General features: G+C 40.3%; 3 protein-coding genes across 6 annotated transcripts in view; 1 reads left to right on the forward strand and 2 right to left on the reverse strand.

Annotated features, from left to right (window-relative positions):
- Positions 1–5,612: 5,612 nt before the first annotated feature.
- LOC143028544 (uncharacterized) lies at positions 5,613–26,859 on the reverse strand. Of its 3 annotated transcripts, none has more exons than XM_076190818.1 (9): positions 26,417–26,859; positions 20,925–21,137; positions 20,745–20,787; positions 17,660–19,165; positions 16,470–16,551; positions 15,751–15,917; positions 9,969–10,083; positions 9,662–9,828; positions 5,613–8,917 (listed from the first exon to the last, which is right to left on the reverse strand). In XM_076190818.1, the coding sequence occupies exons 3-7, from the start codon at positions 20,766–20,768 to the stop codon at positions 9,976–9,978; spliced, it is 1,887 nt and encodes a 628-aa protein (XP_076046933.1). In that variant the 5' UTR covers positions 20,769–20,787; positions 20,925–21,137; positions 26,417–26,859; the 3' UTR covers positions 5,613–8,917; positions 9,662–9,828; positions 9,969–9,975. The 3 variants fall into 3 exon arrangements, with proteins under 3 accessions (XP_076046933.1, XP_076046931.1, XP_076046932.1); XM_076190816.1 differs by having other exon boundaries at positions 9,645–9,828; XM_076190817.1 differs by having other exon boundaries at positions 9,645–9,828; positions 26,122–26,859.
- A 185-nt stretch (positions 26,860–27,044) lies between these two features.
- Calr (calreticulin) lies at positions 27,045–32,088 on the forward strand. The gene is made up of 4 exons (XM_076190819.1): positions 27,045–27,271; positions 30,215–30,336; positions 30,447–30,633; positions 30,808–32,088. Exons 1-4 carry the CDS (start codon positions 27,187–27,189, stop codon positions 31,635–31,637), a joined length of 1,224 nt encoding a protein of 407 aa, XP_076046934.1. The 5' UTR covers positions 27,045–27,186; the 3' UTR covers positions 31,638–32,088.
- An 18,120-nt stretch (positions 32,089–50,208) lies between these two features.
- Positions 50,209–72,089, reverse strand: part of Polr3D (RNA polymerase III subunit C53) — a 28,297-nt gene continuing 6,416 nt past the window's right edge. The window contains exons 2-10 of one of the 2 annotated variants that reach the window (XM_076190821.1): positions 67,938–68,158; positions 63,685–63,803; positions 63,431–63,576; positions 62,680–62,887; positions 62,116–62,171; positions 61,437–61,550; positions 55,315–55,410; positions 54,243–54,410; positions 50,209–50,555 (exon numbers count right to left, since the gene is read on the reverse strand). In XM_076190821.1, the coding sequence (XP_076046936.1) occupies positions 50,430–50,555; positions 54,243–54,410; positions 55,315–55,410; positions 61,437–61,550; positions 62,116–62,171; positions 62,680–62,887; positions 63,431–63,576; positions 63,685–63,803; positions 67,938–68,158 (1,254 nt within the window). In that variant the 3' untranslated portion in view covers positions 50,209–50,429. The remainder of the gene's footprint in view (positions 50,556–54,242; positions 54,411–55,314; positions 55,411–61,436; positions 61,551–62,115; positions 62,172–62,679; positions 62,888–63,430; positions 63,577–63,684; positions 63,804–67,937; positions 68,159–72,089) is intronic. The other variant, XM_076190820.1, reaches the window with a different exon arrangement.

The following is a 72,089-nucleotide window of genomic DNA, read 5'->3' on the forward strand; positions in this document are numbered from 1 at the left end:
CAAAATTATTTATTCGATTTTTACCGTTCATACTCATCTGAACAAATGAATCTAATTTTAAATGGCAACATTAAATCCTGCTTTTATTACTATTATTTCTTTATTTATTTGCCAAGAAATATGATAGCGATGGCGGGCTTTTGTCAGGTCCCCCAGAGCTCCGGCGCCTACAACCCTGTATACATGTCAATCTATCAACATGACTCAAAAGTTATTTCCCTCCTTTGCTTTCGTAATAGTTCGTGACAGCCTCTTCTTGCTTTCGTACATTCCGGTTCTTTATTCAAATTTCCAGTATATTATTGCACTGCAACCTTCATGTATGTGAAACTCTCCATAGTTTTGACGTCGTCCAGGTATGTTGGAGTACTTATTTGTTCCATCGTGATGCACTATTGTCTGTTCCAAGGCCTGTGAAATCCCAAATGTACGTTTGCGCGCGCACGTATTAGCGGAATCAGATTTTTTCTTTTTTTTTTGGGGGGGGAGGGGACTAACCTGAATTTTGTAAATATAGATGCCGTTTTGGGGGGATAACCTTAATTTTGTAAATATAGATGACGCTTGGGGTGGGGGCTAATCCGAGTTTCGTAAATATAGATGACTCTTTTAAATAGATGTACTCTGTAGGACGATTACGATGATCTTGAATATAAATTGAAGTATATGTTCTGATTTGATTTAGTTTCTTTCAAAATATTGGGCAAAAGTACGTCATATTAATTTTTTAAATGCTTACCCTCAATATTGTTTTAAATGACCTTCCAAATATTTCTCTGAAGTGTTTTATTAAATGCTGGGGAAAATCTACCACTGTATCACCGCTTTCTGCCACTTACCAATGTATACGAGGCAGGTTTCTCGGCCTCTGCAATGAGAAAAGGAAAGAACAAGTTTGGGTAGGGCTTCAACCCTCCCTTGGATCCACCACTTTGTTGTGTTCTAATTTCTACATAATTATTTGGGAGATACCTTGTCAATGCCGCGTGTATTTGGGCACGCGCGTAGGCGAGGGCCTGCTTGCGCAACATAACATATTCAGCAACCGTAACTCGGGCATTTAATGCATGTACTTGTCCCGATGTCTATTCTCGATGGGCGTGTGCGCTACGTCATATCACCGATATTACAACTGGAAACCATCGATTATTTTCGTGCCATTAACTGCAGCCTGTGAATAAAAGGTGAATACCGACTAATTGCGGTTATAGCTCTCTTCGCTCTTCGTCTGACTACTTTCCTAAACTTGAAATCAAGCATATTGCTTAATGGCGCAACAAGGCCAAAGCTGTATAGAGAATTTCGAGAGGCTAAGTCTGGTTATAAATGAATACTTGTATTCACCTGTATGGAGAGGCACTAACGCACATGTGTAGATGTCATACACCTAACGTTGGTCAGGCACGCACACGAACAAGCACGAATACCAATAGATCGGATAATACGAGCTATCTCTCGTTCGGGAGGGTAATAGATGTCGATCACGAATCCAGCACGAAATTTAAAAGCCTGTTGCGTCACACACAAATATACATGCAAATTTTACTGGCAATTTCTTCTCATCACAAAGTGATAAAAAAAAGTCAGTACAGGAAACAATATAAGGAAACTAACGTAGATTGTTTCGTATAGGTCTAGTATTCCTAAATTAATACTAGATGGCAAGTGGACCTCATGTATTCTGCCAAGCAACCAATTAATGTTGATCTGCAACAGGTAAATTATGGATACAGAATCTGGAGGCACAATAGAAAAGACAAAGCAGAAGGATGAATTCTGACATCTGAGGATTACAAACCATATGGTAGACATCATGTAGTATAATTATATTCTTCCAAAGATAAGGAATTGGAATGAAGGATGATCAAGGAAATTTGTCAAATAGAGACTTTCAACCAGGGGAGAATAATGTAGAGAGTCATATAAATCTGGTGGGAGACTTAAATTGTAAAGAGGTGGTTTAGGAGTGGCAAGTGGTAGTAAAAATTGTTGAGGTTAAATATTGCTATGAAAGATCCAGAGAAGACACACCTACAACATTGGATTTCCTCCTTAGGAGAAAAAAAACAAAACAATATATATATATATATATATATATATATATATATATATATATATATATATATATATATATATATGAGAAAAAATATATATATATACCCTGTAAGGAAAAAAGCTATCTACATACCAAGGGCTTTTTCTCCCTTACCAGAGAAATAGTCAAATAAAAAATCACATACAGTACCCACTCAAACCAATTTATTCCCACCCATTCCACTCTCACCTTAGCACTTGGCTCCTCATGGATGACAAGTCATCCCTGTATCCTGCCCACTGCCCTGGGTCAGAGGCAATGCAGCAAGATACAGCAAGGCCACTTCATTTAATTGGGGACAAGGCAGATTTTTTTTTCTTATTAGATTGCTATCCTTATTGATCTATTATTTTTTTCTTCAGGTAGACTGGTTGAAATGCACAGAAACAAGAGGGGCAGAAAAGAAATGGGGAAAAACTTTCTTAACTCGTACATCTCTAATGTGGAAAACTATACTTCAGTAATATCTGTATTTTTTGCATTCCCTTTTTCATGCCACTCTAATTGCTATTCTTGCTTCTTCAAAATCACTATCCTTGGTGAGTGACTGAACTAAACCTTGGCAGATGCAGCTGCCATTTTCCAAAATGACCACCTCGAGCACGCAACATAGCTTCTTTTGTAAATTAAAACCAGTTTTCAGGGTAGATATCAGACACAGATGTTAGGTTTGTATATAATAAAACCACTTGAATTATGGAGCAAGCATAAAAAATTCTACTTAACATACATGTATTGGCAGGTGATTATAATATACTATACAGTATATTCAGTCTGACAAACACACCATCACAAACATGGCTGCTGTCTTGGACTGTTAACTCAGCAGTCCTAAGATTGGTGCCTGCCCTGGGCTTGAAAAGTATCACAACACTGTGAATTGTCATCCTCTCCTTTGGGCAAGGAGTCTGAGTGTGTATATACATGATCACAGCACTAGTCCCAGACTGAGCTATTTGAGCTACAGAGCTCTCATCCCCAGGGAGCTGTCCATTATAAACCCAGTACATGATCCAAGACCATGGTGAATCACTAGCTCCACCTTGCATTTGTATTTCTTGCTGCATTCTTTTTTGGCATTTGCATGAAATGAGCCCCTGGAAAACCTCTGAAACTTTGGGAAGTGTTGTTGTTGTTGTTGTCGTTCCCTAGACTGTCTGTCCGAGCAGTCCCGTCTCCCCAAGGAATGCCATAGCCGAAACTGGGTTTTCCCACAAATCCTTTATAGAGTGTATGTTGTGTTGTTTGTGTGCATGATTGTGTATAATGCAGTCTTCCATTATGTGTTGTATGGTATGGGGTGAAGTGTTAATCCTGGGCAGCTGTTTCACAACACGGTCGTCCAGCCTCTTCTGGTAGCTTAGAAGTGCTGGGTGGTGACCGCATCGCAGTCTGGCCAAGTGGACTCTGTCCTTTCGTGGGAGAGAGGATTCAGAAGGGTGGATATCAGGGGGTCTGGCATGCAGCAGTGTGTTGTCTTTCAGTGTGTTAATGGAGCGGTGAGTGATATGATTATGAATATGTTTCCGGAGGCTGGTATTTGGTGGTTGTGGAGGAAGAGAAGAGAGTATCTGTGCGTAATAAAGGTCTTTGGGTGTAGTTTTAATGTTTCTTGGTGTGTGTGGGTGTTCTGCTATGTAGTGTAGCGGGTGTGATGTGTTTGTGGTGGCTGCAGCAAGTGTTTGTGTGCCTCTCATGTCGAGGTGGTCCTTGACTTTGAGGACTTTTGTTTCATGGTGTAAATGGTCTGTAGGTGATGTATTTGTGCAGCCTGTAATTGTTTTTAGGGCTTTGTTTTGTATGATTTGAAGGGTGTTGTGGTGTGTCTCACTGAGATTAGGAGCCCATGCAGGACTCGCATAATTCATCACTGAGCGTATGCATTGTTTGTATATTGTTATATTAGTTTCTTTGTTTTGTCCAAATGTTGTTCCTGTGATTGACTTAAGTGCGTTAAGTCTAGGTGTGCATTTGTTTTTTACGTTTGTGAGGTGTTGTTTGAAAGACATGGATGTATCGTATGTTACACCAAGAATTTTCGGTGTGTTTGTGTGTGGTATTAGAGTGTTGTTGATGTAGAGATGAGGTATGTATTTGTGTTCTTTTGTCCAGTTGGTGAGAAGTGTTGCTGTAGATTTGGTTGGAGCTATTTTGAGTCTGTTTGTGATGAACCATGTGTTGAGTGTGTCAAGGTAAGGCTGGATTATTTCTGCAGCTTTGTCTGTGTTACGATGTGTGCATGTGATTGTTATGTCGTCTGCGTAGGAAGAGATTTGTATTTCTGAGGTGTCTGGTGTGGGTAAGTCATGCATGTATAGATTGAATAATGTGGGGGATAGAACTGAGCCCTGTGGTACTCCGTTCTTAATGTTTCTGATGTGCGATGATTGGCCATTATATGACACATGAGCATTCCTGCCTGCCAGATAATTGGCCAGCCATCTTTTGGTGTTATTGTGCATGTCTGTGTTATATATTTTATTTGTTAGGTTGTGGCGGGGGATAGCATCAAAAGGGGGGATAGCATCAAAAGGAAGTGTTGACCAGTGTGGTTCACTAAAGCCATCAACTAACATTTTCTTCATGTGATCAAGGAGTGTTGAGGTGTCTGAAAGGAGTCTTTTTCAAGAATGCATCTCTATCTAAGATGACCAACTGTTTATCTATATAGCTGAACCAGCCATGGAGGATGTTAAAGAGCAAATTGAATAGATCTGTCTTATCGGCATTGACTCTGAGGAAGCTGCCCAGTTCTCTGGGCTTGATGTACAACCTAATACCTGCCTCCTCATCCCTCTCCTACATTCAGACCTTTGGAGGGTTTCCAAAATATCAAAACACAGGGTACATGAAATTCTGCATACTCCTGGAGCGTTTTAGCCGTACGTGACAACATGTAGATGATGGCTGTTCCTGCTAGTACAACACTGCTTGTAGATGAAACTTCAGATGTGGATTTAGTTATCTCTTTGAAACATATGCTTAGAACCAAGCTGGATACCCCTACCACCTGAGAGAAGGTAGACATGTTTGGTTCTGTGAGAAGACCTCATCGAGATTCCCAACTCAATTTTGGCAGGCAGTGAATAGCTGGGTCCTCCTGATGCTATTGATGCTATTTGACATACTACCATCTCCCACCTCTAAAACCTAGAACTAAAGTTGATACAAAACAGAATGTCATCATACCCTCTGAAGTTCTAAGACACTTTTTACCTTTGATTGTCAAGAACCCAAGATACATCAAACAGTTGAGATAAATGGTTACTGCCCCCAATGGAGAAAAACTGAAAGAATTACCTTTATTCAATCAATCCATTGGTCCTGGTCTCTCTTGTTGAAGACCCACAGCCTTCAAGCAACTGGCAACAGCCTTTATTTTGATACATATAGGACCTTCACACCACACACTAAAGATCTCACAGTGAAGGCAGATAAGAAAATTAATATATTTAGGTAAAGGATTTGGAGAACAGAAAGACATATCAATGAATTAAACAAGTTTATGTATGGTAAGAAGCTGGAAAAAAAAAAAATCCTTCTCATTGAGCAATCCATACCAAAGGTCTTTCCACCTTAGATAGGAGGTAGCTGAGTCAAAGCACAAACCGACATACACATTAAAACCCAGTTAATGGCACTTTCGGCCTCAGCATTTTGTGGATGAAAATTTATCCCTGTCCCCCACCACACTACATGGGTCAATCAGCACATAAGAATGAAAGGCACACAGTTCTATGCAAAAGCCCTTAACCCCTTCCATACCATGATGCCTACGTAGGCATCATGAGGCATGAGAAGGTATATGAGGATGCCAGCATTGACATCTTGATTATATTTATTTTGTAGTTGTAGCTGAGTGACCCCCATATTCTGTGAACTGGCTTGATCATATTTTCTGTGGTTATTAATATTCAGAGTGAAAGAGAACAAGTAATACAGCTGTAACTTTATATTTTATAATACGAGTATTGTGATGCATCATTGAATCATCATACATCAGGCAGCTGATGCTGCCCATGAGAATTTGACTCGTATTGAAGAGGTTAATCTCATCCTTCCTTCATATCACATAAGTGCAGCCCACCAAACACAAACAGGTCAAGCTGCACATTAGAATGATGGACACATAATTCTATGGAACAGCCCTTGAGATAATCCACCCCTCACATCTCGCAACCCCAGAAGGAAGTAACCTACTAAATATATCTATATACCAATAGGCTTCTTCCTCCTATTAAGGAAAGTAAACATCTACAATAATCTACCCTGAGTACCCCCACAATACTGGCTTTTGCTGTTTTGGTAATCTTTTGCAGACAAAGATGATAACCTTCCATCTACAACAGGATAAGGAAACCTGGGCAAAAAGGAGATTTAGGTGCAGATGAGGCCACACATTCCAACATCTGCACACACTTGGCCATAACAACTAGTATCTGATGGCAAGGGAGACCCAAGACAATCAAAAGTTGTATGTGACACTCAACATACACACATTAAAGTTCACATATCAAACATTTCACAACAAAATGCCAAATCCTATACTTCACCAAAACAAACAAGAATTGCACTGGCATATCTATTTGGTCACCACCCTACATTAATACAGTATCAACACAAAATTGGCCTGACAACAGACACTAATTGCCTCGGATGCAACAACCAAATAGAAGACAGAGCACTATTCTACATTTACTCTTCCCAGGCAGCAACACAAAACTTCTTCACTGAGTGACTCATGGGCTGAAATGGTGGCTACTAGTCTCCTGCAGGTGAGAATCTGGGCGATGGTTTTGATATATATAGAGCTAAGAAACAACCCTGACATCATTCTGAAGTAATTTCAAATATGGTGTGCATTTTCTTGCAGATGTAATATTACACAGACCAAAGATATTTACCTGTTTTCTCATGATGGTATCATCTTACTAATGCCTCTGAACCAAGCAATGTAGCTGGGGGCAGGGATGACCATTCATCCATGAACAGCAAAATGGGAGACTATTTGGATAGGTGTAGGGTGAGTGTATACTTTGATTTGGCCATAACCCTTACACAGGGGAACGGGCCCTTTGATATATGTCACTGTATAAACGGATGATGGATATCGGAATCATAGCCCTGTGCCCAACTTCAAAATTCACCACACCCTTACTTCCATTTGGAGGTGCAACCCTGATGGGCTGAAACTTCATCTCTGCACCAGACTAAGATCTCTCTCTCTATCAACTTCAGGCACTGTGATTCATCAAGGTCAATGGATCACATGTTGGTCTCACGATTGACAGCTATTACCATCCTGGATGACAACTCAAAGCTTATATATTGCCCAATCTCTGGGTAATACTGTGACCAGATTTGCCCACCCCAACTTTTGCATCTGCTTTGCAGGTTTCAGTCAGTGAAACTTAAGACAGCAATTGTCACAACATCACTACAAATGGATGTTGTTCCTTTCACCAGTTATACCTTCACAAATACCTCAAACTGTGCCCTACCTAACTTGCAAACTCCACGGAGAGAATGCACAGCTGCAGCATGCGCAATCCTTTAGAGTCCAGGGTGAATAGTTCTTGGCTTTCTTCGTGAAAAGTGTTGCCAAAATCATTAATGATCATGATCATTGATTGCACTTCTGCCATGATGGAAATCTGTACAATTTGTGCCTAGTCATAGGTTAGAAACAAGCATTTCCTGAGTGGAGAATTGTCCAGCTGTGGCCTGCCTGTGTCTGGCACTGTTGAACCTTATAAGCAGGGCAATGGTTAGTGGGACCATCTAGGACCATTCTGACCAAGGAAAAAAACATGGCATCGACTCCTGTTGGCATCTTCTAAGGAACTTGCTGAGGATATTCATCTTCCTGATAGTATGGCATCACATAATTTGTGCAATATACACCAAGTGGATGGCATCATCATCCACGTCCAATTTGCATGCTTCTGGAAGGACGTCAGTTGTCTTCACTAGATGCACACATAAAGTCCTGTCCTTTATTGTAATCATATAGTGAGAAACTTAGCTAGGATTCTCAGCTACAGATGTGTTGTGTGTTTCCTGCTTTCTATCTTGACTCCTAGCTTCTTCATTCTAGACATATGCACATGTGACTGAGTAGCTAATTTGAAGACTGGAGTTGTCTGGTCAATCATTCAAGAATCTTTAAGATACATGGCTAGTTTCGCAAAAGCAACTGATGCCATTATTCAATCAACTTCTGTACCCTTTCGTTCTTTCTGACATGTTTACATAGACTCAGCAGACAATTTGTGTGGTACTTATCCTCTTGTGCCACTTCTACACAGTCAGATTGCATGTCCTGACCCAAGAGTCCAGAGGGAATGTAGCAGCTTCATGAAGATCTCAAAAAGTAGCATTTCACTTTGAGCCATTTTGTCTTTGTGCAATACTGACTTCAAATTTACTTGCTTGGAGAAACCTGTTCATCGTTATTGATGTCCTTCTACTGATGCCTCATTTCAGGTCTTTCTAATTTTTTGCTCATGGGACCAATGAGCATTAATGGCAATCTGGACAGATTCCACACTGTGACCTTCACCTAATCTCACCATTTTTAAAGTTTTTGGTAGTAGTCCAAAAGCACTGAATTTTACCAGATTGTCAACCAGTAAGCTGTAACTGCTTCCCTTATCTTTTTATTTTAAAACTGTGGTCCTGATTTCTTGGTATATAAAACAAAAATACCAATCTCTCCATGTTGCTAGTTTGGTAAAGTTAAACCGAATTGCACCTGCACTACCGACATCAGTGCATGCAAAACTTCTTCATTTTCACCTGGTCTGAAGAGCTACCATATATCTGGAAAAGTAAAATTATACCTTACTCCTACAATCATATATGGTTTTATTAGCATACAAATAGTATAATTAATATTATTTAGTTAAGGATATAATCAGCATTATTCTATAATTGTGTCAACAATATGTGAGCATTAGTTTCATATAAACACGTCAAAAGGCCTTTTCCCCCTTTTAAGTGGGGTGGCCAAGGCAAAGAATACACCCAACCCACACCTATCCAATACCTATTCTTAGTCCCTCCTGTCTTAGTACTTTGTAGATGAAAGGTCATCCCTATTCCTTCCATACCTCTCAGTTCTAGGGCAATACAATGAAACACAGTTTTCCAGAGAATGAATTAAAAACCAGAGCTGGTTTACCCTCAAAGTTTCATTATTCAGTGACACCTTATCCTCATTCAATTGAAACAATTTGTGTAACAGACAAGAAGAACATCCCTTTGGGTGGAATAATTCCTTCATCCATTCACAATCATTAGCATCAAATTCTATACTGTCTTCCCCTCACTCACTCCAAATAACACAAAATTTCTTTACTGTGTGAGTTATGGGCTGAACTGGTGGCTATGGAGCTGTGAATCTGCACATGAGAACTAGACAAAGACTGAGGGATGAATAAAATGAATATGCATGGGGAGAAGAGAGGAAAACCATTAGAAATCTATCTATATAACATGAATTTTTTTCCTCTTAATAAGGGAGGTAGCCAAGTCATGAGGTACATACCCACTCATATCCACCACCTTTTCCTCCAGTAAAAAAGGAATTATAAAAACATCCAATAGTTGTTAGAAAATATCATCGTATCTTGTAGTGTGCTTGGTATAATTTGGCTCCACTGATATTTTCCTCTTTTGCCATGTCAAAACTTCCTTTGAAAGATAGCATTACTTTTCTCATTCTTGAAACACTGAAAAAGGGACAAAGAAAAGAAACTTAGTTAAATAAATTTCCATCTTTGTCAACAACAAAATTCTTCCTCTTACACAATAGTAAACTGAACTGCACTATTAGACAAAAGAAATAAAAGGTTGAAATCATGACAAATACCATGTTATCACGTAGTATGCTTGGGATTTTTTCGCTCCCTAGTAGACATCTCCTTTTTAACCTTTTCAAAGGCTTTTTCAAAAGACAAAGGTTTCTTTTTCTTCTTCTTGATATACTGAAACAAAAAGGAATCTTATGAACAAAAGATCATGGAGAATTTACTTTGGAAGACTGTTCAATTATAAAATTGATTAAATAGTAGAAATGATGAGTGAAAGTTGGACTGGACTGGTACAACCAATAGAATGCAATATGGAGAAAAAAAAAAAAAATCTGGTAGCATTCTTCTCAAACATTTTCAACAACTTTCCCCCAGTACCCCACAGTGCCTACACTGGAAAGGAAGAAGACATGCACATGCATGATGGGGATTAGTGTGACAACTAACACTCAGAGTTCTCGCTTTTATAAAGGCATCAAGAAGAATATAATAATGACTGAGAGAATACAAAGGGCAACAACCAAACTGGTTCCCAGATTGGCAGAGAGACCACATGAGAAGAGAAAGAAGTGATATGATAAAAGTACTCAGGTAGCTAGAGGGGATAGACTACAGTGACAGAGGAGATATCTTGATTAGGGACAAAAGGGCTTTCAGAGGTTGTGAGAACATCTTAAGAAAGAATACATGTCTAAAGGATGTGAAGAAATAGTTTTCCATATGGATGAAAGAATACTTGGAATAGCTTAGAAGGTGATATGGCCCTTAATATGATAACTGGAAATTAAAGATACAAACCAAGTTGGAACCATACATGAAGTTGAGGCTAGGTACAATAAGTTGAAGAGTAGGAGACAGATCCCAACAAGTGATACCCATTTCCTGTATAGGCTACTACAATTAGGTAAATACACACAAAGCACATAGGTAATATAGTCCAAGCTGGAACAATACATAGTTTCATATCTAAATATCTATCTATTGACATATCAAGGACCTCTTCCCCCTTATAAGGGGGTAGCCAGCCAAGGCATGCACCCACTCTCACCCATTCTATTCCCATCCACTCCCCATACTTTCCCTCTCATTACTTAGCTCCTTGTGGATGAATGGTCATCTCTGTCTCCTCCCCAAGCTGAAACTGTACATGAATTTAATGGCTAGGTATGATGAATTGGAAAGTGGGAGACTAAGGGCTTTCCCCCTTACAAGGGAGGTAGCCAAGCCCCACAAATGTTGCTCCTTTCCTATATATTATGATCAGGTAAATACACATCCACATGGAGGTTGCAGATGTTTTAATAGTGTGCTGTTGGCTGTGCTTGTGTATTAAATGAGATGGGTGGATAGGATTAAGAGTTTCTGCAGAGAAGTGAACTATGTGCTTATTATTCTCACAAGATACTATGCTGGAACTGGAAAAAAAAAAAATTGATGAATGAGAGATGGGTGTGAGGCAGGTGTATGCTCTGACACAGCCACCCTCATCACATGGGGAGAAGGCCCTGTCTATATCAAGGTCAGTGTTAACATAGTGAACATGTTCATGAAACATGTGTGTTATCTAGAAATACATGAGACAGCCTACTGGAGTTTTGGTAAGAGGAGTACAGCAATTGTCTGGGATACTGTGCTGTTCAAACTGGTTAACCATTCTGTGGTAGAGGTTCACATTTTTTTTATATTACACAAGTCAAACCCTAGTTTGAAGATTATTATTATCATTTATTATTTATTAAGGAAGCTCACTGGCTGACCGGGTTAGGGCGCTGTTACTTGCAGCGAAGGTCGAGGGGATGGCAGTTTGAATCCTGCCACTGGCGAAGTTGAACCAACAACATGGTTCATTAAATTCCATGCTCAAAGCCCCCTATGAGGGGCACCGTCCTAGCCTTCCAATAGGGGGGAATTTGTGATGTTAAACCATATCATCATTATTTATCAAAATCATATGAGAGGTACAATGAAAAGAAAAATAAGTAAAGCATACAATAAAGGATGCAAAAAGGAGAGCAGATGTGAAATGGGGTAAGAGTATGAGAGAAAATTTTGAAAGTAATAAAAAGATTTTTGCAGAGAAATTAAGATAGGAAGAGGAGGCAAATCAAGTATTGAAGCGAAGGTAAAAGGTGTATATGGAGTGATCATAATGGAAGAGACGGCGGTAAGAGGAAGATGAACAGAGTATTTTAGGAGTTGTTAAATGTGAAGGAGGATAGGGAGAGAAATGTAGTTGCAGTGGGAAGTGCTAAGAAAATGAGTGATGAATGAAGAAAATGGAGGAGAAGTAAGAAAAGATGAGTTGAAAGCAGTTATTGAAATTATGAGAAAAGGTAAGGTGCCTGGGTCAGATGGGTGACATGTGGTGTCTCAAAAAAGGTGGTAAAGTGATGGTGAACTAGCTGGTAAAATTGTTTAATGTTTGTTTAAAAGAGGGTAGAATGCTGGAGGACTGGAGGAGTGCATGTATGGTTCCACTTTACAAGGGAAAAGAGGACAAGTGTAAGTGTAGTAGTTTCTGAGGGATCAGTTTGTTGAGTGTAGTTAGGAAGGCCTATGGGATGGTTTTGATTGAGAGGATTAGGAGAGGAACAGAGGGAGTAATTGGTGAGGAATAGAGTGGGTTTAAGACAGGTAGGGGTTGCATTTTTTTATGGTAAGGCAGATATGTGAGAAAGCATTGGGAAATGGTAAGGATGTTTTTTGGGCTTTTATGGATTTGGAAAAGGTTTATGACAGGCTAGTCAGGAAGGCACTGTGGGAGTTGTTGCAGATATATGGGATAGGAGGAAAGCTATTAAGAGCAGTCAAGAGTTTTTACAAGAGTAATACAGCCCGTGTTCAAATTAGAAATGGAGAGAGTGAGTGGTTTGAGGTAAAAGTGAGACTTCCCCAGGGGTATGCCTGTTCAATGTATACATGGATAGGGTGGTGTGAGAAAAGCAAGGGTAGTTGGCTGGGGACTGGAGATGGTTAAAGAAAATGGAGAAAAATGGGAGATAAGCCAGTTGTTTGTTTGTAGCAGGATCAGAGGAGGTATTAAGGAATTTAGTGATGGAGTCTGGGGAGGTGTGCAAAAGAAGGAAGTTGAAGATAAATGTGGGTGGAAGTGAGGTAATGAGATGTACAAGGGGAGAGGATGGCAGCAAATTGGAAGCGAGTATTAAGGGAGAGAGGCTGGAGGAAGTAGATAGCTTTAGATACTTGATGGCAAATGTGGCAGGAAAGGGAGGAGTGGAGATGGAGGAGGAATACAGATTGAGAGAAGCAAGTAAATACCTTGGGGGATTAAAAAGTGTAATGACAAATAGACATTTGGGAATGGATCCTAAGATGAGATTGTATGAAGGGGTGATTGTGCCAACAGCACTATACTGGGCAGAAACATGGAACATAAGTGAGGAAGAGAGAAAGAGTTTAAATTTGTTTGAGATGAAATGTCTGAGAAGTATGGTAGGTGTTACTATGCTGGATAAAGTGAGAAACAAGGAGGTGAGGAGGAGAGTGGGGGTGTAAAACAAGTTGGGAGATAGGGTTGATGAAAAGTATTGGGATGGTTTGGACACATGGAAAGAATGAGTGAGGAAAGATTAGTAAAAGAAGTGTGGAAGACAGAGGTGGATGGAGTGAACATGAGGGCAACCAAGGATGAGATGGATGGATGGGGTAAAAGGGATGTTGGGAAAGAGGGGAATGGCTGTTGAGGAAGGGAGAAGACAGAAGATAGGGGTGAGTGGAGAATGGTTGTGTATGGATGATGCTGTGATGCATGGAAGGGAGTGTGTGGGGGATGGGGGAGTTTAGGGAGTATGTATGAATGATATTTTGATACAGCCCAAAGGGATTTTTTGCCATCTTCTCTTTTTCTGCATATGGGGACAAGGAGGGGGGGGGTGCTGACTAAATGAAGCAGCCTTACTGTGGATGTGCTGTGTTTTGCTGCATTGCTTCTGACCCAGGGCAGTGGGCGAGATGTAGGGATGACCCGTCATCAAGGAGGAGCCAAGAAAAGAGGAGTGAGGAAGAGATGGTGAATGGGAGTAAAGTATGTGGGGATGAAATGGTTGGGAGTGGATTTATGCCTTTTGACTTTGGCTACCTCCTTGTGCATACAAATACCAAAGGCTTTTTCCCCCTACACAGGGGGTAGCCAAAAAGAAAAAAGCATAGAAACCACTCCTACCCATTCCATTTCCTATATATTCCACTCCCCTCCACCCTCCTTATCTTGGCACCTCCTGGATGACGGGTCATCCCTGCATCCTGTCCACTGCCCTGGGTCAGAAGCAGTGTTGCAAGACACAGCACATCCACAGCAAGGCCGCTTCATTAAATTGGTGACCCCCCTCCTCTCTGTCCCCCCCATGCTGAAAAGAAGACGGGGAGAAATCCCTTTGGGCTGCATAAATTTTTTTCTCATACATACTTCCTCACCCCCCATCCCCCACCCACTCCCCCTCATGCATCACAGCATCATCTATAAACAACCCCTCTCCATTCACCCCTATCTTCTGTCCTCTCCCGTCCTTCCTCAACAGACATTCCTCTCTTTTGTAATGCCCCTTTCACCTCATCCATCCATCTCATCCTAGGATGCCCCCTCATATTCCTTCCTTCCACCTCTGCCTTCCACACTTCTTTTACTAATCTTTCTTCACTCATTCTTTCCATGTGTCCAAACCATCCTAATACTCTTTCATCAACCCTATCTCCCAGTTCCCTTTCCACCCCTGTTCTCCTCCTCACTTCCTCATTTCTCACTCTATCCAGCCTAGTAACCCCTATCATACTTATCAGACATTTCATCTCAAACACATTCAAACTCCTTCTCTCTTCCTCTCTCATGTTCCATGTTTCTGCCACATACAATGCTGTTGGCACAATCACTCCTTCATATAACCTCCTCTTAGCATTCATTCCCAGATGTCTATTTCTCATTACACTTTTCAATCCACCAAGGCATTTACTCGCTTCTCTCAATCTACATTCTACCTCCACTCCCACTCCTCCCTTTCCTGCCACATTCGCACCCATGTATCTAAAACTATCCACTTCCTCCAGTCTTTCACCCTTAATGCTCACTTCCAGCCTACTGTCACTCTCTCCCCTTGTACATCTCATCACCTTACTTTTGCCCACATTTATCTTTAACTTCCTTCTTTCACACACCTTCTCAAACTCTGTCACTAACTTCCTCAATCCCTCCTCTGATCCAGCTACAAGCGCAGTGTCGTCAGCAAACAACAACTGGCTCACCTCCCACTTTTCTCCATTTTCTTTAATCATCTCCAACCCCTGACCCACTGCCCTTGCATTCACCTCTTGCACCACCCCATCCATGTAAAGATTGAACAGCCAGGGCAACATAACACATCCCTGACGAAGTTCCACCTTTACCTCAAACCATTCACTCTCTCCATTTCTAATCCTAACACAAGCTTTACTACTCTCGTAAAAACTCTTGACTGCTCTTAACAGCTTTCCTCCTATCCCATATATCTGCAATACCTCCATTGTAAGGGGGGGAAAAAGCCCTTGGTATGTGTATGTATATGTATTTATTATTATATCTTTAAGGTCTAGAAATCTGACCTGTTTGCCACAATTTAGAGTATACAGAAGGTGTGGTGAATCAAATGGTAAATAGTCCCTGATGGAGAGTACATACAATAGGAACTGCAAAATTAGCCCCAAGTTTTAAGCTAAGGACAGGAAAAATGAGTTTTCCAGTTTCAACTGAATATAACATATCCATTAACTCATAAATAAATACAATTTTCTTGAGTAATCTATCTATAAACCAAAGGCTTGCTCCCCTCTATACAGGAAATAGTAATCTACCTTTTCTATTTGTGTCATGGTGGTATAACGATGACTAGATGAGAGAGCTGCCGAGTATTCCTGATACATGGCCTGTTGGCAGTTGACAAACTGACGAGTGAGTCCCACTTGCTGCCTTAGGACCTCTTCCAGGGCAACCATACTGGGCGGGAATACCATGTGCATTCCTGCAATAATGAAATAATTGACACTTTCAGAGTACCTCCCTGTTATCATGAATGAGATATTCAAACATAAAAGTAACCTATTTCCATGTGATTTTTTGTAACAATAACAAAGATGTGTGTGTATATGTATATATATACATACACACACACAATATGTATTCAAGGTACACAATTAAGGGTCGGGAAATTAGACTCCAACCCAAACCAGAGTAATTGAAGTTTGGAAAATACATGTCTGATTTGTGAGAAGATAGATTTGAGAGACCAATGACAGCTCCCCTCATGTCGTGGTCTTGGGAGATGGGCATCACGAGAATTGTTGTCCTGCTGCTGCCCATCTTCTAAACCCATCAAACTCCTTACCTCATCTGGAGTTGTATCCCCAAGGGGGAAACACTTAGTATCTGCACTCGGCCCTAGATCTTTCACCACAAAAGGAAAACTGACAATCAGCGACTGGGTATCAAGTGGATGTGTTTCTTTAAATCATTCATCTTCTCTTATATATGAGCTGGGAAAGGGCTTTTGGTATGTGTAAGAATGTTACTTTACCTTCATATAACATTGGTGTGAAGATATATCTTGACAGAGATGCCGTTTTTTCATATTTTTTGTACACTCTCTTATGCCTTCCCTTAAAGAAAACAAAATTACTTTAAATTTTTGAAATGTTCACTTTCCTGAAAGAATATATTACTCACATGATGAAAATGTCATCCAAAAAAGGATACAAAACACAAATAAAACATTAAATTTCAGTTCACTCATTTCACCTAAGCAGTGCATCAAATTCTATTACTCACAATAATGTACAATCAACAAAAGATGCTGGCCAGTTATACACATACCAATGGCTTTTTCCCCCCATACAAAGGAGACGGCCAAAGTCAAAGGCATAAAATCCACTCCCACCCATTCCATCTCTACATACTCCACTCCCATTCATCCCTCTCCTTCACACTTATCTTGGCTCCTCCTGGATGACAGGTCTTTCCATTTTTTGTGTACAAATTCTTTAAATGAAGTTATACACAAAAAAATGGAAAACACTCTAAGGAATTTCTAAATTATACTATCTATACACCAAGGACTTCTTTCTCCTTACATGGGAGGTAGCCAAGTGAAAGGGAAGTACCCACTCCCATCCACCACCCTTATCTTTCCCTCTTAGCTCCTTATGGATTGTCATCCTTGTCTCATGCCCAAATTATACACTTCTCCAAAATGTGCCACACCCTGACAAACCAGATACCTATATTTCATGACACATTGCATTTCCCCCTCCCCCACACATTTATTTGCTTCCTTTACTCTAAAATTCCCCCCTGCACCAACTACTTCATTCCCAGTTGCATGTGACCCCAAATGCTTAGAACTCTCCATCTTCTCCATCCTCTTGCCTTATAAACTCACTTCAACTTCACTGCCACCCTCACTACTTGTACATCTCATCACCTTACTTTTAAATAACAATTATGTTCATCGCTGTACTGTAACCCAGCACTCCATCTCCTGTTAACAAAGAGTTGTTGGGGGTGTGTATGTGTAAGATCACAGCATTACCCATAGATTGGGTATATATGAGCTCTGAGCTCTCATCCAGAAAGGTAATAACTGTCAATCAGGAGTACAACATGTGACTCATGACCATGATGAATCATACCCACTCCCAAACTCTACCAACAACTACTTTAGTCTCTGCTTCAACTGATACAATATTCTATCAGTCTTGTAATACATACCTTCTTTCTTTTCTTTCTTCTTCTGCACACATGACAACTTTCAGATTCTGATGTTTCTGATGATAAAGTCTCACTTTCAGATGAATCCTCTGAGGAACTTTCTTTTACTTTCTTTTTCAAATGCGATGACCTCTGCTTCTTTCCTTTTTTAACACGGTCCTCATTCTTTTCAGTTTTTGTTGACTTAAGTGGGCCATGGGATTTATGTTTTCCTGTATCACTACAACTTCTTTCACTTAACATTTCCTCTTCATAATGTATCTTTTGTGTTCTTCTGCTGCGGAGTTGTTGAGGTATATCATGAGTTCCAACTGTCTCAGGTCTCCTTACAGTGATGTTTTCTTCATTTATTTGGCTAGGTTCTTCTTGCTGGTCTACTTCCTCCTTGATGGAGGGAACACTTTCAGCAATACTTTCCACCACATCTGCTTCATCAGTCAGCATGGTGCTGACTTCATCTGAACTTCTACTCTTATAAGTTAATTCTTTCATATTTTTTTTCAATTCTAAAGAATCTTCATCCCTATTCTTGGCATAGAAATTGCCAGATGATTTTGAGTATTGAATATTATTTTTTGTTTTATGATCATTCTTATTTTCTTTTTTATAAAATGGGCTATCAACAACAGTGTCATTACCTGAAAGGAGTAGATTTTTTGCACTTTTAGATGAATTTTTGTATGTTAATGCCAATGGACTTTTTGTATCTTTGTATGATATTTTTTCACCTGGATCTTTCTCTTGTTCTCTTTGTAATATACTGTGCATACTGTCATTTACCTCAGATCTGCTCATATCATCTTCAAGTCTCTTACATTTTTCATCTACATTTTCATCAACTGCTACAGAATATGCCGGAGATGAACTGTCTTGTTTTCCTCTTGGTGTACCACTATCTGAATCCAGTGTCCCTATTATGTCATCTAGTGTCATTACATTTGCAAGCTTAATTATGTCTCCATCACTATCTGAACTTTCTTCTGACGACTGTTTATCAGAGGCTGACAATTGTGCTTTGTCAATGTTTTGCATTAGCTCCTCATCAAGAGAAGAATTTACATTTTTGTCATCTTCATAATCACTGGTGGATTCTTCTTCTCTTCCAAGGTCATTTATCGACTCTCTTGCATATGGCGACAGTACAGATGGTTTTTTTAACCACTGCATTGCTTTTTCATTGGATGCAATTGTTTTTCCATATGAACTTAAGCTCTCACCTTTTTCGGATTCAATCTCATTCTGGGTTTTCTTTCTGACAGCATCCTTTCCTTTCTTGTTTGTCACTTCTGATGAGACATTGGAAGCTTGCCTATTAGGCTTCTTTGATCCATACTTTTCACTGAGAGCACGAATATCTGAGAGAGAGTCTATTACAGAATTGTGATTTTTTTGGTCTTTGGCAGCTGATGGTTTATCAACAAACACACTTTCACTATCACTCTGAGATCCTTCATCTTTATCACGAGTTAATGACTGTGTCTTCCTGTTTAACTGATTCAAATAAGCCTGAAAAGGAGGAACAGACATCAGTATTTCTTTAATATGTACATAATGCAAAAGTTCCTCTGGGCGAATTAATAGCAGCCCATCACAGTGTATGGTACTGTGGAGAGCCCCCACTCTTGAATAATGTAACATAAGTAGGATCCACTTTTATGCCTACATGCTGAGCTATGTCTGGGTGGAGATGTAGATGGCTTTAGTATAATGGTAGAGTGTGCCATGAGATGGGAAGCTTCTAGGATACTGCACAATATTTTGCAGTTCACTTTTGGTTGCTATTTAGAAAAGAACAGTGGGGGAGGGAGAGTTCACATAGAAAGGAAAAGGTAAAGGGTGTACACAAACAGATGCTAATGGAAGTGAAGGTAGTAAGGGGAGAAATGGGTGGAGTATTTCTAGGATTTGCTAAATTTGGATCTCATGAAGGTTTTGATTGTAGCAGTGGGAGATGCCAGGAAAATTACTACTGGGAGAGGAGAATGATAGGAGAGAGGAGAGACAAATAGGAGAGACAAAGAACATTGAAAGTGATGCCAACTGGAGAGGCATCTAATTTAGATGGGTATCATGTGAAATGTCTGACGATGGGAGGAGGAGTTAAAGTGGACTGACTAGTGAGTTTAAGGTCTGCCTAAAGAAGGAAGGTATGACAGTCAACTGGAGGAGTGTAAATATTTTTCCATTATACAAAGGAAACGGGGCCAAATATGAATGTAGAAGCTTTAGTGGAATCACTTTATCAAATGTTGTTGCTAAAGCATTTGGGAGGGTGTTGAGAGGATTAGGAGGGGAAAAGGGGGAGGATAGGAAGAGCATGCATTTTTTTTTTTTTTTTTTTGGTAGGAGGACAGATATGCAAAAAAGTTTTTGACAAAAAGTAAGAATGTCTTTTGGTCTTTTATGGATTTGGAGATGTAAATCAGGGTCAACAGTAAGGCATTATGAGACATGTTGCAGGTGTATGGAACACAGGGAAGTTTGTTAAGGTCAAGTGAGTAGTAGAGCTTGTGTGAGGGTATGGAATAGAAAAGTGAATGGTCTGAAGTGAAGGTGTGGCTGCACCAGGGATGTGTAATGTCACCGTGGTTGTTCAACCTTTACATGGATGGGGTGGTGCAGAAAGTAAATGCAAGGGTGATGAGCAAGGATTTGCAACTGCTGAGAGTAGAAGGAAGTAGGATGTGAGCCAATTGTTGTTTGCAGATGATACTGCACTTGTAGATGTGTCAGAGGAGGGACTGAAGCAGTTAGTAACAGAGTTTGGAAGGTATGTGAGAGGTAAATGCTGAAAATATATTTGGATATTAAGATGATAACATGGCAAGTAATAAAAAATTTAAGGCTGCTAGATGACAGAAAAGGATAATTTGCTGACAAGATACTATGTAATAAATGTCATACACAGGATGCACTTATGAAGCTCAAAATATGGGAAGCCCACTGGCAACTACAATGCAAAAATTCATGTAAAAATAAAAATTACCAAATGAACATATCACATACAACTAATGAAAACAATCAGTATGCATATAGGACTGTATTTCATATATGTATAAATACACAAACAAAATCAAACCTTTACCTCTATATCACTGTCAGATGCCATTCTGCTGGAAATATATTTCCTGAAAACAGATGTCCCATTATTATAACTGATATCACAAATTATATGCAGTATTTATGTAATTATTTTTTAAGATACAGTACACCAAAATAGACTAAATAAATAAGAATTGGAAACCAACTCTGGTAGTTGTAGTACCTGTGCTAGAAATCAGTGATCACTGCATACTTATAATCTGTCCACATTGATTCAGGATACAGTAGTGAACTTCTTGAGATCCTGTCAGACCATCTTCTTTTTCAAAGAGACTTTGTAATCTCTTGATTTTGCTGCTGATACCATAATGTCTTTGGCACCAGTGTGATCATGCCATATTATCTCCCCTTTCTTCCTGTATCAATCCCGGCACCTCTGCAAAGTGTATTGATTAACATATGACAAACTGTTGTTACAGAATCCATCCTGTGATGGCTGTTTAGACCTCTAATTAACTACTTCCTTTTGTGCAGGCTCAAGACTAGTTCTGAGACATGGTATTACTTTATATATCCATATGATTGAATGTAGTATATAATTTTGTCTAAATGATTACAAGGTATAATATGAAAAATAATAATGAAAATAAAGAAGTTAAAAAAAATAATAATAAATAAAAATAAATCTTCCACACACTCAAGAGCAACCCATGATTGTATTTACTTAATTATAGTATAAAGGAAAGGAGCCATGTTTACAGTCCTATTCCTTATTTTCCAATTATCATACATACATACATACATACATATACCGAGGCTTTTTCCCCCTTTCAAGGGAGGTAGCCAAAAAGGGAAAGGCATAAAAACACTCCCACCCATTTCATCCCTAAATACACTTCACACCCCTCCCACCCTCCCTCTCATCTGAGCACCTCCTGGATGACGGGTCATCCCTGCACCTTGCCCACCGCCCTGGGTCAGAAGCAGTGTCGCAAGACACAGCACATCCACAGCAAGGCCGCTTCATTTAATCGGCGACCCCCTCTCTCCGTCCCCCCTTGCATATAAGGAGAGGACGGGGAGAAATCCCTTCGGGCTGCGTCAAAATTTGCTCACACATACTACCTCACCCCCACCCCCCTGCCCATTCCTCCTCATGCAATCACAACATCATCCATATACAACCATTCTCCACTCACCTCTGTCTTCCGTCCTCTCCCTTCCTTCCTCAACAGACATTCCCCTCTTCCCCAAATCCCCCTTCACCCCATCCATCCACCTCATCCTAGGACGTCCCCTCATGTTCACTCCCTCCACATCTGCCTTCCATACCTCTTTTACTAGTCTTTCTTCACTCATTCTTTCCATGTGTCCAAACCATCCTAATATTCTTTCATCAACCCTATCTCCCAGCTCCTTTTTCACCCCTGTTCTCCTCCTCACCTCCTCATTTCTCACTCTATCTAGCCTAGTAACCCCCACCATACTTCTCAGACACCTCATCTCAAACACATTCAAACTCCTTCTCTTCTTCTCTTATGTTCCACGTTTCTGCCCCATACAGTGCTGTTGGCACAATCACTCCTTCATACAGTCTCCTCTTCGCATCCATTCCTAAATGTCTATTCCTCATTACACTCTTTAATCCACCAAGGCATTTACTCGCTTCTCTCAATCTACATTCTACCTCCACCTTTTCTTGCTACACTTGCACCCAAGTATCTAAAACTATCCACTTCCTCCAGTCGCTCTCCCTTAATGTTCACTTCCAGTCTACTGTCACTTTCACCCCTTGTACATCTCATCACCTTACTTTTACCCACATTTATCTTTAGCTTTCTTCTATCACATACTCTCCCAAACTCTGCCACCAGCTTCCTTAATCCCTCCTCCGATACTGCCACAAGCGCAGTGTCGTCCGCAAACAACAGCTGGCTCACCTCCCACTTTTCTCCATTTTTTTTAACCATCTCCAATCCCTGACCCACTACCCTTGCATTCACCTCTCGCACCACCCCATCCATGTATAAGTTGAACAGCCAGGGCGACATAATGCATCCTTGACGAAGTCCCACCTTTACCTCAAACCACTCACTCTCTCCATTTCTAATCCTGACACAAGCTCTACTACTCTCATAAAAACTCTTGACAGCTCCCAAAAGCTTTCCTCCTATCCCATAAATCTGCATAACCTCCCACAGTGCCTTTCTGTCTACCCTATCATAAGCCTTTTCCAGATCCATAAAAGCCCAAAAAACATCCTTCCCCTTTCCTATAGCTTTCTCACATATCTGTCTTACCACAAAGATCTGATCTACACAACCTCTACCTGTCCTAAATCCACACTGTTCCTCACCAATTACTCCTTCTGTTCCTCTCCTAATCCTCTCAATCAAGATCCTCCCATAAGCCTTCCCAACTACACTTAACAAGCTAATCCCTCTGAAACTACTACATTCACACTTGTCCCCCTTTCCCTTGTAAATTATCATACCTACTTTAAATTCCTGCATGGCTCCAGTTTGGGCTATATCATCTGAGACCATTCCATGAATTTACATATATAAAATGTAATTCTTCACATCCTTCATTGTATTTTTCAGTTTGTTCCCATGACTTTATGATGCCTTCCTTTCCCAAACTATGAGATAATTATTGTTGTTGTTATGGACTGTAGTTTACCAGTGCTTCTATCCTTCTAGACAATATTGCACTGCTGTAATATGTTAGATTTCATGTGTTGGTTCAGTCAGTTGAGAATATTGGTGTTTTGTTGCCCAGAATTTGGTGACGAGCTAGTCATTTGTGGGGAATGATGGCATGATTGATGCTGGGTGTTGAGTAAATCAGATGTATTAGTAGTGCATAAAATATTGTGAAAGGGAGTTTTACAAGGGTAGATGGGAGAGTCGTTTCATATCATGAGGTGATCATGCGTGTGGCAGGAATGCCCTGGTCTTTGGTGACATAAAGCTGTTTCAAAACTTCTCTTACGTTGATGTGAAGACAGCCATGGATATATGTAGGGTAAGACCGTTTTTAGGTGGATTAGTGGACATTGTTCCCTGTGTCTTTGATGCATGTTTAACACTGGTGATCACAGGACTGGGTAATAGTCTATTACTGGTGATGGAGTAGAGGCACTGAACGGGGTGGATGTCATTTTTCAACCTGACTTGTTAGTTCATTCATTGATGAGGATACATACATGAGATGGTACCCAGCAGAATGATACAGACTTGAAGCAAGTAGACCATTGGATGATCCATTCATAAATTTGATGGATCAGGAGAATCGAGGGCAGAAACTGCTTGTAGGCAATTTCATGAATCTGATATGACTATAAAGGATGCAGGTGTGTATGTGTGAGGAAAGTTGTGGTGGATAATATATAGGGGAGCAAGGAAGACAAAGAGTTCACCATTGGAAACTGAGGTGACAGGGGTTGGGGAGATCCAGATTTTGTTTCAGTTGGAAATACAGCTCCATAACTTACTCCATGGTTTGAGTAAGAGCCATTGGTGTGTATGTTAATACCTACTGAATGAGGTGATCAAGGCAGATACAGGATAGGGCTACTCAGTCATGCAGGCTGCTACTGTGCTGTGTTATTTCCTAATACTACACAGGGTGACCAATGGACCAACACCATGTAAACTGTGACTAAGAGCTTCCAGAGATCACAATCTCTTGCCCCCATCATTGTATACCACTGCCTGAGGGCTTATGATTGTTAGATGGAAAAACAAAGTTATGGTTATAGTCTATGTGCTCCAAGGAGTCTGCTCATGGTGTGACAGATGTCATGACTTAGTACTAATTCTGCCAAATCAACCTTATTAAATGCCTCTCTCTCTTATTTCTCACTGATTTGCTATTTGATTTTTTTTATATATTTTGTATATAGTAAAGGAAGCTGTAAAGTACAGAGTGTCACTTCTTAGGATTATAATAACGATTAGCCACCTGATCCCACCTGTGACACTTTGGTGTGGCAACATGGGGGAAAAAAGCACTGTTCCCATGTGTCATAGAACTTATTAAAATGATTGTCATAATCAATGTTCCCTCTAAGCTGTGCGCATGTGTGCACACATGTTTTACAACTAGCACACATAAAGAAAAAATGTGCACATACAAGGTTTTCAAATTATATAAAAATTCATTCAATTAAGAAGTTCCAGCCAAATATCAACTTATAAATTCTCTAAAAATATGGTAACTTGCCAACTGTCAAGCCAATAATTACTTTGGTGGAGGTAATATGTAATACGAACTTACAAATTGTGCGTATTTGCTTAAATGATCAGATGGTGACTAGCATGGGTGCGCAGATACTTTTCAGAGAAGGCAAAGTTTGCACACAAGCAAATTTCTGCGCACACTCACAGCAAAAAAATTAGAGGGAACATTGGTCATAATCCTATAAAGTAATACTCATTGTACCATAAAGCTTCCTTCGCTATATACAAAAAAAAAAAAAAAAAAAAAAAAAAAAAATAAAATAGCACATAGCACATAGATGAGAAACAAGAGAGAGAGGGGCAAGTACTAAGCTTGATTTGGCAGAATGGTTAGTAGTAAATCACAACATGTGCCACAACCTGAATAGACTCACTGGGCCACACAGACTAGAGTAGGAAAAAAGATTAACAGTGACTGTATATACTGTCAGTCTCAGTTACTTCCTCACTCTCGGCATCAACTCCCAGATGGGAGTCTAACTCTGGGGCATTACTTGGAGGTGGTGAGGCAGCAGTTGGTTTCTATTCAATCTCCTGTCAAATTCTATTTCAAATTTTTGCCTCTCTTTTCTTGTATAAGAAACAAGACAAGGCAGCAAAACCTCAAAACAGAATCCATAGCTGGCAAGTAAAACTGAATCCCTCCTGAAGAATTGTCACTAGTCCTCAGACTAGACTCAAGAGTCAAGGTCTGTCATTTTCACCATTTGCCATCTCTCCATGTATGAATAGGTGGGAAAATAAATTACATGTGGAGAGCTGGCAGACACTGTTCCTTTCCTACTTTTAACCAGTGACATAACAACAGCCCCACCCTAATATGACACAGACAACAGTTCAAGATTTCTTCCCAGAAATTTATGAGAGGGCACAAGGATCACCACCACCTACTGTGGGGTTGCAATCTTTGAGTATAGACTAGTGGTCCCTTCAGACAGTACATTTTGCTACCCTACCTCTCTGATGCTAAACACAGCAAAATGAATGACTGACAATCACTTGTACATGCAACCTAAAGTAATTTTAATTCTTTTTTATACTACTGATTGTCGGTAATTTATTTTCTTGTGCTTACCTGGACAGGACAATAGTCAATACACTAGAAATGTCTCTGAGGCTGTGGATTTCCTGTCAAAATGAAACATGAATTATTATTATTATTAACCACTAACTTACTAAGATGGGATTAGCTGGTGTCCACAACCCAGACCCTTTAATCTGCCAAGGAACTGTAGATGGTGTCTATATTGCTATAACTTGTATCTTTTTTTACAACTATGCACCTGTCCCAATCCTGAGGCCTTACAATTCTATTGGATATTTCCAAAATTATCCCGTCGTCCCCGTGATCAACTTGGTTGTAAATATCCGGTAAAATAAAAGATTACTTTCCTTTTCGGCTTTTGCTGACCAAATTTTACACATAGGCTACGTTAATAAACTTATTCCCAACTCAATCAAGGTAACTTACGGAACGATGGCAATTTTCTCGACAATACAGGCTTGACAGACAATCCGGACAGTTTCGTGGATTGTCAAGCTTGCTAAATAATGGCAAACTTATAATAAACCTCTCACACTTAATCTTGTATGAATTTAGTTAAATGTAGTATTGGAATGCTCGTAAGCCAAGCCCACATTAAATATTTGACAAGTACTTGATAACCTGCATTAGTATTATATGAAACTACTATCACGGCTATCTGACATTTATTATCTACCTATATTATTGCAGATAAGGGCAACGGAAGTAGGATCATACATGTCATTATTGGAATTGTATCATTCCTTAACTTTCAAACACTTGTCCACATATGCGTCACCAAAACAAATATTTTTGACCAATGATGATTATCCATGACACAAGTTTAACCAATCAGCGTTTTCCAAGTTCAGCCACATAGCCAATCACACTCCTCCAAGTGAGTAACAACACTCTTGTAATAAGAGTATAGATAGTAAAACTTTAACAAGGAAAAAACAAAAGCTTGACAAAATATATACTGTAAACCTTATTACTTATTGAGCAGCCTTTCATAATCCGATCAAAGCTGATTTATACATACATTCCAATGCTATTACTACCCAGTTTATTTTACTTATAGACAGATCTTTGGTGGACCAATGAGGTAGCTCCACTTGGACTCCGATGCCGGCCAAAATACCAGACGACAGAGCAGTGGAGACGAGTGTTCAGGGAGGGTTCGTCACGTCGGGTCTAAGGTCTGTCTCACATACATCATGAACCTCTGGATCGCTGCAGCACTTCTATGTGTTGCTTGTGTGGAAGGAAAAGTATACTTCCAGGAGAAGTTTGATGATGGAGGTAAGTGTTATGTTATATATTTTGTTTAAAGGCCTCAGATAAATTGAGAAAGTGACGCACGAACGGGATTGATGCGCTCCCATACCGGTACCTCCCCCCCACCCCGCTTTCTCGTGTTAGGGTTTCAAGCTTCTTCTATTAATATCCATATAATATGAAAATGATAATGAACAAAAATGTGACTATGTAAAGATATACCAACAGTTATTACTGTAATGGGTGGGGACCAGGTGGCCGCTCACAGTAGGTGAACTTTAATGGGAAAAATGTTTTATCGTGAGTATATTTGGATGTCTCCCCCTCAAAAATTTCAATTTTACATAAGTCGTTTGATAGTATTAACTATACTAAGTTTAAATATTTGTCGAAACCGAGAATTTGTCATTTAGGTTGTCTGCATAATTTTCATGTTTAATATCATAAGTATGCATATGATGTATTGAACAGATTTTCCAATAGACTGTTATTTCTATGTTGGAAATGCTGACAACTAGGATAGGCTTCAGTTGAGGTGACCCTTCTGTGATGAATATAGCACTTAATAAAATGCTGTCATTTGCCCTGGCTCGCAACCCCACTGCCCCAACTGTGTGCCACATTGACATTGTAGGGAATCCATACCTGATTTTTCTTCTGAAATTAGTTTCATATCCAATATTATGAAACATATGGTTTTCTCTACTCGTGATTCAAGAAACTAACCTAATTTATATTAGTCCCTGGAAATTGCTGTGTGAGTGGGTAAGACGAAAATTCGCAAACCTTCTTTCTAATATATTATTGGGATTGTCATTACTCAATTAAGGTGAGGGAAAACATTGGGCTTGGTTGTTTGAAGTGTGCCGCTGGTAATTAAAATTTAGGAAGGTCAAGTAATCTCAAAATTTTATACATCTAACTTGCTTGGACAGTAAGGGAGGGGGATTGTCATGGTTTTTTCTGAGTAAATTTGTGTAGCAGCAGAGGGGTGGGTAGGGGGGAAATAGTGTGAATGTCTGAAGTTATTCTGTCCATTATTGAAGCTGAGATGGATCTCCACTGAAATCCCCTGAGGTACATGCAGCCTATGTACCTCACCAAAGTAGTTTAATCCTGCTTGGTAAGGTATGTATGGTGAGAAATGCATGCGACATGTATTTTGGTATGTTGGAATGGCTGTGGTTATGAAGACTGAAATCTGTAATCTGCTCTGTCGTGCTGATTAGGTGGTAGCATATGACACTGGTCTACCGCACCTGATGTCAGCCATTGTGTAGAGGTGTTGGAAAGCCATGAAAGTACTATTACACTTACCAGGGATCAAACCTGGGCCTTCTGCATTCTGAGGCAGGAATGTTACCCACAGCTCCAGGATTCATATGCCTGTCTGAAAGAATGTCAGTTCAGGGTTGGGGGGGGGTTGTGAATCTCCTCGTATTGGAATGATGAGCCAACATATAGTTGATATGGTGTTGGTGTTAATTATTCCTGGAAAATTTTGGTGTTCATGTTTGCTGTGTTAGTGTAAAGGACTGGCATGTGGACAGTTGATTTTAGCAAAAGTTAAATATTGTTGAAATAGGTGGAGCATGTATTGTTCTTACATTAAACCACAATACCTTAAGTTGAGCTCTCATCTGGGAGGGTAATAGCTGTCGATCAGTCTTGCACATGATCAAAGACTGGCAAGACACACACACATACACACATAGAAAGAATTGAAATGTGTAGGATGAATGTGAATTGGAGAAAGGTCATCACATTGCTAGTTTCCACTATCTGCACACAACTTGCTACTATATTTTCTAGGGGGGGGAATTAGTCACTGATAATTGGTACTATTTTGGGGAAATTTGTTCCAGAGGTAGTCAAATGGTTAAAGGAAATTTGTAGTTTTCATCATTCATTTTCTGGAGTTGTACTATTTTGGGAAAATTTGTTTCAAAGGTAGTCAAATGGTTAAAGAAAATTTGTAGTTTCCATCATTCATTTTCTGGAATTGTACAGATTTCTACAGTTGTATAGGATTAGAGAAAAAAAGGATGTAATCAATTCAATGGCACTTGGTTTCCTGTGGTAACAGGAACCCACAGCTTGGGCAGGAAGTAATACTGATGGGTAGCATCAAGTTGGCCCATTGTTCCTCTCCACAATAAAATCACATTTGTAAGCACTGTCAACAAGCTGATCTTGTATCAGTGTCACAATGAAATATGATGCAATGCTGGGAGGCAATGAAAATTGCAAACATCTGATCTTAAAACTCGTGAGTCCTATTGAAAGCAGGTGTGGATAGAGGAGATAGACATGAAAGATGGATGATGGCAGAATTGGTGGTATGGGAGGGTTATGAGAGGGAATGAAGGTGGCAGAAGAGATGTCACATTTTATGTAACTTCCATGTAGTTTTACTCTGCAACAACTTTTGGGAATATATTGATTAATGGAGAAATTTGGGGAGACATAGAGGGCAGCAGACATCCTTTTCTAAAGGGATTACATAGCACTAAACCAGGGTAGATCTCGTGTGGAAGAACATCACTACCAACTGTGATATTTTTTCACAAAAAGGGGGAAGGGGACAAATAATGAACATGGAAAAGGAAACCAGTTTTAGAGATGGGATGTCCAAACTTGAAATATTTTGAAAGAAAATTTAATGTACACCAAACTATTCATATGGGTAAATTGGAAATAAGTAAAGATTAATATTAAAAAAATATACAAATCTTTTCACTGTGCTCTGAAATTGACCCAGTAGAGAAATTGCTTACATGGCAAACAAGAGCTGCACTGGCACATGTTAAGGTGTCTGTACTGCAATTATAGGAACACATACTTGGTCTAGATAATTTTTCCAGGATTTTAAGATTTGTAACTCTGTCATCTCTCCAAATACCCCTGTACATGTCAATCTTAATTTTTGTGAATATTTAGATTATCATGATTAATGGTTCTTTACAGATTCCTGGGAAAGTCGGTGGGTTCAGTCGGACCACAAGGGTAAAGAATGGGGAAAATTCAAACTGACTGCTGGCAAGTTCTTTGGTGATGCAGAGGCTGACAAGGGTCTTCAAACCTCACAGGTATGAATGTGAATAAAATTTATATGAATGACAGTGTTGAAATGGTTATGCTACAAGTATGTGGTGCAAGTAGCAAATATTTAATTTCTTGACTTTATTTCTGTTCTTAGGATGCTCGCTTCTACGGTCTCTCCACAAAGTTTGAAGCATTTGGCAATGAAGGGAAGCCTTTGGTTATCCAGTTCACAGTTAAACATGAACAGAACATCGACTGTGGAGGAGGATATATTAAGGTGTTTGACGATTCACTGGATCAGAAGGACATGCACGGGGAATCCCCATATTTAATCATGTTTGGTAAGTATGTTCTTCCCAAAATCTTGTACAAACATATGGACTCATACATTTCATTGGTGAAATTTTTCACATTTCATATCTATAACACAAAAAACATTTTTATTTATTTATTTTTTATTTATTTTTTATTTTTTACTTATTTATTTTTATTTTTTTTTTTTTTCCCTCTTACAGGTCCTGATATCTGTGGCCCCAGCACAAAGAAGGTTCATGTCATCTTCAACTACAAGGGTAAGAATCACCTGGTGAAGAAGGAAGTCCGTTGCAAAGATGACGTTTTCAATCACCTGTATACCCTTATTGTGCATCCAGACAACACATACGAAGTACTGATTGACAACGAGAAGGCAGAGTCTGGTGACTTGGAGGCAGACTGGGACTTCCTACCACCAAAGATGATCAAAGACCCAGAGGCAAAGAAGCCAGAGGATTGGGACGATAATCCTACCATCCCTGACCCTGAAGACACTAAGCCAGAGGATTGGGACCAACCAGAACACATTCCTGATCCAGATGCCACCAAGCCAGAGGATTGGGATGACGAGATGGATGGAGAGTGGGAACCTCCAATGATTGACAACCCTGACTACAAAGGGGAATGGAAACCAAAGCAGATTGAAAATCCTGACTACAAAGGACCATGGATCCACCCTGAAATCGAAAACCCAGAGTACACTCCTGACAATGAAATTTACAAGTATGAAAATATTGCTGCTATTGGTCTTGATCTCTGGCAAGTGAAGTCTGGTACTATCTTCGACAACTTCTACGTTGGTGATGATGTTGCTGAGGCCAAGAAATTCGGAGAGGATACATGGGGTGCCACCAAAGATGCTGCCAAGAAGATGAAGGAAGCTCAAGATGAAGAGGACCGCAAGAGAGCAGAGGAAGAAGCAAAAGCAGCGGGTGACAGTGAAGATGAAGAGGAGGAGGATGAAGATGAAGAAGAGGAAGACGAAGATCTTTTGGATGATGATGCTGACATGGAGCATGATGAGCTCTAAATTTCATCTGTCATATTTAGTAAATATACCCCAGGTTTGGGGGCATTCGTTGAAATTTCTGCAAAAGTTGACATCTGAATTATTTTGAACTTGGTCACAAGTTCCAGTTGCAGTATTTTCACGAGTGCTACCAAACTTGTGCACGTTTTCTAGGGAGATGTTTGTAACATCAGTTCAGCATTGTTGGAAATGTGCAAGACACCTGAAGGGGGTACTGCCCACATGGTAGTCCTGTTCCAGGGGCTGCATGTTGAAAAGGTTCCAGTCACCTTCATTGTCCTTTATTCCCCCTTCCCCCATCATCCATCATCATTCATGTGTGTTTGGTTGTTTTATAGTTTGTGCTGTGAATGGCTGTAATATCTGATAGTGTAATATTTCTTTCTGGCAGCACAATGTGCAAATGGTGAGCAAGTGATGTGAGATTTCCAATAAATTACATGTGATTAAATTTGTTTCCTATAACCTTGTTGAACAGGGGTTGTGTTTATTGGACTAAATTCAGTGGTGGTAGTCACTGGAAGGTTAACCTAAAATAGGTGGTAGCAAACGGTAAAGCCTACAGGCTACTTGTACTACATGACTTGTTGGGAGTTGTCTTATGGCAACTCTTGAGCATTCAAATTGCACTGATAAGTGTCAAACCCAAAAATGGAAAATGCATTTACTTATCACTTTCCACAAGTTCATGTATGAATAGAAAGTAAAGACTAATTGGGACATTTTAGAAGGGTAAAGCTAACTGTAGTAACAAGCAGAGGGTACAAAATTCTATTAAAACTTCTAGAAAGTGAAGAGCTGGAAGATGAGTTTGGAAAAGGGTTAAGGATGGCAGAGGGAAGGAAGTAAGGTGACGAGGGGAAGTGGGTGGAGTATTCTTGGGATAACTCTTAACTTCCGTCTGGGCTGACAGTATGGGTTAAGACAAGGGGGGGGAAAGATTGTCACAGTACCCCTTGGAGATGCTTGTCATTGACTACCCATATTTAGTTACTGGCAAAACCAGTTCATCTATAATTGGCAAAATGTTGCAATGAAGAAACAAGTATGATGTAAAGGGTAAATGAAAGGAAGTATAGGAATTAAATAATCACTTTTTCTGAATGGAGATTAGTCTCCAATGATTAGAATGCTGCATCATTATAGTCCCTACAATTTTACATCACAAAAGGCCTTCTCTCCTCGAATAGCTGAGTTGAAGCATACACCCAGCTTTTGCCTAAAATAGGGACTGCATGAAAACTTTGAATGTGGGCTAAAGGTAGAAAGATAAGCATTCTCCTCCCATAGGCACATTGATAAATCATATTTGCCAGCCCACTATAATTGCTTTCTTTGTCAGATATCTACCACATTCAAACCCTACCTACATACATATACCAAAGGCTTTCTCCCCCTTACACAGGGGGGGGTAGCCAAAAAGAAAAAGACATAGAAACCACTCTCACCCATTCCATCTCCTACATATTCCACTCCCCTCCACCCTCCTCCCTCTCATCTTGGCACCTCCTGGATAACTGGTCATCCCTGCATCCTGTTCACTGCCCTGGGTCAGAAGCAGTGTTGCAAGACACAGCACATCCACAGCAAGGCTGCTTCGTTAATTCGGCGACCCCCCCCTCTCCGTCCCTTCATGCAGAAAAGGAGAAGATGGGGAGAAATCCCCTCGTGCTGTGTCAAATTTCTCGTACATACTTCCTCACCCCTCACTCACTCCCCCTCATGCATCACAGCATCATCTATACACAACCCATCTCCATTTACCCCTATCTTCTGTCCTCTCCCGTCCTTCCTCAACAGACATTCCTCTCTTTTGTAATGCCCCTTTTACCTCATCTATCCATCTCATCCTAGGATGCCCTCTCATATTCACTCCTTCCACACCTCTTTTACTAATCTTTCTTCATTAATTCTTTCCATGTGTCCAAACCATCCTAATACTCTTTCATCAACCCTATCTCCCAACTCCCTCTCCACCCCTGTTCTCCTCACCTCCTCTCTCACTCTAGCCTAGTAACCCCTATCATACTTCTCGGACATTTCATCTCAAACACATTCAAACTCTTTCTCTCTTCCTCTTTTAAGTTCCATGTTTCTGCCCTGTATAGTGCTGTCAGCACAATCACTCCTTCATATAACCTTCTCTTAGCATCTATTCCCAGATGTCTATTTCACATTACACATTTTAATCCACCAAGGCATTTACTTACTTTTCTCAACCTACATTCTACCTCCACCCCCACTCCTTCCTTTCCTGTCACATTTGCACCCAAGTATCTACTATCCACTTCCTCCAGTCTCCCTTAATGCTCACTTCCAGCCTGCTGTACATCTCATCACCTTACTTTTGCCCACATTTATCTTCAGCTTCCTTCTTTCACACACCTCAAACTCTGTCACTAACTTCCTCAATCCCTCCTCTGATCCTGCTACAAACGCAGTGTCGTCAACAAACAACTGGCTTATTTTCCACTTTTCTCCATTTTCTTTAACCATCTCCAACCCCCTACCCACTACCCTTGCATTCACCTCTCGCACCACCCCATCCATGTATAGATTGAACAGCCAGGGCGACATAACACATCCCTCATGAAGTCCCACCTTTACCTCAAACTATTCACTCTCCATTTCTAATCCTAACACATGCTCTACTACTCTTGTAAAAACTCCTGATTGCTCTTAACAGCTTTCCTCCTATCCCATATATCTGCAGTACCTCCCACAGTGCCTTCCTGTCTACCCTGTCGTAAGCCTTTTCCAAATCCATAAAAGACCAAAAAACATCCTTACCTTTTCCCATAGCTTTCTCACATATCTGTCTTACCACAAAAATCTGATCCACACAACCCCTACCTGTCCAAAAACCACACTGTTCCTCAACAATTACTCCCTCTGTTCCTCTCCTAATCCTCTCAATCAAGACCTTCCCAACTACACTCAACAAGCTAATTCCTCTGAAACTACTACACTCATACTTGTCCCCCTTTCCCTTGTAAAGTGGAACGATGCAGGCACTCCTCCAGCACTCTACCCTCTCTTAAACAAACATTAAATAACCTCACCGTTCAGTCCACCATCACTGTACCTCCTTTCTTCAGACATTCTGCATGGCATCCATCCAACCCAGGTGCCTTACCTGCTTTCATCATCTTAACTGCTTTCACTTCATCTTTCCCTATTTCTCCTCCATTTTCCTCACTCGTCACTCATTTTCTTATCGCTTCCCACTGCAACTACCTTTCCCTCCCTATCCTCTTTCACATTTAGCAACTCCCTAAAATACTCCGCCCACCTTCCTCTCACTGCCTTCTCTTCCATTATCATCTCTCCATCTGCACCTTTTACTTTTTCTTCTCTACTTGATTCACCTCCTCTTCCTCTTTTAATTTCTTTCCAAAACATCTTTTTATTACTTTCAAATTTTCTGTCATACTCTTACTCCATTTCACATCTGCTCTCCTCTTTGCTTCCTTTATCTTATGCTTAAACTTCCTTTCTCTTTACTTTGTACCTCTCATACAATTCCCTTGTCCTAATTTGTAGCCAATCTATGAAAGCCTGGTTCTCGTCTACAACAGCGAAAAAATACACGGGAGCAACGAGCGATTTCGCTCGGGAAAGTTCCAATGTCGCTCTCGCAAATCCAATAGCGGGAATAATCCCCCACAAAAAACCGCTCCCGCAGCAAGATTAAACATTTTTCATGCATTATCCATCATTTGGCAATCCCTGAATCCCATAACCATTGATGAAAGGATCAGACCAAACACAACTTACCCATGATCAATCATTGCATTATCAATCGATATCATAAACGCAATGCATCAATCAACTTTAATTTGTTGATGTACATATGTATGTGTACGCGGTATAGCTGCTAGAGTTCAATGGCTTACCCAGCCTAGCTTCGTATCAGCTGCATGCACGCGTATACTAGTACACGTTGACTAGACTTTACACGACTATTGTGCTACATAATGTCGTTAGTTGCGAATTGCATGGTACCTGTATGCAGGGAAGTTCATTGGTTGCATGCAGTTAGCTGCCCAATCAACGCGCTGACTACATGTACAATGCACCATTGACTAAATAACTAACTGGATCGAATCATAAAAAATTCAAAGTGCAAGAGTTATAGAGTGAGTAAAACTGATTAAGAGAGCTAGTGTAAACTGAGCATTGAGAATGAGAAGTTGAGAACTACATGCTAATGTATTAATCAAATAATCATATAAACAGGTTTAACCTATTAGGTTGCTGTAACTAGATTAATATCAAGTAATGAAAATTACATAGTGACCTTGTACTGCTACCATAGAAGACCTGCATAGTACTATGCAGAACAGCAGAAAGTCAGAAACTACTAATTTTATTCTACAAACTCTGCAAGTGGATCTTAACTTAACAAGGAAACTCAGTAATTTGCATAATATTGAAATCCATTACCTAATTTGACATGTTTGTATCAATACATTACAATAATAACCTGTAAATTTGCATGTATCTTATTCTTCCCCCACCCATCTCCCTCCCCCCAAAATTAAAGGCTAATTTGTTAAAAAAAAAAGTTATTTTTCATGCACATGAGTAATGAGTTAGCCTTCCAATAGTTTGAAGGAAATCGAACCTGCAAAAACATGGCTCTGGAAGTATCAAAAATGGCTCTGGTAATTAAAAGAATGGCTCTGGTGAAATTTAAAAAAAAATGAAAAATGGCTCTGGAAAATAAAAAAGTATTTTTTTCCCCTGGTCTACAACCTTCTTTGCTTCCTCATCCCACCACTCACTACCCTTCCTTCTATTTCCTCCCGCCCTCCTTGTTCCACACACTATCCTTGCACACCTTATGACTCCCTCCTTGAACCATCCCCATTCCTCCTCCACTCCTAGTTCTACTCTATCCTTCACTACCTCCAACTCCTCTCTCAGCTTCTTCTTATACTCATTCTCCTTTTCTTTCTCATTTAAGCAGTTCACTCTAAGTACCTCCTTACCTTCTACCCTTTTCCTCTTTCTCCACCTATTCTCCACTCTCAATTTACCTTCCACCAGAAAATGATCTGATATTCTCCCACTCTCTCCCCTTAGAACATGTACATCCTTAACTCTTTCTACCGTACTCCTGGTCACCACTATATAGTCCATTAACACTCTATCTGCCACCCTTCCATCCACCACCCTCTCCCATGTGTACTTATGCTTGACTTTCTTCCTAAACACTGTGTTTGCTATCATCAACTCTCTTTCAAGACACATCTCCCTCCCTAACCTCGATAATACATACATATTTATACCAAGGGCTTTTTCACCCTTACAAGGGAGGTAGCCAAAAAACAGGCATAAAAATCATTCCAACCCATTCCATCCCCAATACACTCCACTCCCCTCCCTCCTATCTTGGCACCTCCTGGATGACGGGTCATCCCTGCATCTTGTCCACTGCCCTGGGTCAGAAGCAGTGTCACAAGACAGCACATCCACAGCAAGGCCGCTTCATTAAATTGGTGACCCCCCCTCTCTGTCCCCTCATGCAGAAAAAGAGAAGACAGGGAGAAATCCCTTTGGGCTGTGTCAAATTTTTGTCACACATGCTACCTCACCCCCCATCGCCCCACCCATTCCACCTCATGCATCACATCATCCATATACAACCATTTTCCATTCACCCCTGTCTTCTGTCCTCTCCCATCCTTCCTCAACAGACATTCCCCTCTTCCCCAAAGCCCCTTTCACCCCATCCATCCATCTCATCCTAGGTTGCCCCCTCATGTTCACTCCCTCCACATCTGCCTTCCATACCTCTTTTACTAATCTTTCTTCACTCATTCTTTCCATGAGTCCAAACCATCCTAATACTCTTTCAACCCTATCTCCCAAATCCCTTACCACCCCCATTCTCCTCCTCACCTTATTTCTCACTTTACCCAGCCTAGTAACCCCTATCATACTTCTCAGACACTTCATCTCAAACACATTCAAACTCCTTCTCTCTTCCTCTCTAAGTTCCATGTTTCTGCCCCATACAGTGCTGTTGGCACAATCACTCCTTCATACAATCTCCTCTTGGCATCCATTCCCAAAGGTCTATTTCTCATTACACTTTTTAATCCACCAAGGCATTTACTCGCTTCTCTCAACCTACATTCTACCTCCACCTCCACTCCTTCCTTTCCTGCCACATTTGCATCCAAATATCTACTACTATCCACTTCCTCCAGTCTCTCTCCCTTAATGCCCACTTCCAGTCTGCTGCCACTTTCACCCCTTGTACATCTTATCACCTTACTTTTACCCACATTTGTCTTCAAATTTCTTCTTTCACACACTCTCCCAGACTCTGTCACCAACTTCCTCATTCCCTCCTCTGATCCTGGTACAAGCGCAATGTCGTCCGCAAACAACAGCTGGCTCACCTCCCACTTTTCTCCATTTTCTTTAACCATCTCCAATCCCTGACCCACCACCCTTGCATTTACCTTTTGCACCACCCCCTCCATGTATAAGTTGAACAGACAGGGTGACATAACACATACCTGACGAAGTCCCACCTTTACCTTGAACCACTCACTCTCTCCATTTCTAATCCTGACACATGCTCTACTACTCTCGTAAAAACTCCTGACTGCTCCTAAAAGCTTTCCTCCTATCCCGTATATCTGCAAAACCTCCCACAGTGCCTTCCTGTCTACCCTGTCATAAGCCTTTTCCAGATCCATAAAAGCACAAAAAACATTCTTACCTTTTCCTATAGCTTTCTCACATATCTGTCTTACCACAAAGATCTGATCTACGCAACCTCTACCTGTCCTAAATCCACACTGTTCCTTACCAATTACTCCCTCTGTTCCTCTCCTAATTCTCTCAATCAAGATCCCCCCATAAGCCTTCCCAACTACACTCAACAAGCTAATCCCTCTGAAACTACTGCACTCACACTTGTCCCCTTATTCCTTGTAGAGTGGAACTATACAGGCATTCCTTCAGTCCTCGGCACTCTACCATCTCTCCAAAAAACATTAAATAACCTCACCAGCCAGTCCACCATCATTGTACTTCTTTTTTTTTAGACATAATACATCCCTGAAATACTCTACCTGTTTTCCCCACACTTGCCTTTACTTCCATTAGTATTTGTCCATTTTCCCCCTTTACCTTATCATCTCTACTTGACTAACCATTCCCCTGAATTTCAGCTTCCTTTCAGAAGATCTTTTTATTCTTTTCAAAACTGTCAAACATCATCTCCCTTAAGGAAAGTAGCCAAGTCAAAGGCATGCACCCAAACCCATCCACCACCCTTGTTTCTCTTTTCTTAGACCTTTGTGGATGAAAGTCATCTTGGTCTCCTACCTGCCTGGGTCAAAGGCAATGCAGCAAGACCACACATTGACAGCAGGGCCACTGTACTTATATAGTGACCCCATTTTAAATGAAAGTTTATTTATATACCAAAGGCTTTTTCCCTTTTATAAGGGAGGTGGCCAAATCAAAAGGCTACCCACTCCCATCACCCTTTCCTCTCATCTTAGCTCCTCATGGATGATGGGTTATCCCTGTATTCCACCCACTGCTCTTGGTCAGAAGTAATGTAGCAAGACACATAACATCCACAGCAAGGCCGCTTTGCTTAATTGACAACCCCCCTCTCTGTCCCCTCATGGAAAAAAAAAAACTATGGGAAGAAATAACACCTAACTATTCCCTACTCCTGACCAGACCTGTGCAGAGGGGGGGTGCCTGAGCACCTGCCCCTTTGCCCTGTGCCCCAAGTGTCCTTCACAAAAATATATAAAAATGAATGAAAAATTATTTCTCACAGGCTTTTTCCATTTTCTTACCATTCAGAAATTATAATGTGGAAAATGGTGTTGCACCCTACTGGATAGATGCCAAATACAAATAATACAAAAGTGAAGTGCCCAATTTCCAGCCCAAAGCACCTGCCCCTTGCAATGTCTGTGCACGTTACTGCTCCTGCCCCCCTCCCATCCTTGCATCACAGTATCATCTATACAGCCATTCTCCACTCACCCCTATCTCCTGCCTTCGCCCTTCCTTGCTCAACAGACACTCCCCTCTTGATCATAACTCCTTTCACCTCATCCATCTATCTTCAGTGGCAATACTTTATTGTATTGTGACTGTTACTCTATCATGCTGTCTCCCAACCCCCTCCTTTTAATTTTCACCTCTGTCCCCTATGGTAGAGGGAAGAAAGAATACTGCCACCAAGGTTTCACACTTGGATTGTAAAAGACAGCTATAACAGGATGGAGTGATGGGACTAGGTACCCTGCTCTCTGTAACCCTATTTCTACAATAGCTCAAAGCATTAGAGTGTCTGGGAGAGTTTTTCAACTGGAACTCTAAGGTTTAAATCTTTTAATGTGTGTGTGTGTGTGTGTGTGTGGTACAGATGAGAGTAAAAGGGAAGGGATATACTGTAAGTTTGAGAGTATAGTAGGGAGAGTTAGGAGTGAGGAGAGGGCAATGGAGGGAAGGAGTGGTTCTACTACTGAGATAGGAAAGTGTGGTGGAGTAGAAGGAGGTTTCTTCAAGGTTGTGGATGAAGGTGAAACTGGGGAGATTTGGGTCTTTGTAAGTGCATATGGGCCTGATAGTGAGAAGAGTGTAAAGGAAAGGGAGGCTTTTTGGATAGATTTAAATAAGTACTTAGAGAGTTTTGGGAGGATTGTCAATGTAGTGGTATTGGGAGATCTCAATGCTAGAGTGGGGAATGAACCAATAGATAGAAGTGATAGGGAAATTTGGAGTGCCAAGTTAAATTCATATTGGAGAGATGATGATGATGTGTTAGAGAGCTGATGATAGCTAACAGTGTTTAACAAAGCAGTCAAGCACAAGTACACATGGGAAATGGTGGTGGTTGGAAGGGTGGTAGATAGGGCTTTAATGGACTAAGTGGTACCCAGGAGAAGAGTAGGATGTCTTCTGGATGTCCATGTTCTTTGGGGAGAGAGAGGAATATCATATATATATATATATATATATATATATATATATATATATATATATATTAATTAATTTTTTTAAGGTAAGTAGTGAGTGGAGGATTGGTGGAGAAACAGGAAAAGGGCAGAAGATAGAGAGGTGCTTGGTGCTTAGAATAAACTGTTTCAATGAAAAGGTAAAAGACCAGGAGTACAATGAGAAGCTGAGAGAAGTGTGGGAGGTGGTGAAGTATAGAACAGAGGTAGGAGCGGAAGAATGGGGTTGTTTCAAGGAGGGGGTGACAAGGTGTGCAAATATGGTAGTCAAACAAGGAGAATGCTAGGGAATAGAAGAAAGGGTAATGAGTGGTGGGGTGATTAAGTGAAGAATATAGTAGAAGAGAAGAAGCGAGCATCCAAAGATTGGTTGCAAAATAGGATGAAACATATGAGAGGTACCCCCCATAAAAAAAAAGGTAAAACATAAGATAAAGGAGAGCAGATGTAAAATGGGGGGGTATATGGCAGAAAATTTTGCAAGTAATAAAAAGATGTTTTGGAAGGAAGTTAAGAGAGAAACATGAGGCTAATCAAGTGGAGAATAAAATGTAAAAGGTGCATAAAGACAGATAGTAACAAAAGGAAGCAGTAAGGGGAAGATGTGCAGAGTATTTTAGAGAGCTGTTGAATGGGAAGGAATTGATTGATGGTAGCATTAGGAGGTACTGAGAAAGTGACAGTGATGGGAGAGGAAAATTGAAAAGAAATGAGAAAATGAGGTACAAGTAGTTTTGAAAATTATAAGAGCTAGTAAGGCACATGGGTTGGAAGGTGTCATGCAGAGTGTCTGAAGAAGGGAAGTACAGTAACAGTGGACTTGTTAGTGAAATTGTTTAAATGTCAGAATGCACAACAGGAGACACTTTTTCAAAACTCCAATATGAGTCAATAAAGAAACATTGCCAACTATTCCAACAAAATATTTTTGCTATTAAACTTGAATTTAGGCAATAAAGATGCTACTTTTCAACTCTGAATAAATCATTTGCACTTCAAAAACAGTTTTGGCTATTGTCAGATATTTTTGGAAGTGTGACATAAGAGTAGCCAAACATTGCTATTTACAATCTCAGTGAGACACACCACAACACCCTTCAAATCATACAGAACAAAGCCCTAAAAACAATTACAGGCTGCACAAATACAACACCTACAGACCATTTACACCATGAAACAAAAGTCCTCAAAGTCAAGGACCACCTCGACATGAGAGGCACACAAACACTTGCCGCAGCCACCACAAACACATCACACCCGCTACACTACATAGCAGAACACCCACACACACCAAGAAACATTAAAACAACACCCAAAGACCTTTATCATGCACAGATACTCTCTTCTCTTCCTCCACAACCACCAAATACCAGCCTCCGGAAACATATTCATAATCATATCACTCACCGCTCCATTAACACACTGAAAGACAACACACTGCTGCATGCCAGACCCCCTGATATCCACCCTTCTGAATCCTCTCTCCCACGAAAGGACAGAGTCCACTTGGCCAGACTGCGGTGCGGTCACCACCCAGCACTTCTAAGCTACCAGAAGAGGCTGGATGACCGTGTTGTGAACAGCTGCCCAGGATGTAACACTTCACCCCATACCATACAACACATAATGGAAGACTGCATTATATTATACACAATCATGCACACAAACAACACAACATACGCTCTATAAAGGATTTGTGGGAAAACCCAGTTTTGGCTATGGCATTCCTTGGAGAGACAGGACTGCTCGGACAGACAGTCTAGGGAACGACAACAACAACAACAACAACACACCATTATTAAACATTGAATTTGCTGAATAGCTGTGAGAAATAAGTTATAATCTAAATCTTCTCAATAGATTCCATGTCTAAGAACAGTGATGTTTGGCTACTGATGTCACACTTCTGAAGCAAGTATACCTATAACACCTTTTTATGAAAACTGAGAGCAAGAGAGGCTTGGGAGTTCTAGTGAGTTCTGACCTTAAATCCAAGAAATAGTGCACTAGCACCAGGAATAGATCTAACAAAGAATTGTTTCATTGCTTGGACTGTTATGAATAAATGTGCAGAGGTAGCTATCAAATTCTACCTTGACTATGCAGTACAGTTCTGGTCTCCATCCTATAGAATGGATATCAATTCACTAGAATCAGTACAGAGGAGAATAACCAAAGTGATACATGGGCTCAGAAATTTACCTTATGAGGACAGGCTTAGGCACCTTAACTTATACACTCTGGAAAGACACAGAATGCAGGGTGATCTATTAGGTGTTGAAGTGGATCAAGGGCTTTAACAAAGGGGATACAGACAAGGTCACCATATTAAGACAACAGGGCAGGACTAACAGTAATGGATTTAAGTTGGACAAATTTAGATTTAAGAAGAAAATAGGCAAGAACTGGTTTACCAATATAGTGGTCAAAAACAGAATAGACTTAGTAATCATGTAGTGAGTGCTGAAACTATTGGTTGGGTTAAGAAAAGGTTAGACAACTTTTTGGATGGGAATATGTGGTAATGGACATGGAACTGCCTAGTGTAGGCCTTATGGTCTCTTGCAGTCTCTTTCATTATGTTCTTATAGCAACAGCTGTTTTCAAAGTGCAGATGATTTATTCAGAATTGAAAAATAATATTTTTGTTGCCTATATTCAAGTTTAATAACAAATATTTTGTAGGAATGGTCGGCAATACTCTTTATTTGCTCTGCTTGGAGTTTTGAAAAAGTGTCTCCTGTTGTGTATTCTGACCTTTAATACATGTCTAAGGGAGGGTAGAGTGCCAGAGGACAGGAGGAATGTATGTATAGTTCCAATTTACATGGGAAAAGTGGACAAATGTGAGTGTAGTAGTTTCAGAGGGATCAGTTTGATTGTAGTTCGGAAGGCTTATGGGAGGGTTTTGATTGAGATCAGGAGAGGAAAAGAGGGAGTAATTGGTGAAGAACAGTGTGGGTTTAGGACAGGTAGGGGTTGTGTGGATCAGATTTTTGTGGTAAGGCAGATAAGTGAGAATGCTTTAGAATGGATTTAGAAAAGGCTTATGACAGGGTAGACAGGAAGGCAGTATGGGAAGTTTTACAGATATATGGGATTTGAGGAATATATGGGATTGGGAGAATAGTGGGAAGAGTTAAGGATGTACACGTTCTAAGGGGAGAGAGTGGAGGAATATCAGATCATTTTTTGATGGAAGGTAAGTTGAGAGTGGAGGATAGATGAAGAAAGAGGAAAAGGACAGAAGGTAGGGAGGTGTTTAAAGTAAACTCCTTAAATGAGAAAAAAAAAAGAGAAGTACAAGAAGAAGCTGAGAGAGGAGTGGAAGGGAGTGAAGGACAGAGAAGAACTGGGAGTGGAGGAGGAATGGGGATAGTTCAATGAGGGAGTCATAAGGTGTGCAAAGATGGTATGTGAAACAAGGAGGATGGGAGGAAATAGAATGAAGGGTAGTGAAAGGTGAGATGAGGAAGCAAAGAAGGTTGTAGAAGAGAAGAAATGAGCATTCACAGATTGGTTACAAAATAGGACAAGAGAATGATATGAGAGGTACAAAGAAAAGAGAAGTAAACCATAAGATAATGGAGGCAAAGAGGAGAGCAGATGTGAAATGGGGTAAGAGTACATACATACATACATACATATACCAAAGGTTTTTTCCCCCTTACAAGGCAGTCAAAAAACAAAGGCTGAAAACCACTCCCACCCATTCCATCCCCACAAACTCCACTCCCATCCCTTTTTTCTTGGCTCCTCCCTGGATGACAGCTCATCCCTGCATCTCACTCACTACCCTGGGTCAGAAGCAGTGTCGCAAGACACAGCACATCCACAGCAAGGCTGCTTCATTAAATCAGCAACCTCCCCCCCTCTCCATCCCCTCATGTAGAAATGGAGAAGACAGGGAGAAATCCCTTCGGGCTGTGTCAATTCATTTTTCATACATACTCCCTCACCCCACATCCCCCACCCACTCCCTTTCATGCATCACAGCATCATCCATACACATTCTCCATTCACCCCTGTCTTCTGTTTTCTCTCATCCTTCCTCAACAGACATTCCTCTCTTTCCCAATGCCCCTTTTACCCCATCCATCCATCTCATCCTTGGTCGCTCCCTCATATTCACTTCTTCTACCTCTGCCTTCCACACCTCTTTTACTAATCTTTCTTCACCCATTCTTTCCATGTGTCCAAACTCTTTCATCAACCCTATCTCCCAACTCCCTTTCCACCTCTGTTCTCCTCCTCATTTCTCACTTTATCCAACCTAGTAATCCCTATCATACTTCTCAGTCACCTCATCTCAAACACATTCAAACTCCTTTCTTCCTCTTTGTTCCATGTTTCTGCTCCATACAGTGCTGTTGGCACTATCACTCCCTCATATAATCTCCTCTTAACATCCATTTCCTAATGTCTATTTCTCATTACTTTTTAATCCCCCAAGGCACTTACTTGCTTCTCTCAATTTACATTCTACCTCCACCTCCACTCCTACCTTTCCCATCACATTTGGGTCTAAGTATCTAAAACTACTTCCCTTAATACTCACTTCCTGTCTCCTGCCATTTTCTATCCTTGTACATCTCATCACCTAACTTTTACCCACATTTATCTTCAACTTCCTTCTTTTGCACACCTTCCAAAACTCCATCACTAGCTTCCTCAATCCCTCCTTTGATCCTGCTACAAAACATAATCAGCAAACAACAACTAGATTATCTCTCACTTTTCTCCATTTTCTCTAACCGTTTCCAATCCCCAACAGAAAATTTTGAAAGTAATAAAAATATATTTTGGAAAGAAATTAAGAGAGGAAGAGGAGGAAAATCAAGTAGATAAGAAAAGATAAAAGGTGCAAATGTAGAGATTATAATGGAAGAGACAGCAATAAGAGGAAGATGGGCAGAGTATTTTAGGGAGTTGCTAAATGTAGAGGAGGATAGGGAGGGAAAGGTAGTTGAGTGGGTAGCACTAAAAAAAAATTAGGAAAATGGAGGAGAAATATGGAAAGATGAGGTGAAGGCATTTGTTAAGATGAGATAAGGTAAGGCACCTGGGTTGGATGGGTATCATGCAGAATGTCTAAAAAAAAAAAGGAGGTAGTGATGGTGGACTGGGTGGTGAGGTTATTTAATGTTTGTTTAAAAGAGGGTAGAGTACCAGAGGACTAGAGGAGTGCCTATATAGTTCCACTGTACAAGGAAAAAGGGGACAAGTGTGAGTGTAGTTGGGAAGGCTTATAGGAGGGTTTTAATTGAGAGGATTAGGAAAGGAACAGAGGGAATAATTGGTGAGGAATAGTTTGGGTTTAGGACAGGTAGGAGTTACATGGATCATATTTTTGTGGCAAGACAGATATGTGAGAAAGATTTAGAAAAGGTAAGGATGTTTTTTGGGCCTTTATGTATTTGGAAAAGTCTTATGACAGGGTAGAGAGGAAGGTACTGTGGAAGGTATTACAGATATATGGTATAGGAGGAAAGCTGTTACGAGCTGTCAACAGTTTTTACGAAAGTAGTAGAGCTTGTGTTAGAATCAGAAATGGAGAAAATGGTTTGAGGTAAAGGTGGAACTTCATCAGGGATGTGTTATGTTGCCTTGGTTGTTCAACTTATGCATGGATGGGGTGGTGCAAGAGTTAAATGCAAGGGTAATGGGTTGGGGATTGGAGAAGGTTAAAGGAAATGGAGAAAAGTGGAAGATAAGCCAGTTGTTGTTTGTTGATGACACTGTGCTTGTGGCAGGATCAGAGAAGGGATTAAGGAAGTTAGTGACAAAGTTTGGGAAGGTGTGCAAAAGAAGAAAGTTGAAGATAAATGTGAGAAAAAGTAAGGTGATGAGATGTACATGGGTAGAAAGTGGCAGTAGATTGGAAGTGAGTATTTAGGGGAGAGACTGGAGGAAGTGGATAGTTTTAGATACTTGGATGTAAATGTGGTGGGAAAGGGAGGAGTGGGTGATGGAGGTAGAATATAGATTGAGAGAAGCGAGTAAATGCCTTGGTGGATTAAAAAGTGTAATGAGAAATAGACCTTTGGGAATGGATGCTAAGAGGAGATTGTATGAAGGAGTGATTGTGCCAACAGCACTGTGTGGGGCAGAAACATAGAATATAAGAGGAAGAAAGGAGTTTGAATGTGTTTGAGATGAGGTGTCTGAGAAATATGATAGGGGTTACTAGGCTGGACAGAGTGAGAAACAAGGAAGTGAGGAGGAGAAAAGAGGTGAAATGGGAGTAGGGAGACAGGGTTGATGAAAGAGTATTGGAATGGTCTGGACACATGGAAAGAACAAGTGAAGAAAGATTAGTAAAAGAGGTGTGGAAGGCAGAGGTAGAAAGAGTGAACATGAGAGGGCGACCAAGGATGAGATGGATGGATGGGGTAAAAGGGGTATTGGGAAAGAGGGGAAGGTCTGTTAAGGAAGGGAGAAGACAGAAGATAGGGGTGAATGGAGAATGTTTGTGTATGGATGATGCTGTGATGCATGAAAGGGATTGGGTGGGGGATGGGGGGTGAGGGATGTGTGAAAAAATAATTTGACACAGCCTGATGGGATTTCTTCCCGTCTTCTCTTTTTCTGCATGAGAGGACGGAGAGGGGGGGGTTGCTGATTTAATGAAGTGGTCTTGCTGTGGATGTGCAATGCCTTGTAACACTGCTTTCAGACTTAGGGCAGTGGGTGAGATGCAGGAATGACCCATCATATAGGAGGAGCCAAGATAAGGAGAGAGTGGGGTGAATGGGAGTGGAGTATGTGGGGATGGAATGGGTGGGAGTGGATTTCATGCCTTTGTTTTTTGGCTACATCCCTTGTTAGTGGGAAAGAGCCTTTGGTATATGTATGTATGTAGTAGAGCCTGTGGAGTATGTGGGGATGGAATGGGTGGGAGTGGATTTTATGCTTTTGTTTTTTGGCTACCTCCCTTGTAATTGGGAAAAAGCCTTTGGTATATGTACAGTATGTATATAGTAGAGCCTATGTTACAATTGGAAATGAAGAACATAAGAATGAGACTCCATGAGACCAGAAGGGCTACACTAGGCAGCTCCATGTCCATTACCACCTGTCACCCCCATCCTTAAAGCTGTATACTTTTCTTAAAACAACCAATAGTTTCAGCACTCACTATTTGGTTACTAAGTCTATTCCATTTGTTGACAACTCTATTGGTAAACCAGTTCTTGCCTATTTTCTTCTTAAATCTAATTTTTTCCAATTTAAATGTCCTGTTGTCTGAATATGATGACCTTGTCTGCATCACCCTTGTTAAAGCATTTGATCCACTTCAACACCTCTATTAGATCACCTTGCACTCTGCATCTTTCCAGAGAGTTTAAGTTAAGGTGCCTAAGCTAGTCCTCGTAAAGTAAATTTCTGAAGAGAGTGGTTTGAGGTAAAGGCAGGGCTGCATCAAGGATGTGTCATGTTGCCATGGCTGTTGAATGTGTACATGGATGGGGTGGTACAGGAGGTAAATGTGAGGGTAATGGGCAGGGGGGCTGGTGATGGTTACAGAAAACATAAGAATGAAGGAGGCTGCAAGAGACCATAAGGCCTACACTAGGTAGCTCCATATCCATCACCACCTGTCATCTCCATCCATAGTTGTCTGTTTCTTAAAACAACTGATAGTTTCAGCGCTCACTACATTGTTACTAAGTCTATTCCATTTATTGACCACCCTATTAGTAAACCAATTCTTGCCTATTTCCTTCTTAAATCTAAATTTGTCTAGTTTAAATCCATTACTGCGAGTCCTGCCCTGTTGGATTTAAACTGGACAAATTTAGATTTAAAAAGGAAATAGGCAAGAATTGGAGAAAAGTGGGAGGTGAGCCAGTTGTTCTTTGCTGACGACACTGCGCTTGTGGCTGGGTCAGAGAGGGGATTAAGGCAGTTAGTGATGGAATATGGGAAGGTATGCGATAGGAGAAAGTTGAAGATAAATGTGGGTAAAAGTAAAGTGATGAGATGTATAAGGAGAGAGGATGGCAGAGATGGAAATAAGTCTTAAGGGAGAGAGGCTGGTAGTTTTAGGTATTTGGAATCTCATGTGGCAGGAAAGGAAGAGTGGAAATGGAGGTAAATTGTAGATTGAGGGAAGCAAGAAAATGAGAGAAAAAAAAATTAATTTGTTCACCTGCACTTTTCTGCCTCCCTTACCTTTCCTCTACTCTCAATTTCCCTTCTACTAAATAATGATTTGACAATCCCTAACTCTCTCTCCTGAAGACAATTGTCTAAAACTTTTCTCATCTTTCCTTTGGGTACCACAATATAGTCCATCAATACCCTCTTGATCACCCTTTCCCAAGTTAACTTATGCTTATCTCTCTTCTTAAATATTATGGTCACTATCAACTCTCTAAACCCATCTTTAACATCCTCTCTTCACTACAGGTCTTACCTGACACCCTGTACCTCCTTACTACTATATCTATCAACTCATCTATTCTAGCACCGAGATCCCCAATACCACTACATTTACATTCTTCCCAATACTCTCTACACATGTAGTTAAATCTCATTTCAATCAATTAAAAAAGCCAACTTCATTTTTTTCATTATGAGGACTGTAATCACTCACAAACACCCATTTCTCCCATCCCAATTTCACCACTCACATTATTTTCGAAGACACTTCTCCACTTCACCATACACTTATTTCATTACTTACCAGCAATGCTATTCCTTTCTCTCCTTGTCACCCTCCACACTCCCAAACTCAAACTTACCCCTCCCTTTCAACTTAGTTTTATTCAGTGATAACACCTAATCTCTTCCCTTTTATTCTCATCTGAACTACATCTAATGACCTAATTACTAAGGTTCTAAAGTCCTCCCAGTTTATCTTAAACCTTGACTTTTTGTAGGAGAAATATACAAAATGGGGGATACCACTTCCTCTCACTGTCCCATTTAGTCACCTTCAACACAGAATATTGTGGCAGATGGATGGAGAACAGGAAGAGTCATAGAAGTGGTAAAGAACAGGTTCCAGGGTATTACAGAGAAGGTCAGTAGTAATGCAGAAGTACCACTATTCCTTTATAAGTACAGATTTAAAGCTCTAACAATGATGAAGGATATGTGACTCTGGTTTATCCGGGCACCCCAAAACAGTCCCAAAAATAATGACTGCATGTTACCATGCAGTCAATACCTCCGTACAGATCTCTCTGGGAAGAAACTCTGGACTGTTATTGGTGTTGCACTGGTGTAGGACTGTTTCATGTCACTGGTTGAAAGTAATAAAAGAAAGGGAGCAGTAGCCAGTTGTCTGTTTTTCACGAGTGAAAAGGTGTAAGAAATTAAGTTCAAGTTGACCAGAGATCAAGTATCAGTCCCTCAGGCCCACAACTTCTGATGAAAGTGAGTGGGTTAACAGGTTTTGAAACTGAGCAGCACCATTGTCTATCTTGCATGACTACCATAAGCAGGCACTGATCATTGGCATGGATGCACATGCACACACACACAAATTTGTCACATTTTCTAAACAAGTAATGGAATGTTGGAAAATGAAATATATCAGTAAAAAAGACACATTTCTAAAATACAGCTCTTTATTGATGCTGATCATACAATTTCTCTTACAGATTAAAATAATATAATTTAATAATTTTAGCAATAAATCAGTGACTGTCAACTTTCAAAATAGCATAGAAAATCTAGACATACAAAACAATTTTACAAAACTTCATATACAGTAAAACGGCATAATAAATTCCATAACACAATTGTTTATTAAATAATCAAGAACATCTAAATGCTATGATGGCTTCAGAGTTAATAGTGATTCAAAGTCTGGGGCACATACCAAACGATGACGGATATGCCCAAGGACTGTCATGTTTCCAGTTTTTGCTTCTGCATCAGTCTCAACACTCACTACATCCTGGAAAATGTCATTAGCAGAGAACTGCACTATTATGATAATTCTAGTGCATCTATTTTTTCTTAAACATTATCACACAATTATGCTTCCTGAAGTATGGGGCATAAAAAATTAATATTTGATAATCAATGTCATGTTCAGGGCCCTCACATGGAGGGGGGGGGGGGTCTGCACATTTAAAGGGGGTGGCAATTCTACTCTGGACATGCCGCCCACAAGCCTGACAAAATAAAAATAATAATAATAATAATTAATTAATAATAATAATAATAATAATAATAATATAATAATAATAATAATAAAAAAAAAAGGTAAAAGGAGCCCTGACTATTTTATTGTATTATATGAATTTTGCATTAGAATCAACAGAATATGAATTTTTTCCCCTTATCCTTTCTGCAACAGGGACATTAAACAACATTTTTAAAATCTGTTTATTTATTTTGGAAACCAATAGCTATAATAGGCAGTAAGGAATGGTGGTGATGGGGGACGGGGGTGGGGGTGGCGCCACTGAGAACTTTGCCCTGGGGCGGAACTTAAAGGCATGTAAGGCCTCTGGTCATGTTGCTCCAATCACACGCTTAGTTCTTGTCCTTTCCCTTACCTGTTCAACAATGTTCTTCTTATACCCAAGGCCCCTTTCATCCCATTCTTGATCTTCCCATTAAGTTCACTTCATTCACATTTGTTTTCCATGCTCTTTCTGTTTGTCATTTTTTCACCTATTCTTTTCATATGCCCAAACCACTGCAGTATTCTTTGATCAACCCTCTTTGCCAGCTTGGTTTACACCCCTGCTTTTATTTTTCTCACATTTTCATTTCTCTATATCCCCTGTCTTCTTTTCTGCATGAGGGGATGGAGAGGGGGTATCACCGATTAATGAAGTGGCCTTGCTGTTAGATATGCTGTGTCTTGTGACACTGCTTCTGACCCAGGGCAGTGGACAAGATGCAGGGTGACCTATCATCCAGGAGGTGCCAAGATAAGGAGGGAAGAGGGTCGAGGGGAGTGGAGTATGTAGGGGATGGAATGGGTGGGAGTGGTTCCTATGCCTTTGTTTTTTTTGGGCTACCTCCCTTGTAAGGGGGAAAAAGCCTTTGGTATATGTATATATATATGTACATCCCTGTAATCCCCCCCATAATTCTTAAATACTTCATGTCAAACACATTTAGGCTCCTTTCTGCCCCAAATAATTTTCATACATATATAATTTTATTTTAGTTGAGTGGTCAATTAATCACACAACTAAAATAAAATTATTTGTGTATGAGGCAATATTCTCTTCAAGCCAACATTCAGTGTCTAAGTCTCACAGCCAGCAAGACACTGAGCACAGGAGACTTGAAGTTTTGGGTTTTAATATCCTTTTATAAATATCACCAATGACACATATACATATACCATAAGCTTTTTTCCATTTATAAAGGAGGTAGCTAAAAAATCAAAGGCACAAAATCCACTCCCACCTATTCCATCCCCACATACTCCACTCCCATTCACCCCCTTCCTCCCCCTCATCTTGGCTCCTCTTGGATGATGGGTTATTGCTGCACCTCGCCCACTGCCCTGGGTCAGAAGCAATGTAGCAAGAGACAGTACATTCACAGCAAGGCCACTTCATTTAATCAGCAACATGCCCATCTCCATCCCTTTATGCAGAAAAAGAGATGACGGTTAGAAATACCTTTGGGCTGCATCAAAATATCATTCCCACTTATTCCCTTACCACTCCATCCCCCGTACACTCCCTTCCATGCATCACAGCATCATCCATACACAACCATCTCCACTCATCCCTATCTTCTGTCTTCTCCCTTCCTTCCTCAACAGACATTCCCCTCTTTCCCAATACCCCTTTTACCCACATACCTTAGTTGAAAGAGCCCATAACACCATTCAACGAACTACTTGAAGACTCACTGCAGTTGTGCACTATACAACCAAAGTTTGTAAAGGTTTCCAAATTATTTGAGCTTTACATCTTGTTTTTTCTTTGAATTTTAAGTTTACTGTTCCTCTGATATAATAATTTATCACCCTGTTCATTTTCTTCACTCCTAATGAGAATCACAGCCTATAATTCTGCCTCCTGTCCCTTTGTCATTACTACTGTCTCCAAGCTACATAGCTTCTAAAATATTTTCCTATTTTTCTTGCTTCCAATACCAACTACAATTGACATCCAAGTGCTCCATACAAATGCCCTTACATTCCTACTTCTATATATACATACATACATATACCAAGGCTTTTTCCCCCTTTCAAGGGAGGTAGCCAAAAAGGGAAAGGCATAAAAACATTCCCACCCATTTCATCCCTAAATACACTCCACACCCCTCCCACCCTCCCTCTCATCTGAGCACCTCCTGGATGACGGGTCATCCCTGCACCTTGCCCACCGCCCTGGGTCAGAAGCAGTGTCACAAGACACAGCACATCCACAGCAAGGCCGCTTCATTTAATCGGCGACCCCCCCTCTCCGTCCCCCTTTGCATATAAGGAGCAGACGGGGAGAAATCCCTTCGGGCTGCGTCAAAATTTGCTCACACATACTACCTCACCCCCACCCCCCTGCCCATTCCTCCTCATGCAATCACAACATCATCCATATACAACCATTCTCCACTCACCTCTGTCTTCCGTCCTCTCCCTTCCTTCCTCAACAGACATTCCCCTCTTCCCCAAAGCCCCCTTCACCCCATCCATCCACCTCATCCTAGGACGTCCCCTCATGTTCACTCCCTCCACATCTCCCTTCCATACCTCTTTTACTAGTCTTTCTTCACTCATTCTTTCCATGTGTCCAAACCATCCTAATATTCTTTCATCAACCCCATCTCCCAGCTCCTTTTTCACCCCTGTTCTCCTCCTCACCTCATTTCTCACGCTATCTAGCCTAGTAACCCCCACCATACTTCTCAGACACCTCATCTCAAACACATTCAAACTCCTTCTCTCTTCTTCTCTTATGTTCCACGTTTCTGCCCCATACAGTGCTGTTGGCACAATCACTCCTTCATACAGTCTCCTCTTCGCATCCATTCCTAAATGTCTATTCCTCATTACACTCTTTAATCCACCAAGGCATTTACTCGCTTCTCTCAATCTACATTCTACCTCCACCTTCACTCCACCTTTTCCTGCTACACTTGCACCCAAGTATCTAAAACTATCCACTTCCTCCAGTCGCTCTCCCTTAATGTTCACTTCCAGTCTACTGCCACTTTCACCCCTTGTACATCTCATCACCTTACTTTTACCCACATATATCTTTAGCTTTCTTCTATCACATACTCTCCCAAACTCTGCCACCAGCTTCCTCAATCATCCCTAATAAGGAGGTGGCAAGTCAATGCATACACCCACCATTCACCCATTCAAATACCTATTTGTTGTACCTCCTTTTTTTGGTCCTTGTGGATGAATTGTCGTCTCTATTCCCTGCCCACTCCTTGGGTCAGAGGCAGAGTCCCAGCATAAGAAATTATGGGAGAATGACTCAAACCAGAACCCTAGTAATTGTGTACTATTTCTATACACTCTAAAAAAAGGTATCTCATGCAAGATGTCAATGTGTTACATGTGCATTACATAATGAAAACCACAGTGGGGAGTTTCATGGCATTAAAATTAACCAAATCACATTTAAGGGTACAAGAAAATACATATTCAGCTTACCTGTAGGAATCCAACTTGTGTGCCTTTTGTAATTTCTAGTTTGTGTCCTCCCAGCCAAAGTTCTGTGTGGCCAGACTCATAAACTCTGAGTGTGCCAATTTGTCCTTCAGGTAAAGTATTCAAAGTGCAAAACTGGTTCTTTGCATTGGCTTCATCATCTCCATCACCCTTCAAAGAATTAAAATATCTTCAATTACATACATACATACATATACCAATGGCTATTTCCCCTTACAAGGGAGGTAGCCAAAAATCAAAGGCATAAAATCTACTCCCACCCATTCCATCCCCACATACTCCACTCCCATTCACCCCCCTCCCTTCTTCTTATCTTGGCTCCTTCTGGATGATGGGTCATCCCTGTATCCCACCCACTGCCCTGGGTCAAAAGCAGTGCAGCAAGACACAGCACATCCAAAAACAAGGATGGCAATTCGAATACTGCCACGGGCAATATTGAACCAAGAGTATGGTTCATCAAATTCCATGCTACAAAATCCTCTGAAAGGGGCAATGTCCCAGCCTACCATTATGGGGGAGTTTGTTATGTTAAACTATATCATTATTCTTTCCATGTGTCCAAACCATCCCAATAATCTTTCATCAGCTATATCTGCTATCTCCTTTTCCACTTCCACTCTCCTCATTTCTCACTCTATCCAACCTAGTAACCCCTAGCATACTTCTCTGACATTTCATCTCAAACACATTTAAACTTTTCCTCTGCCTCTCCTAAATTCCCCATCAGCATAATCACCCCTTCATACAATCTCCTCTTTACATCCATTCCCAGATGCCTCATTCTCATAACACTTTTTAATCCCCCTAAGGCATTTCCTTACTTCTCTCAATCTACAATTTACCTCCACTCCTCCCTTTCCTGCCACATGTGGCCCAAAATAACTAAAGCTATTCCCTTCCTCCAGCCTCTCTCCTTTTAGACTTACTTCCAATTCACTGCCATCCTCTCCCCTTGTACATCTCATCACCTTATTTTTACCCACATTTACCTTCAACTTTCTCCTATCATATTATTTTCTTTCATAGTTGAAATTATGTGAGATTAGTTTACCTGTGCTTCCTGTGATGGTTTTGTTTGCTGGCTGGGCTGAGAGATGGAAAGTTCTTGCTTAACTTCTGGAGGGTGACTTGGAAGGCAGTTCGGGAGCTACAAACAGGAGACCACATTCTATTATTTCCTTTTAATCATTACAGTTATTTAAGACTGATAATAAAATAATCTCCCAGAATCAATAATATTCACAAACTCCTTTAAAAGCAAGATAACAATTTCTGCTTCAATGACTGGAATCCACAGCCCAATGGCTGGCAAAATTACTCAGGCTCCCTTAATACATCTCTCAGAAGAAATTTTGGATTGTTGTATGTGTTATACTACAAGGCTAATAAACTCTGCTGCTCTATTCTCTTTATATCTAAATATCAATAACAACAAGTGTTGCCTTTAGTCTCCTTGACTGGAAACCTGCAGCCCCATAGTGGGTAGCAAAGAACCTATGGCTGTCCCATAAATCCCCTTTGGGAAACTATATATCTTCCCTAAATGACTTATGGTCCTGCCTAGAGACTGTTACCAGTTTCCTACAGGCTGCAGGTCTTCTGCAAGAGAAATCAGAGCAGCAGATTGATCAATCTCTCTTGGAAGAAATACAGTACTGCCAGTGTTGCATTGTATGTATGTATAAAATATATATATATCAAATAATTCCGACAGTCATCTCCGGACTCAAACCAGGGTGCCTGTCAGAATTATTTGATTGACATCGCGGTCACTGGTGATTCTATTCAGATATATATAAATGTATACATGTATGATCACCGATTAAGTGAAGCGGCCTTCCCGTGGATGCCTCTGACGTAGCTACCTTCCTTATAATGGGGAAAAAGCTCATGGTGAGTATATATATATATATATATATATATATTATATATATATATATATATATATACACACACACATACAGTCAGCACCACCAGAATTGGCACATCATGCCTCACACCAATTCTGACAGTGAAGAAGAGACCACCCCCTAAAACAATGATTCAAAAATGTCTAGAAAACTGACGTGCCACAGGCAAGTAAAGGCTAATGAGACCAATGACATCATACAGCCTTGAATAGATCAGTTACTACTGGCCTGGCCTTTGTGGTGGATGGATGTGTTTTGCTCTTTTCTGTGAACTACATGTTTTTCTCCCTTACCCCTTTGCTCTATTGTGTTCATCATTGAGCAATGGGCTTGGGAAAGGACTTGAAAAAGAACCAACTGCCAAGTATTGCTGCCCTGGTACAGGGAGGGAAGTCTAACAAAGAAATTTCAAGTATCATCGGCATTCCACTGCATTCTGTGCAGAGGTGGACTAAGCATTGCTGTGACACTAGTGGCACTGACCCAGAGTTCCCAAGAAAAAGGCCAGGAGGAGTTTGCACATCTACACCCTGGATGTTGAAGGTCCTGCAGTGCCAAGTTGACAAGGAACCTCGCATTGCTGCTAAAGAATTAAAACACAAGGTCTCCTGTCGGCATGCTCCGCCTTTGTAATCCTTTGTAACTGCTGGCTAATGTGTCTCTGAAGACTGTGTAGCATTGCTGCTATAACGACCTTGGGTATAATTACTGCACACCACAAAGAAAATCAATTATTACAGCCAGGCAAAAGAATCAAATTTATTTTTGCCTGAAATACCTTGCCTGGGATCAGGACAAGTGGAAGAAAGTGTCATGGCCCAATGAGGTCACCTTTATCATCACTAACAATCAAGGAGGGAAGATAAGGATACACAATGGCCAAAAGCCCTACTTCCCCAGGTACAGTGAGGGGGATTGTCAAACACCCTGACTTGGTCATGGTCTTGGGTGCTTTTGAGTACCATAGTGTTGGAAAGCTAGTGGTCTTACCAAAGAGACAGTTAACAATTAGAGGTACCAGGAGCTCTTGGCAGATCATCTTGAGGATGCTTCGATGTTTGTCAAAGTGAAATGTACTAGCAGGATGGGGTACATGCTCACACAGCAAAATTGGTAACTGGCTGGCCGGATTTTGTGGGAATCAAATATATAAAGGATTGGCCAGGCAACAGTCCTGACCATTCTCCAATAGAAAATTAATGGGCTTTGATGAAAGCCCATTTGAGGAAGCATGACACATCAAGGGTGCCAAAACTTGATGTCGCCCTTCAAAACATCTGGGCTAACTTCTCTTCATCCATCCTCCAAAACCTTGCCTTCTCTGTTCTCCATTGCTTCAGGTCTTGCTTGAAGAATGAGGGAGGATACACCAAATACTAAAAGTTAGAGAATACCCAATATGAATTCTAATCTTGTTGATTTGTACACAAATATGATGTAGAGGTAGAAAATGATGTACACCAATTCTGGTGGTGCAGGCTGTATACATACATAAAGACTGACAGAATATGGAGAAGAGGTGGCATGAAACATTAAGGCTTGAGTATGGAGTTTTAGTCAGTACCAGACGTTTCGACCTCTTGGGCCTTCCTCAGTGGACTGCAGATACATACATACATACATATACCAAAGGCTTTTTTCCCCTTACACAGGGGGGTAGCCAAAAAGAAAAAGGCATAGAAACCACTCCCACCCATTCCTTTTCCTATATATTCCACTCCCTTCCACCCTCCTCCCTCCCTCTTATCTTGGCACCTCCTAGATGACAGGTCATCCCTGCATCATGTCCACTGCCCTGGGTCAGAAGCAGTGTCACAAGACACAGCACATTCACAGCAAGGCCGCTTCATAAATTCGGCAACCCCCCCCTCTCCGTCCCCCCATGCAGAAAAGGAGAAGACGGGGAGAAATCCCTTTGGGCTGCATCAAATTTTTTTCTCATACATACTTCCTCACCCCCCATCCCCCACCCACTCCCCCTCATGCATCACAGCATCATCCATACATAACCCCTCTCCATTCACCCCTATCTTCTGTCCTCTCCCGTCCTTCCTCCAGACATTCCTCTCTTTTGTAATGCCCTTTTCACCCCATCCATCCATCTCATCCTAGGACGCCCCCTCATATTCACTCCTTCCACCTCTGCCTTTCACACTTCTTTTACTAATCTTTCTTCACTCATTCTTTCCATGTGTCCAAACCATCCCAATACTCTTTCATCAACCCTATCTCCCAGTTCCCTTTAAGAGAGAAGGAGTTTGAATGTGTTTGAGATGAAATGTCTGAGAAGTATGATAGGGGTGACTAGGCTGGACTGAAGATAGAAGAATTAAAACCCATCAACAGCTTTCATGTGTTGGAATAGCCACTCCCATCATGACCAGACAATCTTTCAAAACCTCTCCTCAGTTCCTTTATCCCACACTCACCAAATGCCACCTGTGTGGAGGTTTGTGCCCAGGACATAAACCCACCTCAGGAATTTGTGGTATTTTCGATGACACTGTATGTCGCCTCCAAAGCTTTCCTTCTCTTTTTTTCCCAGTTTTCTATGTAAGATGTAGTTCTCTTTCCAGTTTGGCAGGTGATCTTTGATGTGGACCACTAGTTCATTGGATGTTCTGTAGTGTCTCACATCACTCTTTACTCTTCAAGTTTTTTTTTCTAGGCTGTGTCCTGTCTCACTGATGTAAGCTTTCTCACACCCTGCACAAGAGATCCTTGTGCAGGCTGCAAGAAGGCTTACGTAGGTGTGACAGGATACTGCCTAGAAAAAAGACTTGAGGGACACAATAGGGATATGAGACACCATGGAATATCCAATGCACTACTTTGTCCTGGGCACAAACATCCACACAGGTGACAGTTGAGTGTGGGATAAAGGAACTAAGGAGAGGTCCTGCAAGATTGTCAGGTCATGACAGGAGGGGCAATTCCAATGCATGAAAGCTGTCAAGGGTTTTAATTCTTCTCCTATCTTCAGTCCACTGAGGAAGGCCCAAGTCGAATGTCTAGTACTAAATAAAACTTCATACTTAACATTTCATTTGCCACCTCACCTCCATATACATATATATATATATATATATATACATGAGAGAAATTCGCTAGTAACAGCGACATCAATCCGATAATTTTGATCACAGTCGCATGCAGGATTCGAACCTACTGCTACCAGCCTCCCGTAAGATTACCTTCGCAGAGCCTTAGACCACACCATCAGACACTGATGGTGTAGTGGTCTAAGGCTCTTCGAAGGTAATCTTACGGGAGGCCGATAGCATTAGGTTCGAATCCTGCATGCGACTGTCATAAAAATGATCATATATATATATATATATATATATATATATATATATATATATACTAGCCAAATTAACCGCGCATTGCTGCCTACGAGTTGGTGAATAATCCCTAACCTAACCATACCCAACCTAGCTTTACCCCTTAACCCTAACCAAAATAATTTTTGGGGGGAAATGAAATATAGCTTTAAACTCTCCCTCCCAGGTGTGCACCAACCCCCCCCCCCCCAAAGGTTGGGAAACCCTAGTTTGAAAATACATGCATACACATACACAAATATCATATGTACACATTCTTTTGCATGCGTTTGTGCATGTGTGTGCGTGTGTATTGACAATAAATGTCTACAGCTAAAAGGTGAAGAAATGTATCTCTTTTATTTATCTTCAGAATATATATGGTTATAGGGGTTTATCTGCAAAAACTTACTAGGAGTTTGGGAATAATCAATTTCCGCCTGCACTAAAATTAAATGAAAATAACCAATATTTCAACATTTGGTAAAATTATACAATAATTTTACATTCACATGCTTTCTTCTTACAAAAGCTATCATGGTTTGTGGCAACATTAATTTCACATATATAATATTTATGGACACATACAATGGTTTGTTTAATCATATTAATTCTTATATCACAAAAATGCTACATGACTTAAGGGGACAATACAGTAGTGGCATGTTCCCACACCATAAATCACCTAACTTTAACCCTTAACCCTTTCTTTTCCATGGCATAATGGCTGTCTGGAAAAAGGAAAAAAAAATAAAATGATAAGAAAGTAAGAAAAAAATTAATTTGAGGGAGACCCCTTTGGAAATAAAATATATTCACCCATATGAGAAGAATTGAAATGATTTTTTAATTATCTGAATTTGAGTATATTACCTCCCGCGAAAAAATAAAAATAACTAATATTTCAACATTTGGTAAAATTATACAATCATTTTACATTTACATACTTTCTCCTTACAAAGGCTATCATAGTTTATGGCAACATTAATTTCACAAATACAAATATTTATGAACACATACAATGATTTGTTTAATCATAGTAATTTTTGTTACAAAATGCCAATTTCATTAGGGAAGACTACAGTAGTGGCATGTTATCCCACCATACCCATTTAACCCTTAACCCTAGCCAAAATAATATTTTTCTTAAAATAAAATATATTTATCCAAGTACCTGGAGTAATAGGGTATCAGAATATATATGGTTATGGGGGTCTATCTCCAAAACCCTAGGAGTTTGTGTACAAACAAATAAACAGACAGACAGAAGCTATTACTTTATTGTAGTATATATATATACATATATATATATGCATATGTATATATATATGTCACTAAATAAATGGAAAAAAAAAAAAAAAAGTGTCAGCTCCTCAGTATGAAGATAAGGGTGTTGAATAACTTTAAAGATGTGCAGCAAGAATACAATTCTTTCACTTCCATCTTGCTGGAACACACCTTGCAGATACCTCCCATTGGTCCCTCTTCAAACATTTAAAGTAACACATGCAACTTATCAGATGCAAGTAAATAAGTAAGTAATCACATGATGGGGTGAAAGAGGCATTGAGTAAGAGGGGGATGTCTACTGAAGAAAGGAGGGAGAAGGCAGAAGAGTGGCAGGGGGGGGGGTCACTAATTAAATGAAGTGGCTTTGGTGTGGATGTGCTGTTTTGTTGCATTGCTCAAGATCCAGGGTAATGGGTGTGATGCAGGGATGACCAGTTATCCATGAGGAGCCAAGATGAGAGGGAGGGAAGTGTGGTGGATGGGAGTGGAATGGGTGGGGATGAAATGGGTGGAAGTGGAATTTTACCTTTTGACTTTGGCTACCTCCCTGGTAAGGGGGAAAGAGCCCTTGGTATATGTATATATCACATCCACAGTGGAAAATTATGCAATATCCCGAATGGACTCTGTTGTACTACTGTTTATCTTACCTGAAGAAACATAAAATGTGACTGTTGGCTAGATAAAAGTTGAGGTATGGTTAGCTCTGAGATCTGGTCATGACAAATTGGTAACCCAGTTTCCTTTACATCAGATTTTTTTTCCTGGAATAAAAGAAAATCAAAGTATACATTTTAGAATGTTCTTTGTGAAACAATACCAAAGAAGAATGCAAATACATGATAATACTTTAAACTATATTTCTGATGCTACTATATTTTCAACATTTCTGTACCAATGGATGAATTTTGTTCCAACTGTATATCCAATATTTACAATTTTGCTACTACTTTTGTTCTACAAAGAATTGCATAAGTCTAAAATATATTTTTATATAATACAACCTCGGGACTCAGAAAACAAGACAAACTTATTCAGTACATTCATTAAAAAAATACTAGCATTTGTGTCTCAATAAGTTTTAAGTCATTACATACTTAGCAGCTGAGCCCATTAAATATTTATCTTTATTTTCATCCATTTTTTCCTGGTCAAGAGAGTTTAACCCCAACAGCATGAATAATGTTGAATAAAAATGTCTCCCATGGCCAGAACAAAATCTGTAAAGCACTCTCATAGCAAAGTGGTTAAGAGGTTCTGCCTTCAGTCAAATTAAAGTTGATCTTTAGCCAAAACAAAATCAATAAAGAATATGTTTTCTATTCTTACTTGAGGAGCAAGGCCCTTTGGCTCATCATCATCAGAGTCCTTAGGTTCATGTTTCACTGTAATAGAAAAAATATATCTGTAATAATACATAATCAAAATGTCATTCAAAGATATCTCAAGAGAAGGCAAGAGTGGGTGATCCTGTGAAACAGACATCAAAAAGAATCATCTATTTGTTGCCTGTCTTGAGAGAGATAGAGTGATATGGAGTGAGATACAAAGAGAAAGAGAGAGAGAGAGAAATAGGGATTTTTTTTTTTTTTGTTCTTTCCTGCATGCTCCAACTATGTATATGTGTGGGCTCAAGTACACTGAATTACTTTAATTAAGAAATTAGCCCATTCTTTTGATTATGTCTATTTATCAGGTGCCTGTTTTTTGCTTTGTATCACCTAGTATTAAGACAATGCCTAAATATAATGCCATTAATGAGGTTTGCTGAATTCCTATCTGTGACACCATCAAATAAATACAATATTTTTTTAACTTTCTTCTATATGCACAAAGGCAATGCCTACAAATGAACCACCTAATTCCAAATCAAGATGCTTGCTAAATTCTTACCAGTGGTACCATCATTTAAGAGTAAAGGTTTTGCAATCTTTTTCTTCACATCATCTTTTTCTGCATTATTTTCTTCTTTGAAACCTCTTCCAGTATCCACCATAGGGAGCTGCACAGGTATGAGATCACTATCCTCCTTAATACCATCTTCTGAATCATCTATAAAATCACCTCGTAAAAGTTCCTTTAACTTCTGATCTTCATGTTCCTGGTAAATAAATGGATGAATACATAAACAAGGCAAAAATTACCTTATTACTAGTTTGTTTATCTTATACTCTATCTATTCTTATATATATATATATATATATATATATATATATATTTTATATTTTATTTTTTTTTCCCCAAAAACAACAACAAAACATCTCTCTCCTAAGTGACCTGGACCTGCCCAGAGGCTGTAACTGGTTACTGAGAGTCATGGGTCTCCTGCAAGAGAGACCTGTGGTGATTGATTGATTGATTGACTGATTGTGTCCAACCTAGTTATGTACAAAGGACTCATGTCAGCTTGTTTTAGTATAAAAAACCCACTGCACAACACAAATATCTGAAGACACACAACACCTTACTACAATGTCCTACACTCACTCCTAGATGTAACACAAAATCTTTTCACTAAATGACTTATGGCAGCCATGGTTGAATTCTTGGGTACCATACATCTACAAAAGAATTGAGACAATGTATTGACTGATACTACCAAAAACACAAAAAAGAATTATGTGACAGAAATATTTGTTCTCACTTTATCAATATTATTTAGGTTTTCCAAGTTGAGCTTTGGTTTGGATATAAATCCTGCATCTCCTTTATTCCCACCACCACCACCACCTCCAGCAACATTCACAAAGCTTCCTGTCATTGTTCTTCGTAAAGTAGAAGATGCAATACCTGTAATGGAAATGTGTTGTCACAAAAAAATAAGGAATATATAAAAAAAAATGCTATTACTGATCTTGGTAATCTTATCTTCATAGCAGTGTAAATTATAAAAGTTACCTTCACCAAAAAGTGAACCAGTGGTCTGAACAAACTCCTTATTGCCCCTTCCTCTCCCTCCTTCTCGTCTTTCTCTGTCTCGATGTTTAGACTGGAAAGGCTTGTCCTGTTTTTCATCACTTAATATGGGAAGGAAAGAGGAAAAATGAAAGTTAGAGAACCCTCTCATATATGAGTGCTCAATACACATACCCTATATGGAATAGTGACAGCATTAAGTTTTATGCAGTCAATATTTTCTGGACTTAAATGAATTCCTATGGACCAGAGTTATGCAGCATTATTTTATGATGAGAAACTAGTCTTCACTCAAAAAATTAATGCTGATCACTTTTCACTTCTACTGTTGTCGTACATGGCATGGTTGGAACCAAAGGCGTTTGGGTTTTTCTTCTTTAATTTCTGATCCTAGTCTACTACAATAACTGCTGGCAGCCCAGAGAAAAAAACTCTAGAGGTTGCCAGATTTTCCTAGCTAAAGATTACAAAGGCAGAAAGGGGGCATTCCCCACGAAGGGTTGCCCAATGAAAAACATGGAGAAAGGTGGCACTCTTGTGGGTTGCCAAAAAAAGGAGTTTCAATGTGAAGACTGTTGTAGATGACCTTTAACCCTGCTTGCATTGTGTTGCCTTTACTTTGGAGTGTCTTGATTGATATATGGGTTTTGCCTGGCTGCCCTCACTGTCCCATGCTTGGCTAAGAAGGCCTCTTGTTTTCTCTTCATACCCAGGATGAAGAAACCATCTGACGCTTCTCGTAGATGGGGAACTTCTCCTAGCGTCTCTCATAGGGTATATCACACATGACGTCTCTTACAGGGTACATCACATTGGCCGAACCAATGTGATATACCCTGTGAGAGATGCCAGGAGAAGTTCCCCATCTATGAGAGGTGTCAGACGATTTCTTCATCCTGGGTATGAAGAGACAACAAGAGGCCTTCTCAGCCAAGCACAGGACAGCAAGAGCAGCCAGGCAAAACCCATATATCAGTCAAGACACTCCAAACAAGTTGAGGCAACGCAACGCAAACAGGGTCAAAGATCATCTACAACAGTCTTCACATAGAAACACCTTTTTTTTGGCAACCCTTAAGGGGGTACGCGACACCTGGGGGGGGGGTGAATTTGGTCAAGATATAGCATTTTTCAAAACTGTGTTCAAAATGTTTGTATATCATTTAGAAATAAATCCTGACAAATAATTTTCCAGCGGCGCACAATTTAAATGTCTTGGGCAGGGGTTTAAATGGACGGAGTTAAAGGCGCAACCCACACTAGAGGGGGCGTGCCACTTAGGACCTTCAGGCGCATCGAATAACGTTGAAATTCGATTGAATTTACGCTCGCCCAATGCTTCAACGGCCAGTATGAGGGTGGAGGGGAAGGGAGGAAGGTGGAGGGATAGCTCTTCCCAACTTAGAGCTCAGCTGGACGTCAGTTACCGACTAGCTTTGAAAGAAAAAGTACGCATGTCTCATGAGCTTTCCTGGCAATATATTACCATAGCTAGTACATATTACTCATTAGTACAGTCATCATGGGTAGCAAAAAGAACATCTACAATGACAAAAATAAACAGTTAAAGATGGCAAACAGTCAAAGACGACTAGCCTAGACCTCACCACCTCTCACTCCACTGCCCTCACTTCCACCTCTCTCAACATATGTAGTCAGGTTCTACACCATCAAGTACTTTATTCATCTCGAATACAGCAAAAAAAATTAGATATTAGTTATGAAATTGTACAGAGGGGAGATAAGAATGAATGTGAATTTATGATTGTGGAGAAGAGCAGTTTTTTGCCGTGGATAAATTCGCTTGTTAGATGCCAGTGTGGTGAGAAGATGTATGTTGAAGTGATAGGAGAATGTGGAATGGTGAAGACATTTCAGGCAGAATGAAAGTTGTGCTCTGAAAAGAGCAAATGGTGTACTTCACCAGGCGGTAGAAATGAAAGTTATGAAATACATAACAGAGTTGTGGAGGCCGGCTTACTCTGTGGGGATGTTGCAGTACAGAAAATGTGCATGGCAATGAACATGAAAATGATACATCACAAGACGTTTAGTAAACTTTGCCATCATATTATAGAGACCAGCATAAAGAAGTATGAGGAACTCTTGGAAAAAACTAGGGAACATGTACATGCAGCATTAGAAAAGGAAGACCCAACTTTACCGGAAGTAAAAGTTACTATCGATGGTTCGTGGAGTAAGAGAGGATTCACTTCCAAAGGCACCCACTGCTGGTTAAAATAAACCTCTTTCCAATGATTTAGATACCCTGAAGACCCCCAGCAGTGAGGTTTCATATGAAGAAACCGACAAATGTGCAAAAAAGCAAATTATATGATGATGTCATCTGTGTGTCGCCACTACTGTGATATACTTATACTTTGGTTTTTCATTATTTAAAGTACTTATAATTAAAATATGTTGATGATTTTTACTGTACTTATCCATTATATAATAAGAATTGAGCCATGAAAAAATCAGTCAAATTGGTGAAACTATAAGCAAGTTACAGATATATTTATATTTCAAGTCGCCATATCTCCGTTCGATATATATATATATTTTTTTAATCATAAAAAATCTAAAATACATCAGATTTAGATGAAACTTACAGAAAATATTACATTTAGTAACTGCTAGGGCCGGTCATTCGAATATTTTGAATAAGATGAAAGAGTTAGGAGTAATAATGGAAACAAGACCCAAAATTTTTTATTTTTCACGATTTTTGCCGGACATTAAAATTGAAATGCCTGTATGCAAAAGTATAAAGGAAATTGTTCAATTACTCAATGACCGGCCCTAGGTGTGCCTACTGACTAATCATAGCCAAAATATAAAACAAATTGGTCCACGTATTATGATGCTGTGCACTTTTAAATGTCGCTACTGGTATATGTACATGTGTACATACATCATTCTGTTTCACCTAAAATGTAGGCAACATGGATACCTATTTACCTGAGAAGTTTCAGCTCTTTACTCTAAATAGTTTAGAAAATGACCCCTAGGTGTCGCGTACCCCCTTAACCCCTTCCATACGGTGCCGCACACGTAGGCGTCATGGGGAGCGAGTGTATTCGCGAGGCTGCCATATCGGCGTCTTGATTATATTTATTGTAGTCGCCCCTCCATAATGACATTCTTTCTAATTCTTTTGTAATCGCATTTTCTATGGTTATCAAAATTCACGGGTGAAGAGAGAACGATCGATATAAGCGGTGACTATATTTCATGATGCGAGTATTATTACGACACGTCGTACGGCTGGCATTGGCTGCTGCCACCGAGATCTAAGTCCATGACGCCTACGTGTGCGGCACCGTATGGAAGGGGTTAAGAGTGCCACCACCTTTCTCCATGTTTTTCATTAGGCAACCCTTCATAGGGAATGCCCCCTTTCTGCCTTTGTAATTTTCAGCTAGGAAAATCTGGCAACCTCTAGAGTTTTTTCTCTGGGCTGCCAGCAGTTATTGTAGTAGACTAGGATCAGAAATTAAAGAAAAACCCAAACGTCTTTGGTTCCAACCATGCCACACACGACAACATAAGTGGTGGCACCAAGTGAGATGGCGAAGCGAGACTAACTACAGCTGTGGACATTGAAGCAGCAGTGGAACACTAATTAATTTGACATCAACCAGCTGCACCACACCAAAAGCACCAATGCCTCTCGTAGATGGGGAACTTCTCCTGGCGTCTCTCACAGGGTACATCACACTACTATCTCTACTTTCTACTACTCTCCTTCACTACCTCTTCAGTAATGTTTTCCCCAAAGATAAAACCATTTCCTTGCATGATTAGTCCTGGAATACTAGAGCCAACTATGCAAGTCATGCCAATGGGACCACAAAGCACTAATCTTCAATTTCCTGAACTTTGTAAAAGTCACAAATGTTTACCTGTGACATTCAAAGTACCAGATACATGTGGAGATATACATGCCATATAACCAGCTTTACTGGTTAGTTATATTAAGTTTGTCACTTAGGAGTACACTACCTACCAATGGTCAGGTATCGAACAAATGAAAAATAGAGGCATAATGCCATAAGTACAACTCTCCTATAAAATTCAAATAGCTAAATATGTCTAGATATATATCTATATAAATATATTAGAACTGTTGCCATGGGAAACCAAGGGATGAGTATAGTAAGGAATACTAAGAGAAACTATACAAAATAACCTCTAAAATCATATAGCTTTGGAGAACATCATACTACTCATACCTGAGTTTGTCATGTTTCTCTCTCCGTATTGGAATGTTTGGGGTGAAGTTTTTCCGAGGACGTGCTGCTCCAAGGTTTGGTTTGATAGCAGGTCCTGCTGATGAAGCTGATAAAGTTAAGTCTCTAGGGGCCCTAAAAGATGGTAACCTTGATGTTGGAGCCTTGCTACTTGTACCTGCTCCCCTTTGATTTCCACTACCACTCATATTTGACTCTGACATCTGAAACATTAAAAAAGTAATAATAATAATAATCAAATATAATAAAGCATATTAAGTTTATGAATAATTATTTGCTAAAGAATCAATTAATTGCACTGGTACTCTCCTGTGTGGGACTTGTGGTCCCAAGGGATCCAGAAACATACAACCTTCTTAATCCTCTCTCCCCCAAGAAGACAGAGTCCACCTGGCCAGGTTGTGGTGCAACCACCATTCAGCCCTTCTAAGTTACTAGAAGAGGCTGGGTGACTACATCACAGATAAATGTCCAGGATGTAACACTTCACCTCATACTTACAACACATTATGAAAGACTGCATTGTACACAATTATGCACGCCAACAATAAAACATATACTCTATAAGGGATTGTGGGAAAACCCATTCCAGTCATGGTGTTCTTCCGGAAAACAGGACTGTTTGGCCACAGTCTTGGGAACATCAACAACAACAGCTGGTCATTCAGAGAAGAAACCTTATATGACTGTCTGTACTATGTTAATATTGGGTAGTATAATATTATGTGTTCTGTGGTCTTCAGCATGACACATGCATCTTAGCAGATGGTATGTATTTCCAGATTGATTCCATCTTGATACTGTTTCAGGACCGAGTGGTGACAAAGTAAATAAATAAATCAATCAATCAATCAACCACACAATATAACTCCAAAACAGAAAGAACATGCATCACAACTCAACCAAGTTACATGGCAGAAACCCTTCAAAAGACAAATACATGGATGGACTACATACCCTCTGGACTGGTGATCTTAGACAAATTGTGATTGAAAAGTTTTGTGGGGAACTCAAAGCATACAACAGTAATGGAATACAATTACTGGAGTTAATGGAAGTATTTGAGGAAAGAGAGATGAAAGCAGTAATCCTGGGAGTGCATTCCAAGATAGGAAATTACTCTTAACAGTTCCAATGGGATTTGCACAAATTATACAATCTTTTAGCAAATGTCACATCTCAAGGAATTTTGTCAAGTTGCTCATAATTATCTGAGCCTGAATTTCTTGAATCTAGACTGGTCTGTTACTTTAACCATATTAAAATAACAGACTATCAAGCAATTCTTTATAACATAATCTTCCAACTTTGATTATACAATAACTTTTTCTTTTTCCTAAACTCTTTAGGTTACCTTACTCATTTCATACTCATGTGGGGTGTGAGAGGACTCTTGCCAAGCTGCCAAACACTTAAATCACTCTTACTACCTAATATTTGGCAACACATATATTAGTTTCATGTAGCATATCCTTTTCCAACTTAGTTCATCTTTGTTCCTACATGAAGATGGGGAAAACAAAGAGGAGCATTTCAAGAGACTCCTCTTCAATTGCTTATGTTCTAGTTTAGGTTAAGTTATGGGCACTCTTGGATTATGCTGGTCCCATCCAGCAATAAGATTTACTACTCTACTCCTCCCATGCTAAACACAAGGTTTAGTGCTTGCACCAATAATGTTTATTGTCTATGTCAATGACATGATGGAAGGTACAACAAGATATGCTAATATATTTGCTGACAATGCAAAAATCATGAGGAGTGAAAAACGAGGAATGTAAGCTATTGCAAAAAATATCTGGACATTTATTTTCCATGGAACCAAGAATGAGAAATGAATTTCAAAATCAGAAAATTTAAAGTACTGGAAATGGGCAGTAGCTGTAAAAGACCATTTTTAAACTAATCCCTAGGAAGTGAGCCCATTACTGTACAAAAGTAAAAGAGGAGAAAGATTGTGGAATGTTGATAAAAGACAACATGTCACCTAAGATATATATCAGCAGGGTTGTGGGAGAGATGTGCAGACTGCTCCAGAAGATTAAAGGGTTTTTTCACTATATGGATGAAGAAATTATTGTGTTGGCATGGTGTGTAGTATAAAATGTCATACATTGTACTGGTGTGTTACTTATTTGGGGAGTTATATGTTTCCCCCTCTTTGTAAAGTTGTTGTATGATTTGTTGTTCACTGTTTTATTATCTATTATGATTGTGTGTACATTATATACAATTGTAATATTATTAGATATCACAAATGTGATGTACATCTTTCCCGCGCAAGCTGGAGCTTGGTGTTAGTTGAAGCCAGCCTTTGTGGTGCGCGCACGCATTTGTTTTCAGTTGTATAAAAAATTATATAATATTCTGTCTATTCGAACTTAGTTTCAATAGCCACCCAAAACATTATGGAGAAAAAAAAAAAAAAAAAAAAACTGATCCATCCAAGACTGGTATGGTCACCATGCACAGTGAAGGATATGAGCAAGATCTAGAGAATACATAAAGCAGCAACCAAAGTGGTCTTCAGCATGGCAGATAAACCATATGAGGAAAAAATAAAAGTACTGGGAGGATCTTGATTGAGAGGATTAGGAGAGGAACAGAGGGAGTAATTGGTGAGGAACAGTGTGGATTTAGGACGGGTAGAGGTTGTGTAGATCAGATTTTTGTGGTAAGACAGATATGTGAGAAAGATATAGGAATGGGGAAGGATGTTTTTTGGGCTTTTATGGATCTGGAAAAGGCTTACGACAGGATAGACAGGAAGGCACTGTGGGAGGTTTTGCAGATATACGGGATAGGAGGAAAGCTTCTAGGACCTGTCACGAGTTTTTACGAGAGTAGTAGAGCATGTGTCAGGATTAGAAATGGAGAGAGTGAGTGGTTCAAGGTAAAGGTGGGACTTTGTCAGGGATACATTATGTCGCCCTGGCTGTTCAACTTGTACATGGATGGGGTGGTGTGAGAGGTAAATGCAAGGGTAGTGGGTCAGGGATTGGAGATGGTTAAAGAAAATGGAGAAAAGTGGGAGGTGAGCCAGCTGTTGTTTGCAGATGACACGGCGCTTGTGTTAGGATTGGAGGAGGGATTGAGGAAGTTGGTGACAGAGTTTGGGAGAGTGTGTGAAAGAAGAAAGCTAAAGATAAATGTGGGTAAAAGTAAGGTGATGAGATGTACAAGGGGTGAAAGTGGCAGCAAACTGGAAGTGAGCATTAAGGGAGAGACTGGAGGAAGTGGATAGTTTTAGATACTTGGGTGCAAATGTGGCAGGAAAAGGTGGAGTGAAGGTGGAGGTAGAATGTAGATTGAGAGAAGCAAGTAAAAGCCTTGGTGGATTAAAAAGTGTAATGAGGAATAGACATTTGGGAATGGATGCGAAGAGGAGACTGTATGAAGGAGTGATTGTGCCAACAGCACTGTATGGGGCAGAAACATGGAACATAAGAATGGAAGAGAGAAGGAGTTTGAATGTGTTTGAGATGAGGTGTCTGAGAAGTATGATGGGGGTTACTAGGCTAGGTAGAGTGAGAAATGAGGAGGTGAGGAGGAGAACGGGGGTGGAAAGGGAGTTGGGAGATAGGGTTGATGAAAGATTATTAGGATGGTTTGGACACATGGAAAGAATGAGTGAAGAAAGACTAGTAAAAGAGGTATGGAAGGCAGATGTGGAGGGAGTGAACATGAGGAGATGTCCTAGGATGAGATGGATGCATGGGGTGAAGGGGGCTTTGGGGAAGAGGGGATTGTCTGTTGAGGAAGGACAGGAGAGGACAGAAGACAGGGGTGAATGGAGAATGGTTGTATATGGATGATGAGGTGATTGCATGAGGTGGAATGGGCGGGGGGGATGGGGGGTGAGGTAGTATGTGTGAGCAAAATTTGACACAGCCCGAAGGGATCTCTCCCCGTCTTCTCCTTTTATGCAAGGGGGGACGGAGAGGGGGGGGTCACCGATTTAATGAAGCGGCCTTGCTGTGGATGTGCTGTGACTTGCAACACTGCCTCTGACCCAGGGCAGTGGACAAGGTGCAGGTATGACCCATCATCCAGGAGGTGCTAAGATAAGAGGGAGGGTGGAGGGGAGTGGAGTGTATTTAGGGATGGAATGGGTGGGAATGATTTTATGCCTTT

The sequence above is a fragment of the Oratosquilla oratoria genome, chromosome 9, assembly GCF_046742065.1.
Source record: "Oratosquilla oratoria isolate Oo_2021 chromosome 9, ASM4674206v1, whole genome shotgun sequence".
In the NCBI taxonomy this organism is placed as follows: Eukaryota; Metazoa; Arthropoda; class Malacostraca; order Stomatopoda; family Squillidae; genus Oratosquilla; species Oratosquilla oratoria.

Excerpts from the sequence above, each read along its gene's own strand:
- LOC143028544 (XM_076190818.1), bottom strand. The coding sequence starts at position 20,768 with ATGGCATCTGACAGTGATATAGAG. Across the intron at positions 16,552-17,659 it reads GAAGAAAGAAAAGAAAGAAG|GGAAGGCATAAGAGAGTGTA; the intron begins GTATGTATTACA and ends GTTTTCTTTAAG. Across the intron at positions 10,084-15,750 it reads CCATGACACAAATAGAAAAG|TATATCAAGAAGAAGAAAAA; the intron begins GTAGATTACTAT and ends TTTTTGTTTCAG.
- Calr (XM_076190819.1), top strand. The coding sequence starts at position 27,187 with ATGAACCTCTGGATCGCTGCAGCACTTCTATGTGTTGCTTGTGTGGAA. Across the intron at positions 27,272-30,214 it reads GGAGAAGTTTGATGATGGAG|ATTCCTGGGAAAGTCGGTGG; the intron begins GTAAGTGTTATG and ends GGTTCTTTACAG. Across the intron at positions 30,634-30,807 it reads CCCATATTTAATCATGTTTG|GTCCTGATATCTGTGGCCCC; the intron begins GTAAGTATGTTC and ends TCCCTCTTACAG.